This window comes from Phaseolus vulgaris, chromosome 5, assembly GCF_000499845.2.
Source record: "Phaseolus vulgaris cultivar G19833 chromosome 5, P. vulgaris v2.0, whole genome shotgun sequence".
Classification (NCBI taxonomy): domain Eukaryota; kingdom Viridiplantae; phylum Streptophyta; class Magnoliopsida; order Fabales; family Fabaceae; genus Phaseolus; species Phaseolus vulgaris.
In genome coordinates, this window is record NC_023755.2 from 8,651,611 (window position 1) to 8,705,542 (window position 53,932).

At 34.1% G+C, this 53,932-nt stretch overlaps 3 protein-coding genes across 8 annotated transcripts; 2 read left to right on the forward strand and 1 right to left on the reverse strand.

Annotated features, from left to right (window-relative positions):
- Positions 1-20,251: 20,251 nt before the first annotated feature.
- On the forward strand, positions 20,252-20,698 carry LOC137833924 (zinc finger BED domain-containing protein RICESLEEPER 3-like). The gene has a single exon (XM_068641994.1). It carries the CDS (start codon positions 20,252-20,254, stop codon positions 20,696-20,698), a length of 447 nt encoding a protein of 148 aa, XP_068498095.1.
- A 2,310-nt stretch (positions 20,699-23,008) lies between these two features.
- LOC137835083 (interactor of constitutive active ROPs 4-like) lies at positions 23,009-28,637 on the forward strand. Of its 6 annotated transcripts, none has more exons than XM_068643424.1 (5): positions 23,009-23,248; positions 23,421-23,489; positions 25,473-25,553; positions 26,576-26,655; positions 27,265-28,637. In XM_068643424.1, exons 4-5 carry the CDS (start codon positions 26,642-26,644, stop codon positions 28,391-28,393), a joined length of 1,143 nt encoding a protein of 380 aa, XP_068499525.1. In that variant the 5' UTR covers positions 23,009-23,248; positions 23,421-23,489; positions 25,473-25,553; positions 26,576-26,641; the 3' UTR covers positions 28,394-28,637. The 6 variants fall into 6 exon arrangements, with proteins under 6 accessions (XP_068499525.1, XP_068499524.1, XP_068499526.1 ...); XM_068643423.1 differs by having other exon boundaries at positions 23,032-23,248; positions 26,579-26,655; XM_068643425.1 differs by lacking the exon at positions 23,421-23,489 and having other exon boundaries at positions 23,085-23,248; positions 26,579-26,655.
- A 13,870-nt stretch (positions 28,638-42,507) lies between these two features.
- Positions 42,508-46,976, reverse strand: LOC137835084 (uncharacterized). The gene is made up of 7 exons (XM_068643429.1): positions 46,350-46,976; positions 45,849-46,133; positions 45,679-45,744; positions 44,846-44,899; positions 44,635-44,739; positions 43,558-43,639; positions 42,508-42,942 (listed from the first exon to the last, which is right to left on the reverse strand). Exons 1-7 carry the CDS (start codon positions 46,545-46,547, stop codon positions 42,761-42,763), a joined length of 972 nt encoding a protein of 323 aa, XP_068499530.1. The 5' UTR covers positions 46,548-46,976; the 3' UTR covers positions 42,508-42,760.
- Between the last annotated feature and the right edge of the window lie 6,956 nt (positions 46,977-53,932).

The window sequence follows — 53,932 nt, forward strand, 5'->3', positions numbered from 1 at the left end:
TGAAAACGTACCTTTCTCTGGCTTGAGCACAGTATTTATAGGATTGCCTAATGGGCTTTCTATCCCTTGGGCTCAGGGTGGTTATGGATATGTTTTGTCAGTCGTGCTTCGGAATACCCGGGGAACATATCTTCTCTAAACGCATATTCCTTATTCTTCGAAGGTGTATCTTAACCACCTTAGCTTGTCACATAAATGCCCTTACATTTATTGTGTATAAGGCCGGTCGGCCACGTGCGTTCGTTTCCATTTAGTGTATAAGGCCGGTCGGCCACGTGCGTTCGTTTCCATTTAGTGTATAAGGCCGGTCGGCCACGTGCGTTCGTCCGGTGCATACCAGTACACTTGCCCCCCAGGCTCGAGGTGAATAAAAGCCGAAGAGTCGTAATAATTGTTGTGCCTTTCGAGTTGTCAGACATTAAATTTAACGGAATGACGGGACGTTCGCATTAGCGAAGAATATTTTCGGTTAGGCATCGGACAAGCGGCCTGCCTGCATGGAGCACCCCTGGAGGGCGACCAGTACGACAGAAAAAATAATAGTTGATGGAAAGCTGGTGCCGATCAACCCCGATGATAATTTAAATGAGGAGGCCGAGGGGGAGACCCCTGGCCCACAGCCTGACGCCTCTTTTGAAGAGTTAATGAACAATGTGGCATAGAAAATTGCTGGACCCGACATGTGGGCAATGCACACTTGCGTAAATAATTCTGATTACATTAAAGTAATAAGATAATTCTAATGCCGGACGAGGCATAAATAATTCTGATTACATTAGTAATAAGATAATTCTGATGCCGAACGAGGCATAAATAATTCTGATTACATTAGTAATAAGGTAATTCTGATGCCGAACGAGGCATAAATAAGTGAATAATTCTGATGCCGAACGAGGCATAAATAAGTGAATAATTCTGATGCCGAACGTGGCATAAAAAAGTCTGATTACGTTAAGGTAATAATTCAGATGCCGAACGAGGCATAAGATTGAGTAAATAATTCGGATGTCGAACGTGGCATAATAATTATGATTACGTTGAGGTAATAATATAATTCTGATGCCGAACGAGGCATAAATAAGTGAATAATTCTGATGCCGAACGAGGCATAAATAAGTGAATAATTCTGATGCCGAACGTGGCATAAAAAAGTCTGATTACGTTAAGGTAATAATTCAGATGCCGAACGAGGCATAAGATTGAGTAAATAATTCGGATGCCGAACGTGGCATAATAATTATGATTACGTTGAGGTAATAATATAATTCTGATGCCGAACGAGGCATAAATAAGTGAATAATTCTGATGCCGAACGAGGCATAAATAAGTGAATAATTCTGATGCCGAACGTGGCATAAAAAAGTCTGATTTCGTTAAGGTAATAATTCAGATGCCGAACGAGGCATAAGATTGAGTAAATAATTCGGATGCCGAACGTGGCATAATAATTATGATTACGTTGAGGTAATAATATAATTCTGATGCCGAACGAGGCATAAATAAGTGAATAATTCTGATGCCGAACGAGGCATAAATAAGTGAATAATTCTGATGCCGAACGTGGCATAAAAAAGTCTGATTACGTTAAGGTAATAATTCAGATGCCGAACGAGGCATAAGATTGAGTAAATAATTCGGATGCCGAACGTGGCATAATAATTATGATTACGTTGAGGTAATAATATAATTCTGATGCCGAACGAGGCATAAATAAGTGAATAATTCTGATGCCGAACGAGGCATAAATAAGTGAATAATTCTGATGCCGAACGTGGCATAAAAAAGTCTGATTACGTTAAGGTAATAATTCAGATGCCGAACGAGGCATAAGATTGAGTAAATAATTCGGATGCCGAACGTGGCATAATAATTCTGATTACGTTAAGGTAATAATTCAGATGTCGAACGAGGCATAAGATTGAGTAAATAATTCTGATGCCGAACGTGGCATAAATAATTCTGATTACGTTGAGGTAATAATTCAGATGCCGAACGAGGCATCAGATTGAGTAAATAATTCTGATGCCGAACGTGACAGAAATAATTCTGATTACGTTGTAATAATTCAGATGCCGAACGAGGCATATATAAATCCGATAAATTCTGATGCCGAACGAGGCATAAATAATTATTATTACGTTAAAGTAATAATTCTGATGCCGAATGAGGCATATAAAATTCTGACTACGTAAAAAGTAATAATTCTGATGCCGAACGAGGCATATATAAATCCGATAAATTCTGATTTCGTTAAATACCTATGAAACCGAACGAGATATGAATTGAGTAAAGGACTAGGAGATTTGGATTTTAATTTAGTGCCTCGTTAAAACCTTCCCGGTCGTAAACCCTCCTTAGGGAAAAACCGACTGAGCGAGGAAAGAGTTCAACTGTAATAAAATTTGAGATGTGTGGCATTCCACGTTCTCGGTATTTCCTTCCCAGATAAATATTCTAAATAATAGGCTCCACCGGCTGCCGTATCAGCTATGCGGAAAGGTCCTTCCCAATTGTTGGAGAACTTGCCTCCTTCCTTCCGTGCGCTGCTTCGCATTCGCCATACTAAGTCGCCTTTGTGGAACAATCTTGGTTTAACTTTGGAGTTGTATCGTCTGGCCGCCCGAATTTTGCATGCTTCTTCTCTAATTCTACACTTGTCCCGGAGTTCGTTGATGAGATCGAGACCGACCGAGAGGCTTTCCTTGTTTAGATCAAGATCAAGGGTTTGCCGGCGGAGAGAGGGTTCGCCAATCTCGACGGGGATCATAGCTTCGGTGCCATACGTTAGGCTGTACGGCGTTTCTTGTGTAGTCGTCTGAGGAGTACAGCGATATGCCCATAATACTTCTAAGAGTTCTTCAGTCCAGTTGCCCTTTGCTGGGCCGAGACGTTTCTTCAGTTCATTCAAAATAACTTTGTTTCCAGCTTCTGCCTGTCCGTTTGTTTGCGGATGTTCGACTGAACTAGCGATGTGTTTGATGTGGAGCTTCTCGTAAAATTCTGCTAACGTTCGGTCGGTGAATTGCCGACCGTTATCGGTGATGATGATTTGTGGAAGCCCGAAGCGGCAAACGATATTTTTCCATACGAAATTTTGAACATTGCGGGCGGTGATTGCAGTCAGGGGCTCGGCTTCGATCCACTTGGTGAAGTAATCAATGCCGACTAGTAAGAATTTACACTGGCCTTTACCGGGGGCGAAAGGACCAATGATGTCCATACCCCATTGGACGAACGGCCAAGGTGATAACATAAAATGGAGTTCCTCAGGCTTTTGATGGGACAAAGTGCCAAACTCTTGGCATTTAAGACATTTTTGTACGAAATTGGTGCAGTCACCCTGGACGGTCGGCCAGTAGTATCCAGCCCGGAATACTTTGGCAGCCATTGTCCGTGCGCCGGAGTGAGTTCCGCAAATTCCTTCGTGCAACTCTTGGATGACATAGGAAGCTTGGTCTGGTGTCAAACATTTAAGGAGTGGTTGGGTATAACCTCGGCGATAAAGGTCGTCGCCGATTAAGACAAAACGGGCGGCCTGCAGCTTCATGGTTTTTTCGCCGAGAGGACTACATGTGCCGTCGAGTAAATATTGCTTGATTGGGGTAATCCAAGTAGATTCCGTGTCGGTCGTCAGGCATTCCTGTAGGTCGATGCTTGGGCGTGCAAGCGTAACATGGATGACCGACCGATGCATTCCTTTACACTTCGTGGTTGCTAACCGGGACAAGGCATCCGCGCGGGTATTGTGATCGCGTCGAACGTGCTGCATAGAAATTTCAGAAAAGGTGCTCATCGACTGTTTGACTAAGTGATAGTATCGCTGTAAAAAGCTTTCTCGGACTTCATATTCGTCGTTAAGCTGACCGATGACAAGCCGGGAATCACTTTTGCAAATTAACTTAGTGATTTCTAATTCTTGAGCGAGACGTAGACCGGCTAATATGGCTTCATATTCGGCCTGATTGTTTGAAGCTTTGAAGTCGAATTTGAGGGCTTGCTCGATGACAATCTCGCCGGGGCCTTCCAAAACAACTCCAGCGCCGCACGACCTCTCGTTCGAGGAGCCATCAACATATAAGATCCATGATGAATGTTCGGTCTCGGCTGAAGAAGTAGTGAGTTCAGCTGCGAAGTCGGCGAGAGCTTGCGACTTGATCGCTCCGCGTGGTTGGTACTGAATATGGAATTCGGATAGTTCGATCGTCCAACCGATCATTCGTCCGGCTAAATCTGGTTTAGTGAGGATCTTTACAATAGGGTAATTTGTCCGAACAATAATCCGATGATTCTGAAAATACATACGCATTCGTCGGGCGGTAATGATGAGGGCCATGGCTACCTTTTCGATCGTCTGGTATCGGATTTCGGCGCCATGAAGGGCGCGGCTGACGAAGTAAACCGGCCGTTCTTCAAAATTAATTTCTTGCACTAAGACTGAGCTGACGGCTTCGTGTGAAACGGCGAGGTAGACTATGATGGGTTCTCGTGCGTCCGGTTTCTGGATGACCGGCGGGGTTGATAAAAAAGTTTTCAAATCGAGGAAAATTTCCTCACATTCGGTCGACCACTCGAAGCGGAATGCTTTTTTCAGTAGTCGGACGATTGGCCTCGTTCGTTCGGCGAGTTTAGGAACAAATCTGGATAGTGCGGTGAGTCGGCCGATAAGTCTCTGAATTTCCTGAATGGAGTTGGGACTTCGCATTTCGGAGATAGCTTTGCACTTCTCGGGGTTAGCTTCTATGCCTCTATGAGTTAGCATAAAACCTAAGAACTTCCCCCCTTCGACGCCGAACGCACACTTGTCCGGATTGAGTCGCATCTGGTGTTGGCGGAGGGCCTGAAAAACTTCTTTTAGGTCGGCAATATGTTGTTTGCATGAGTCGGACTTGACGACGATGTCATCGACATAGAATTCAACATTCCTACCAATCATGTCGTGGAATACGTGGTCCATTAGTCTTTGATAAGTGGCTCCGGCATTTTTGAGTCCGAAGGGCATTACTTCATAGTAGAAATTGCCGGAATCAGTCATGAAGGCCGTCTTCTTCCGGTCGGCCGGGTGCATTTGGATTTGATTATAGCCAGAGTAGGCATCAAGGAAGCTGAGGATGTGATGCCCGGCTGCACCGTCGACGAGACGATCAATGGTAGGCAGAGGATACGAGTCTTTTGGGCAAGCTTTATTGAGGTCTGTGTAGTCAACACACATACGCCATTTTCCGTTCGCTTTCTTCACCATAACCACGTTGGCTAGCCATGTGGTGTAATGGGCCTGCCGAATGAATCCAGCCTGTAACAATTTGTCGGCTTCCTCACGTGCGGCTTGACGTCGTTCCTCGCCTATATGTCTTTTCTTTTGAGCTATTGGTTTAGCTTCTCTATACAGTGATAATCGGTGAGTGATAACCTGTGGGTCTACGCCAGGCATATCAGCGGCCGTCCAGGCGAAAAGATCGGAATTTTTAACAAGTGTCGTCCCGATGGCCATTCGGTCGTCCGGTTTCAGCGAAGTACCGATGTGCGTAGTGTGGCGATCATCGCGAAGCGGGAATGGATGCAAGTCTTCTCCTGCTTCCATACGGGGATCGTCCATGCGAGGGTCGAGGTCAACAAGGGCTATCATTTGACGACGGGACATGTGTCGTCCGGAACACCGTGTGGGGGAACGTCCTCGTTTTTGCGGGACTCGGTCGTCCGTATTGGTTGTATAGAGTCGTCGAGTTGGCTCACTTTTCAAACTTGCTACATAGCATTCCCTAGCGGTTTTTTGATCGACATGGATGGTTGCAATGTCGTTGTTAGCCGAGGGGAATTTCATGGCTAAGTGTGGAGTGGACACAATGGCTTTTAATCTGTTAATGGACGGACGACCGAGCAGGATGTTGTAGGAAGTTTGTGCGTTAACCAGGAGGTATCGTACGTTTATTGTTTTATGGAGGCCGTCTTCCTCACCAAAGGTTGTGTACAAGTCTATGTACCCCTTAGTATCGACCCGTTCACCTGAGAACCCTACAATTTGTTCGTTATAGGGCTGAATATGTGCTTCTGGGATGCGCATTTTCTTGAAAATGTCCCAATACAATATATCGACCGAGATACCCTGATCTACCAAAGTCTTGGCAATTGCGAACTTGTCAATTTCTACAGTGATGACCATGGGGTCGTCCTGGGCTGGATCTATGGCTGTAAAGTCTTCGTCAGTGAAAGTAATCGGAGGTATATGTGGACGCCTCCTCGTGGTAGCATGAGCGGACTGGATGTCACGAAGATGTTTCTTTCGGGCGGAATTTGAGCACCCGCCACCGGCAAATCCTCCAGCTATATAATTTGTTTCGTGGTTCGGTTCGCCCAAGTTAACGGGTCCAGCAATCATGTTGATGACTTCGCGGACTCGTTGGCGAGGTCGGGCGTTTCGGTCGGGACTTGTGCTACGGGGGCGTGTACGCCGAACGGGGCTTTCGCTGCGTTTTCGCGAAGTCTGGCTACGGTCAGTGTGGCGTTTGTAATCGTTACGGTACGACCGGTCGACACCACGGGAAGGACGGTCAGTATTCCGTGGTGGGGATCTTGAACTCCTTGTCCTCTTGACGAACTGCCGTAAATGGCCAGCTTGGATGAGTTCTTCAATTTTATCCTTCAAAGCTTGACATCCTTCGGTCGTGTGACCGAAATTCTGATGGTATTGACAACGCTTAGCAGTATCTGCATTCGGTGGTGTTTGATACTGCTTCAATGTCGGGATTAGGTCCGTTTGTAGTGCTTCATCTAGGGCTTGTCCCCTCGGCACAGTTAAAGGGGTGTAACTGTTAAACCTGGGGATTCGGCCTCCCCTATTCCGGTCGGACCTCAGAGTGGTTCGGACGGTTCGTTCGGTTTCGACTTCTCTTTCTTTACTTTGGGTTTGGTCTTTAAGGGCTCCGAATCCGACAGCTTTGAACCGTTGATGGTAATCAATGTGTTCTTCGATTTGCATGAATTTGGTTGCTCGAGTTCGAAGGTCCTCCATGTCTTGAGGTGGTTTCTTGATGAGACTTTCAGTGAAACGGCTCGGTCGGATGGCCGAGACCAAATGGTGCAATGCAACCTCTTGTTTGAGCCCTCGGATGTTCATGCATGCTTTGTTGAACCTATCTAGAAAGGTTCTAAGAGATTCACCTTTTTCTTGTTGTACCGCTAGGAGAGACATGGAGGACATGTGATGCGGTCGGCTAGTGGCATATTGAGTGGAGAATTTTGCGGCTAGGGTGTCAAAATCGTTAATGGAGTTTGGAGGCAGCTCTGTGAACCAGGTAAGAGGTTCTCCCTGGAGCGACGTGGGAAATACTTTACACCACACATTGTTATCTGTGGTATACAAAGTCATTTGCGTCTTGTAGACATTTAAGTGTTCGTCCGGGTCGGTCGAGCCGTCATAGAGTTTAATGACGAGGCCTCTCCATTTGTCAGGAAGTGGAGTGGTGATAATTTCGTCTGTAAAAGGATGACCCCTTTTCCTTGACTTTCTTTCGACTGTTTCAGCTCTGGAAGCAGGATTGGTATTGGCAGGTGTAGGTATGCGAGAGGCGGTTCGGTCGGCCATATGGGATTGGCCTTCTCGTTCGGGATTATCGACCTGTTGTTGGAGTCGTGCATTCTGCTCTCTTAATAAGGCGATTTCTTCTTCTTGGCGGCGTCTATCTTCTTCTTGGAGGCGTCTATCTTCTTCATGTTGACGATGGTCTTCCATCCCCTTTTGTCGCAGTTCCTCCATCTGAGCTTGGAGGATTTGAATCATAGTCATCTGTTCTGCCATAGCGTCGTTGTTGTTTCTTGTCGCAACCATTATAGCTTCAAAAATTGAAGATTTGCCTCGGCCCCACGGTGGGCGCCAATTGTACCTGAGTGGAGAGATGGGGCCCAGGCACGGTCGGTTGACGTGGTGTAATTGCTGACGTGTTGATCTTCTTCTCCTCTGGTCGATTGTCCTTTCTTGCTGTCTCCTTTGGTCGGTCGTCCCTTCGTGCTATCAACTTCGGTCGGGCGGGGGAGGGTACCTGCGAAGGCACTCCGACGCTCAAGTAAGTATGAGATTCTAAGCGCAGTTTCGTAAGTGAATGAAAACGTACCTTTCTCTGGCTTGAGCACAGTATTTATAGGATTGCCTAATGGGCTTTCTATCCCTTGGGCTCAGGGTGGTTATGGATATGTTTTGTCAGTCGTGCTTCGGAATACCCGGGGAACATATCTTCTCTAAACGCATATTCCTTATTCTTCGGAGGTGTATCTTAACCACCTTAGCTTGTCACATAAATGCCCTTACATTTATTGTGTATAAGGCCGGTCGGCCACGTGCGTTCGTTTCCATTTAGTGTATAAGGCCGGTCGGCCACGTGCGTTCGTCCGGTGCGTACCAGTACACCTAGAAAAATATAAATTGATTGAGATAACATTGAGATAAGAAATGGTAGATTAAGTGATGAATGTAGTATTGAGTGAGGTTATGGTGAGTGAGTCAACTAATAATGAGGTTGGGTCAATGAAGTAGTTGATGAGATATCATAAGCATTTAAGCTTCACATGCATTGTCACAAGTTCTTTAAACATAACAAATCTCATCCACCTCCTTCCACACTCACATGCATCATCTTTAATATCTTCCATGCAAACACATTAAATTTTTTGAATGAAACTATTCCAATACCTATTCCTCACTTTTTTTTTTCTTTTGGAGAAAAAAAACTAAAAAAAAAGTCCAATGACAATAACATGTCACAAACCACACTCTTGAGCTAGAGATTATTGGAGTAGTATGAAATGTGGCCCTCATCATGGGTCCTGTACCTTGCATATTAAGAGCAGTGTTTTAATGAACAGTGTAGGGTTCTGCCCTAGGAAACATACATGGCTATGCTGGTACATCCCATGTTGAGATTGTCATCATAAACTTCTGGTACACTGCCATACCATTAATTCTACCATTGCATCAGATCCATTCAACTATAATCCATCCATGATTAATAACCAACTCATCACTTAGTGTGTGTTTAACTACTAAAGTACAACATTAATGTCATAGTAGATTTTTTTTTAAAATGTTACTTTTAATAATTAAATACAGTGTGATTTGACTAATATAATTTTAAAATTATTTTATTTCAATAAAATATTTTGATGTAAGATTGTCAATATATTATATATTTTTTTTTTCAATTTGAAAAGAAAAAGTTTGGCTTAATGGTTTTTCTTATCTCTATATATATATGATGGTTTTGTAATTTTATTATATTATTTTAAATATTATCAATTTGATACAATTTAAAAAAGGTAAATTAATGTAATATTTTCTTGTTGAATTTATTGTGACAATATTATTATATTTGTTTACTTGTGTTACTTGATTTTGTAAAAAAAAAAAATTAACTTATAAGGTGTGATTTCTTGTTTTTGTCACCTATAATTGTTGTATAATGGTGTTACCATCAATTTAACTAAAGGGACTATAAGAACTTGGTTATAAAGAAAATAAAATAGATCAGTGGAACAAAATTAAAAAAAAAAGTAAAGTAAAAGTAAAAAAAAAAGTATAGTATTAAACCGATGAGATTTCGAGAAAAAAAAAAATCGGATCACATGGTGTAACCAATATTTGAGGTTCTGTTGTTTTTATTTTATTAATCGTAATCAATCGTAGATGCATAAAATTAGAATAATACTTACAAACTCAGTAAAATAGGGAAACATTTAGTAAAAGAAAAGTATTCAGTTTTTTTTTTTTAGAATTTGAAATTAAAAAAGTATATTTTTCGTGTTTAATTTAGTTTTTTAAAAATATTTTGAAAAATGATTTTTAACAATATTCCTACTAAATCATTCTCAGGGTGATGGACAAATGAATTAAAATAAAAAAAATCTAGATAAAAAATATCATATATTTTTTTTATTCCTTTAGCCATTTGACATGAAGTTTTATCATAATGTGCATAAAGAACACATAAAAGGATATATTAAGTTCTCTAAACATGTTGATCAGGATTCAACTTTTATTATGTATTTATATAAAAAATATGTGGTTGAACTAAAACAAAACTCATTTGATAAATTTTACGCTTTTTGAAATTATTAATTTCTAAATTTCCAATTAATATATATATATATATATATATATATATACATACATACATATATATATATATATATATATATATATCGTTAGTATAAAAAAATATAGCTAGAGACAAAATAAGTAAGTTGATGATGATTACTCTAATAAAAATAAGTTAGAATATAATAGTATAATTTCAGTCTTTAAACTTTAATGGAAAGTTCGTGAATAACCTACGACCATGAGGAAGTCCTATGTATAATTATGGATAAGTACTAGGAGTCAACCAATGTCTGAATGACAGCTTTTTTACGTTTATTTTTGTTATATAAATGTCCAAAGGATTTCTGTAAATGTAATAAAATAAAAGTAATTTAGAGAAAAATTAATTTTATTCTTTTTGCATGTTTGAATTGAAAAAAAAGAAGAGAGTATTATACTATTACGTAAAAAGTTTATAGTAGGTTTTGGGTCCATTTGAAATTCTTATTTACAAAAGTTACTTAAAATTATGTTATATCATAACTACGTGCTAAATATTTTGGAGAAGTTCTGAAAATAATTGATAAAATATGTTTATAAACTGTTTTTAACTTATTTTAATAAACCCTTTTGGATAAAATATTTCTTATTTCTTGTATCTCTCATAATTTTTACTTTTATTTATCCTTTTAAAGATAGAAAATGAAAGGTGATGGTTGTTAGTATAAGGAGGAAATAAGAACATATTATAGTTTAGGTGAGTAGTGGTTGCAAATAAGTCAAAGTTGTGTCCCAAAACTAGATATGTAGTAAGTAGTGTAGAGAGTGAAAACAAATTATTGAAAGAAGCAAGACAAGAAAACAAATGATGGGAGGTGAGGGCCTCACAAAGTGGTGCTACCATGGATCCAATTATGAAGACCATCAATGTACCATGGAAAAAGACATCTCCAACATCATGTTTTAATTTGGTAAGGCAAGTGGAAAGGAATTTGGTTCCCCATTTTTTCTTAAACTTTCAATGCTTGCTTCTCTTCTAATACTACTTCACATATTTATATTTTAGATCATATACAAAAGGTTAAGTGAAAGGCTATATAGTAAGAAAATGTTTTATTTTCATTCTTTGTATTTAAAAATAACTAGTTTTGGATCTTTTGTACAATACTCTTTTTAATTTCTTTTAATCCCTATAAGTTTGGATGATAGGGCTTAAAGTGGAGAGACACATTGATGACTTTTAATTATAAAGATCAAAAAGTAAAATCTATACAAGTATAGGGACTAAATTAGCAATTAAATATAAATTAAATATAAATTAAATAATTATACAATCTTGTGTTGGTAAAGTTTGATAGAATGAATATTTACTTTCTTGCATGTGAAACACCATAGGTCTTGTTTAGAGTTATGGAAGATCTCAAATAAATAAAGTGATGTTATTTTAAAGTTAAAAGTATTTGTACTTTTAAAGCAAAAAAATAAATAATATATATATATATATATATATATATTGAAAATCTTATATTCGCCTATTAATATAACAAAATTAACCATATAAGAAAGTAAATTTTTATGTCATAAGTTAATTTATAGAGTTAACTTAGATATAAACTTCAAATGGTATGACAATTATTGTGGCTCCATTAATTTGGGAATTTTGCGATTTCATTTTGATTTGAATATCTTTTATTTTAATTAAAATTACTTATGATTTTTTCCTGAATTAGTTTTATATTTAATTTTTTAAAATAACATTTTTGCAGTTGATCTATCCGTTTCAATTTTCTATTTTAATTGTGTTGCACGTCTCATGTTAATTAGTAATATAATCAAATTAAAATATATAAAAGAGAGAAAATTCTAATCTTATAAACAAATTCTATAAAGTTGAGGTAAATATAAAATTTAAATTGTATGATGAGATTACAGTTTTTCTTTTTTTTCTTAAGAAATTTAATTAACATGGTTGTTTGAATCCAATTCTTTGTTTTGTAATATCCCATTTCAATATTTTTTAATATTCTATTCTCTCTTTGCATGTATTTTTTTTTATCTAAGTTTTCATTTCTCTTTTCTGTCTCCATTTTTTTAAATCTCACTTCTTTCTAAATTTGATTCTACCTTCTAGTAGTTGGAGAATTAAGGTTCATTTTCACTTTATTAAGATAGAGTTATATTTATTTTCACTTTATCATATCTTAATAAGAGGAAGTGTTTGATTGTTTAGAATTTTTTTTTTCTTTATATTAGGTTTGTCATTATTCAGTCTTGGCTAACCCTTGAGAATTCTTTATGTTTGAAACTACTATTGAAACATTGGAAGACCCAGATAGTCTGATGAAACACTAGACAGTCTGATGACCATGTTGAATCCTTGGATGGTTTGTTGAGGCACTGGACGATTTTTAAACCATTAGACGGTTTGATGAGTAAGATATCATATGTTGTGTTTATGTTTTGATGATAACAAAATCTGACTGTATACTTGTATATCGAAAGATATGAGCAATGTTTCTACAACTACAGTTTTCATTAGACAATCTGATAGATGTTATGAACGTCTATAACATATATTCACAAGACGAGTTGATAAGCTTTGTTGAGTGCATAACAAAATTTAGATTGAATGTGTTATTTGGTTCTAACAATGATTTGTACAATTGTAGTATAGAGTAGATCCTTTGAGCTTCTATAGTTTTGTTCACGATAAATGGTCTGATTAACATGTTGAACGAATAATAGGTTTTGGTTATAATTGTTACATGAAATCTTCTAAATTCATATATCCACTGAAAATTGTGTTCAATTAAAGAGATTTTATGTCCAAAACCAAAAAGATTTGAATCTACGCATTAACTCTGCTAGTCTCTATTTTTTTGTGTATCTTTAAAATATATATTTTCCTAAATAGTTTTATTCAGATAAATCTTGTGAATATCTTTCGTAATGAATTGTGAATATCTCCCAATCTTCTTTAATAAAAAATAATTTGAAAATTGAAAATCTAAAGTTTATGTGAGTTAATTTTAGATTGCACATTTTAAAGGTTTCGCTTTTGTTTAGATTTTGGATTTTATCAATTTAAAGGTGAGAACCTTATGAAGATCCCCACTGAACACGAACTTAACTAAGTGGTTAAGTAAGTGTGAAAGGTTCACTTCACAAAGGCAAAGAGAAAAAAACACAATAATATGGTGATAATGATGCAAAGGTGCATAATTGAAGAGAACATAAAAGAGGAAACGAAACAAGACTAAAATGATAAAGAATGACCGAATGGAAGGAACATTAAAGAACATGAAATGGAAATGGATAATGGCGCAAATAAAGAAGGAAAAAGATGAAGGGATGAAAAGAACTTATGGATTAGAAAGGGAATTCACGCCACTTGGAGCAGAGGGACTCTAAGATAAGTGATGCAAGAGCCGCCACTTGAGATGTCACTCACTCAAGATAAGGCCCAAGTTGCCACTTCGGATACTACCCACCCAAGATAAGACCCAGATAAAAAGGATTACTCAGACTCTCAATTAGAGTTTCTTTACTTAAAATTTCAATGTGTAAAATACATGGAGGAAGACACCCTTTACATAGGAAGGAGTGATTTTGAGGGCAAGATGAGTGAGGGGTAGAAAAGGAAGGGGAGAGGGGTTGCCTAGGGTGTTGACCATGGTCAAAACCATTCCTTAGGCATATCTTCTAGAAGCTAGGGCTACATTCTAACCCTAATGGACTAGACACAAGCTAAAATGATAAATACACCCCCTATTATGTTAAATGAACCTACTCTAGCCTATTCTACTATTTAGACCCTCAAAGTGAGACCAAAATATTTACATGTTTTTATTTTTAATAAGACTAGAAGAAAGAACAATTGATGTTCTGGTGTATGCCTCGTTCTTCTTTTGGTAAGGTTTGTCGGATCTTTCGTGGGGCCTTGACTTGATTAATGAGATAACTGCTCACCGTGTGAATTGTATCTTGAGTCCTTGGTCATCTGTTTGTCTTCTTGGATTATATCACAAGTACCCTATTTTCGTATCACATGTTTTTTGGAATGAATTTTTTTGTTATGTTTTGATTTGTTTTACTAATTCATATTCAAAATACTTTGAAATTACTTTCTTAAGTAGTTTCGAAGAAAAAACAAATTGGAAGATTGTAAATCCAAGCTTTCTGTTTTGAGCGTTTAGCACGAAAAAAGATGAAGATATAAAGATACTATAATATCCAAACTTAATCATTTAAGTTGACCAAGTGCAAATATAAGGAGATTGAAGGTGGAGAACAAAAGTAAGGAAAGCCAAGAAAAAAAGAGAGATATTGTGATCTTGCTGAAAATATTGGGTACTGCAATGAGCGTATACTCTAGTCCTTAGAGCATTAAGTTGTGTGGGTTATGTGTGAAACCATTGTAATTCTTCACTTTTTTGAAGCTATACTTGCGTAAGTATTTTTGTGTGCTCTCCTTGAGAGTGTTCTTTGTTTCTTCTGAGAGTTCTTAATCTCAGAAGAAGGTTAAGAAGGTGTAACCTAAAGAGGTGTGAATATCGTTGTAACTTAAAGAGGTGAGAATAGTCATTGTAACCTAGAGATGTGAGAATACTTATGTAACGATTTGGTTAATGGAAGTTCTTAAGCATTTGCTTAAGGGGACTGGATGCATCCTAGATTTAGGTGAACCAAAATAAATTCTTGTGTGATTACACTTGCTATTACTCATGTTTTGTTATTTATTCTATTCTTCTAGCTAGACGACCAGTTAGACAATATGCCTAGATGATTATTCTAGACAATCTTATATGTTATGATTAGAAAGTCTATTAGACAATATATCTTTATCCACAACGAAGATTTTAAGACTCCACTCAACCCCTCTTCTAGAGCCAACTACACCAACATACTAAGCCCTTAAACGATCTGATGACCAAGCCCCTAAATAGTCTGATAACCAAGCCCCTAGGCGATCTGATGACCAAGCCCCTAGACGGTCATCAATCATATGTAAAGCTTATATGTTTTGATGATAATGAAAATCAACTATAATTGTTTACTTTTATGAACTAATAGTGTTTTGTATAATTGTAGTATGTAATGCTAGACGATCTGATAGATTGTTTATGACAAACAGTTTGATAAGACTTTTTAATTGCATAATAAAATTCAGATTGAATGTCTTATTTGTGATCTAAATGATATGTTTTCTCTATGATTTAAATGATCTAACAATGGTTAGTTGAAGTTGCAGTATACAATAGGCTCTTTAAGCGTCTACAACTTTGTTTAGGCCAGAGAATCTGATGAACGTGTTGAATAAGTATCAGGTTTTGATATAACAATTAAATGAAATCTTCTGAATACATATATCTAGTAAAAATTTGTTCAATCAAAGAGATATTATATCCAAAATTGAAAAGATTTCAATTTGTGGAAGGAATCTGTTTGACCCTATTTTATTATATCTTTAAAATCTGTCTTTTCCTAAATAGATTTATTCAAAATTAAATCTAGAAAATATCATTTTAACATATTGTGAATATATCTCAATCTTCTTTTGTATCACACGTTATCTAGAATGAAATGATTTTTCTATTATGTTTTGATTTTGTTTTTACTAACCCATATTGCAAATACTTTTGAATTTGTTTCTTAAACAAATTCGAAGGAAAAATAAATTGAAAGATTGAAATCCGAACTTTCTATTTTTAGCATTTAACACCAAATAGATGAAGATATGAAAATATTGAAATATTCAAACTTAACCAATTAATGTATCAAAAGGCAAATTCAAATATCTATATGAAAGGATTTGGGTGCATAACGAAGCAAGACAAGCCAAGAAATTCAAGATATTCAAGTGATCTTGCTAAAAATACAAAAGTTGCAGTAAACATCTAATCAATCAATTAAAGCATATAGTCTATTGGGTTGAATGCTTAACCCTTGTAATTCTTCACATTGTGAAGTTATACCCTTGTGAACTTTGTTTGTGATCTCTTCGAGAGTGTTCTTTGTTTTCTTGAGAGTTCTCAATCTTAGGAGGAAGTTATGAAGGTGTAACCTGGAGAGGTGTAAATACTCGTTGTAACTTGGAGTGATGAGAATACTCATTGTAACCTAGAGATGTGAGAATACTTATTGTAACCTAGGGAGGTGAGAATACTTGTTATAACCAAGTCTATTGGTTAGTGGAAGCTCTAAAGTAGTTGCTTAAGGGGTCTGGATGTAGCCCGAATTTGGGTGAACCATGATAAATTCTTATGCGTTGATCTCTCGTTACTCTAGTTTTAAAAGTAAAGTATATTGATTGATTACATTTTATGAGAAATTATGTCGTGTGTTGGACTAAGAATGTTGTTTTGAGTTAAAAGTGTGGAATGAGGAGTTTTAAGTTATATATTGTTCATTTATTTTAATTTGAACTTATTATTATTGTTGGGAGGTTGATATAATGGAAAACCTTGAATGCAGTTTCAAATACTCTCCAAGTTAATATAAAATGTAATCACATTTAACCTAAATATTATTCTATTGAATATATTTTGTAAAACTCTTTTATATAGAAAACATTCATGCTCTATTTTTTGAAGGCATTACATTATAAGAACTATTCATATAAAATCTTTCTAATACAGTCTCAAAATTAAATCTAATTGGACAAATATATTTGAAACATTTAAAATGTTTTTCTTTCACAAAATCATTTAAGCACAATGTATTTGAGATTTTCAAATTTCTTTGTGTTACGTTCTCAAATACGAAACTTTCCAAAATTATTCAATCATTAATCTTATTTGAAAATAATGTTTTCTATATTTTAGAGATATCAAATAAGGTTTAAAAACATAAGAGCAGTGTCATAAAACCTTCTAAGAATGTAAATGTTTAATATGGACACTTCCCTCACATAGTGGTTTGTCTGATGAGTAGAAGATACTTGTATTGTCTGATATGTGCAATCTTCAGTGTTCGTCTGATGGCTTGTGAGAAAGTGCTTTGATATCGTTTGTCTTGTGACATCATCGACTAAGAGACAAAAAACACGTAAGTATAAAGCTCCTGCACATGATGCTTCAATTCCTCCTACTGCGCCAACAGGGATTGAAGACGTTCTGGATTATTCATGGTATTTCAGTTTGAAACACCAGATGGTATTATACGAGAAGGGATTTCACGACAGACTAGTGTTATCACCCAAAGCGATGCATTTTAATTTTTTTCCATGGATTACAACCAATCCTTTGTATGAAACTTCCATATTATGAGGACCTCATTAGAGTTTTTTACACAAATTTGAAGCTCACACCAAATGGTGACCTTTGTATTGAGATTAACTCACAAAAGATTGTAATAAGAGAAATAGATTGGATAAAAAATTTGAAGCTCACACCAAATGGTGACCTTTGTATTGAGATTAACTCACAAAAGATTGTAATAAGAGAAATGGATTGGATGAACGTGTAAAATTTAAAGTATGCTGGTATTTTGTTAACCTCTGGCACCATCCCTGAGGAGCTAAATTATGATCGTCAAGTGGCACTGTCAACCATGATTCGTGAAGAGGTACACGATGAAAATGTAAGAAATGTAGGTAGTTTAGTTATGAATGACAAACTATTTCATTACACATGGGTGCACATGTTGTGTCATCGGGGAAAAAATTGCTCTCTACTATTGCATGAAGATATTTCATGTAATGGTGCATCAAAAATAATATATTGATTAACTGACCCCAATGCAACACATGATGAAATGTCGAGACAACAATATGCATCTTCTGTATGTCATTTGAATAACACGGATCATGCAGGTATATGACTTGGATTTATCAAATGATTCATCAATCATGCGAGGATGAAATCATCATTACGGGAAGAAAACTATGAGAAAGTTGAATATTTTCCAGGTAAATGGCGTCTGGAAACTTGGTAGGCCTGACGAGCAAAACAAAGAAGATGACGAAGACCTGCCATTACCAAAAGAAAATGTTCAAGGCAGTCAACCTCAACACTCAATCCCCCATAATGCATAAACGTTAACCCAAATTGGGGGCGGGATTCAAAACATCCAGAAAACATGACAAGCATGATGTACATTTTGATGAAGCCTTGAGAGATAGAGAACCCACTAAGCTAGCCCAACCTTCCAGAAGGATGAATATAAGCATGACACAAGACACAAGGCTTGGTTAAGATCACTCCATATCCAGTGCCTCAAAGCCTATCATTCCTCAGAGGACCACCTGGAGCAGAGTCCACATGATGGGAGCTGAGATCCAACTAATCTCTTTATTTTTAATTTCAGTAGATTAAGGTGTATATAACATAATATGGGGTGTACTTAGCATAAATTGGGCTCACTTTGGGAGTTCCAAATAGAAGAATAAACTACAGAAGGGTGTACTTTGTAATTTGGGCTTGTGTCAAGCACACCTTTCATGACGTGCACCTAGGTTTAGAGTTTCTTTTACCTGCTTTCTAGAAGGTTTCTCACAAATGACACCCCTACCCCTCTCACTTTTGCTCCCCAAGTCATCCTCTCCTATATAAAGGGTGACTTGCCTCATGTATTTTTGACATTGAATTTTAAAATAGAAAAGAAACTTTGCAAGAGTGTTTAGTGAGACTTGAGTGCTCTCCTTTGTGGGTCTTATTTTGAGTGTTTGTGCACTTCAAGTGGTGGCTCTTCACCACTCATCTTGGAGTAATCCATCCTCCAAGTGGCATGATTGCTTGCCCCTTCTCCATGAGTTTTCTTCATCCCTTCATCTTTTCTCTTTTGTTTTCTTCTTATTGCGCCACCTTTCATTCCTCTTTATATTCTTATGCTATTCGTTTAATTTCGGTGTTCATCTTGTTATCTTTTTCTTGTGTTCATTTATTTCTGCAAACTATCATCACCATCTTCACCATAGTAGTGTTTTTATCTTTGCCATCTAAAAGTGAACCTTCACACTTACTTAACCACTTGGTTAATTTCGTGTCCAGTGGTAATCTTCTTTAGCTTTCTCACCATTGATGTTAATATAAAAAAGCTTAAACAAAAGTGAAACCTCTAAAATGTTCCAATCTAAATTATAAATTAGATTATAGATTATTTTTAGAATATAGATTATTTTTAGAATATAGATTATTTTTAGATTATAGAATTATTTTTAGATTATATGTTTATTCTATATTTTCCAACAGGATCTCAATTTGCAAATTGGATTGTAATGGATGAGGAACGTAACATGCCTTTTTGTGAGTTTGAATTGGAGGAAGATGATAATACTGAGAAACAATCTGAAACTATTAAACCTGGAAAAAAAGAAAAGGGATAAGACTAGCACATCTGATTGTTGGAGGTATTTTACTCATATTGGGGAGGGAAAGGATGGAAAAGAAAGGCAAAGTGCAATAGTTGCAACAAAATATATGTAACTGGTGGAAGAAAATATGAGACTTCTTATTTAAATCATCATGTTATGAAATGTGTTAAAAGAAAAACTGAAGATGTGGGTCAAATGATTTTGGATATGCAGGGAAAATTGAAGGCAAAAAAAAAAAAGATCATGTTGTATATCGGGAATTGTTGTCTAGTCTAATTATTAGTCACAATTTGCCTTACAAATTTGTTGAGTATCCCGAACTTAGGACTTGGATAAACTACTTGTGTCCTTATGTAATTATGATTCTAGAAACACTGTTAAGGCTGATATTGGGAGAATGTATATGAAAGAAAAAATAATGCTTAAGAAATTGCTTGTTTCCATTCCTAGTAGAATATGCTTAACTTCTGATTTATGGACATTTATTAATACTTAGGGTTTCATATAATTGACTACACATTTTGTTAACCTGAATTGGAAGTTAGATAACAAGCTACTGAACTTTTGTCATATGCCCCACCCTCACACAGGTTTTGAGTTGTCTAAGAAAATTAATGAATTTTTACAAGATTGAGGACTAGAGAAAAAGGTGTTTTCTATGACTTTGGATAATGCTTCTACTAATGATGTTCTCCAAAATACTTTAAAAAGACAACTTCTTTTACAAAATGGTTTGATATATGGTGGTGAATTCTTTCATGTTCGTTGTTGTGCACACATATTAAATTTAATTGTTCAAGAAGGATTAAAGGTGTGGTGATGCTTTGGACCAAATTAGAAATATCATAAAATATGTGAGGGGTTCGGAAAGTAGAATGGTGAAATTTAAACAATGCCTTGAAAAGTTTAGTGATATTGATGCATCATCTAGGTTGTGTCTTGATGTCCCTACAAGATGGAACTCTACTTATTTGATGATTAAAAGTGCTCTTAAATATCAACGTGTTTTTGGAAACTTGCATTTGGTTGATGAATCTTATAAATATTTCCATACGGAGGAAGAGTGGGAGAGAGCTGGAAAAAATTGCAAGTTCTTGTTACCCTTTTATGATATCACTAACTTGATTTTTGTTACAAGTTATCCTACTTCCAACTTGTATTTTTTACAAGTTTGGAAAATTCAGTGTTTGTTGATGGAAAATGTGAAGGATGAAGATGTACTAATTAAGAACATGGGTAAATTGATGATAGTAAAGTTTGAGAAATATTGGGATGAATATAACGTTGTACTTGCATTTGGTGCTATTTTAGACCAAGGATGAAGTTAGAAACATTGAGATTTTGCTTTAAAAAAATTGATTCACTTACTTGGGAACTAAAATTGGAAAAGATCAAGGAAAAATTATACAAACTTTTTGCTGAATATTCTACCAAAAGTTTGACAACATCATCGAGTGTTCAAAAGCATAAGGAATGACAATCTTCATTCTCATCATCTATGTCTAAACCAAGTCTTTTTTATGTAAGTTACTTACTTTAATAGTACTTATTAATGCACTTTAATTCATTTTTAATTTTTTTTACAGCAGTCCATTATTATACTAACTTATTACATCATAATAGGAATTAAAAATGCACAAGCTTCAAGTAGCTAATAAAGCTGGAAGGTCACAACTTGACACTTATTTGGATGAATCAACTTTGGATTTTGACTATTTAAAGCAGATGGATATGTTAGATTGGTGGAAAAATAATAGTCAACGTTTTTCTGATCTTGCTTTAATGGTTAGAGATTTGTTGAGCATCCCTATAACCACAATTGCATCAGAATATGCATTTAGCATTGGTTCTCGAATTCTTAACAAGTATAGGAATCGACTTTTGTCTAAAAATGTGGAAGCAATCATTTGTACTTCTAGTTGGAAGCATTGATTTTCTGAGGATAATTCAATTACTTTAATTGATCTTATTTTAATTGTATTATTTTTATGAAAAATTAATTAATTCATTGTGATTGTTTTAATGTATGCAGATGACGGGGAAAATTATAATTATGAAAAATTGGATGAAAGTTCTTCTAAGGCTACATCCAAAGTTATTGAATGGAAGAATATTAATAATGTTTATGTTTAATGTTTTTGAATTAATGTTTAATTTTTATGTTTAATTTTTTTGAATTAGGTATTTTTATTGTTTTAGAAGTGGAAGAATATTGTTTTTAGTTTTTATCTTAATTAAATTATTGATGTTTCACTATGTTTGAAATGGAAGAAAAAAAATTCATATTTAATAGTAATAAATATATAAGTTCAATTTGACAATTTTTCAAGAACAAAAAATATATTTTTTTTCTTTCAATTTCTAAAAAATTAAAATAAAATAAATGCGGCCTGACATGCAAACTGTGGACCAACCCTTATGCACGGCAGAACGGAAAATCTAGCCCGCATTCATTTTGTGGGACGAGTCAACCCAACCAACATTTTGCGAATCAAGTATAGGGTGGACCTATGCAAGACGGACCTATGCGGGGCCGGCTAGCCCGTTTTGCCATCCTTAATCCTTATAATTTTCTCTTTTTATACAATGCAACTCTTTTCATGTCCTACTTTCTTAAAATACAAGTCTAGAATTTTTGACTTTTCTTCTCGAACATGATTGATAGCCGAAGAAAAAATTTATTTATATTGAGAGAGTAAAAATTTAACGTAATATCTAGATTTTGTTCTGTTTTGGAAACTTATTGATTATTAATTTTTCACAAGCTTTACATGTAAATAGGCTATAACCACCTAAAGTTAAAATTAAAACTAGTAAGAAACTCATTATATTTTTATAAAAGTAACCCGATGGATATAATTTGATATATAATAAATTGCTTATTTGAAAATTAACATATAAGTTATACAATTAGTTTATCTCAGAACAAAAATTTATCTCAAATTTTGTAAAAAATTAAGTCCGCCAATCAAGTGGAAATTAAATTTCTCTCCTCGGTTTGGTAGTAACAATAAAACAAATGCTCTCATAATCACCATAGATTTCTATATTCAACATAATTAACTATTGTAAAATTATTAGGAGACCTCGAGAATTTAAAACTCAACACAGTTCATTAAAATTTGGTTACCAAGAAAGAGCCTAAAACATAACAATGTTATATTCGTATAATACTAATTTTAATTTGACGTGACACTAGTTTTCATACATCTTAATTTTTAATAAAGAAAAAAAAAGAGCGTTCCATTCGTGCCTAATTGTTGATTAATAATTCAATATAAACATAGTTAATTAATCACTAATTCTGAAGATAAACCCACACTGTTCTTAGATGATTCTATGTCAGGCACGTGACAATTTGGTTTAGAGATTTCGTACATTCATACACGCATTACTCAAACGGAAAGCAAAATCCATTATTTATATTCAACATTTCATTAATTAATTAATTAATTTAACCTATGGTATTAAATTAGCATTGTTATCATTATTATTTGAATTAGTGTGAGTTTTGAAATGAAGAGGGTTGAGGAGGTAGCGTTGGGAGAAAACAAGAGGAAAATGTTAAAAAAGTGGGAAAGGTTTTGAATTGTGGAGAAAGTGACAAAAAGACAAGAGCTGTTGTGTGAGTTAGATTTCCAAGAGTGCAATACTCACAACATTAAGACATTTATTATTGGAAACATTTTCCCCAAAATGACCCTTTTGTTTTGTACTCTTCCTCCTTCCCCAACCAGTTTGAAAGTTGCACACTCATAAATAAGCACCACCTAGTGTCACACTTCATAACAGCTTTAATTCAAACTTTCAAACCCCATTTTTCCTCTCTTCTTCTTCTTCTTCTGCCTTTCTACGCCTTTTCTGCTTCTGGGGTATGTCTTTTTCACTTCAATAACATCTTCTCACTCTCTTTTTTTCTATTTTGTTTCAAATATATATGCATATGCAAAGCACTTAAAAGGGTTCATCAACTTTGTGTGTGTGTTTAGTCTTTGTTGAGAGGCTTTTCTCTCTTCTCACTCTCTCATCTTGAGATGCTTTCAGATCCTTCAACAGTGTTAGCTGATTCACACAGTTGTTCTTCTCTTTAGCAAAATACTTTCATCATCAAAGGTGAGCTTTTCACTCTGCTAGAATCTACAAATAGTTAAAAAAAAAAAAAAATCTATGGTGCGATTTTTTCCATTGTCACTCTTCTCTGCCTTCAGCAAACATCAGCAATTTTCGCCTCAGCAACTGCACACGCGTGGTGTGTAATTTTTTTTTCTCTCAAAGGTTTTGACTTTCTACACTTTTCTTCAGTTTTTGAGTTTTTTCTTCCCTACCAAACACTTAAATGAGCACACATTTGGAGAATCTTCACCATGTTATCAAGATCTTATACCCTTGAATTGTTCCCCTGCAGTAAGCAGTGGTGATTGACCCTTGTCTTTTGAATGCCTTTCTTTATAGTATTAGTATTTTATTGGTCAAATCACTTCATTGGTATATCCTTTAAAGAAAACTTTTATGATGCCTAATAAATACTACTTTTAAATCTTTAGTTATTTCTGCATGATGCCTAATAAATGTTACTTTTAAATCTTTAATTATTACTATGGTTCCTATTAAACTTCAAGATCGAAACAATAATTTAATAATCATTGATACTAATTGTGGAATAAAAGTATCTTTAGTATTTTTCAGATCTTTATTTGTGTGGGGTAAAATATCTTTTCACATACCTTATTTTTCAATATTGAACAACATTATGGAAGTTTCTATTTCATTTTGCTGTATTGTGTCTGTGTATCATTTACTGTTTTTAAAGTTGGATTCATTTTTCCACCATTTTTTTCTTAAATTTTGTACATTAGCTAAATTTGGTATTTTCCTTAGTCTCACATTTCACGCGCTAGTAAGTGCGTGATTATTAAATCCGTGTGATTTGTTTTATGTTATGTTTGGTAGCATGGATTTCTTTTCCTCTGTAAACCCATCTGCCAAACATGGCGGTGGGGAATTTGTGTTGTGTTGGAGGGATTTGAGAAGAAAAGTAGAAATTGTGATTAGTATTAAGGACATTTAAGACCCTCTTGCTCTTTGGAGGAACCAAAACTTCCAAACAAATTGATTTTATCTATGTACTATTCCCTTGGATGTGTGGTTACTTTCTGTCTGAATATGTGCCATGGAGATATTATAAGTTTGTGAAAATGGCATATTCTACTATACTCATTATTCCGTCACGTATTTGTTCTTATTCAAGATTTATAAGTTTAACGTAAAGGTTACTTTATGCTGTCTTTTGTAACTTTTGTCTAAATTTGTGAAAAGCAACAACTGATAAAATTGATGCTATGGGGATTTCTTTTAAAAAACAAAACTCTTGCTTAGAAGACAAAATTTAAGTACAAATGTTTCGATGAAATATTTATGTTATTCACATGTATCATAACTTTTCACACCTTATACATCCATTGTGAAAGAATAGTTGGTCATAACAATTCACAGTCTTGAATTGCATTGGTTCCAAAAAAAGTTGTTGTTGGCACATTATATTTTATGGCTAAAGGTAAATGAACTTTAACTTGTGATATAGTATTACACTACAGGGATTTGAATTTCTCTCTTCATATGCATCTGTAACCACCATGGGGTAGTGGTGCCATTCCTTTTTATAATGTGGGGTCTTGATGGGTTCGGTTTCCTGAAAGGGAGGGACAGTTTCAGAGAGAAAGGATATTCTACCATCTGATTATCATTTTCATTTTTGTGATGTGTCACTCGAAGCAAAAATAATGAAAAAAATAAATGATAAACATAAGATATTTATCAAGTAACCGTGGGCTCCAAAATTTCTTGCTTTTTTTTTCTGGTTTGTGCTGGCCAGTCCCCACAGTTTTCAAAATGACACAAGATCTTGATACTGATTTTCCTTCAATAATTGTTTTACCTACTGCTATGTATTTGGCCCCTTCACCAACACTGTTTTCAACAAGTTACATGGACTATGTAACTTCTCAACTATTAATTTTTTTTCTTAACAAGGTTGTTTGAATTACAATTATTCATATTTGTTTTTGATGATGAACTAACCTTTAATGCTGCTATTAGGCTCTCATCATTGCTAAGCTCCTGACTCAAAAAGAGACCCATGAACAACGAACCACTTTAGACTACAACTCAGAAGCCAAGGTAAAAAGCATTGATATGACTACTATTTGAGTTGTACCTCTTTCAACTCCATTATACAACCACTTGAATGTGTGGTGGGCCTGGTGCAATAAATGGGGGAAGTGAAATAGCTACTTCTTTGCTAGGAGTATCAGGTTGCTTATATACATGGGGTCACATAAATTCTTTTTTACCTTTCTTGGGGTGGTGGTTTTGTATTTTTCTCGGAGTTTTAAACCATGGACCGTTGTCTGTATTAGGTTGCATTTACTCAGTTTGTGTAAAACATGCAACATTTACACTTGCAATATTTACAGCACTTGCTCGCTTTTAAACAAAGCAAAAAGCACTGCATAAAGTAGGCTCTGACACTGCATGCTTTCTTGCTCTTGGGGGTGGTATTTGAGGCATACTTTTTTAGCATGTCATTGTTTGAACACAGGACCAGTATGCAATGTGGGGGCTGCCTTATTCTTCTTTTTATCTCTTCATGATTTTTCCCTAAGGGTCATCTACCTTCCTAGTTTCTACTGGAAGATAAATTTTGGTATCTTGGGTTTAAATCAACTGCCTTTTAGTTTAATAGTCACGGTTGTAGTGAGTTGGCTCCTTTATGATAATGTGGGTTCAAGGCCATAAATGTGCATGGCCATTGTGAGTTTCTCTGTCTTTCTATTTCTCTTACCTAATTATGGTTTGGAGGAGGTTGAGGCTAGATGGAGGAATATAAAAGTCTTGCTGCTATTAAACTTCGAAGTGCTCCATATGCTTCAAGTCCTTTAAACTTAAGTGAAATCTTGAAGAATGTTTTCTCCTCCGCATTTCTCTGCTGTTTAACATTTTGCTAAAAAGGTTCCATGATCCTACTCCTCTAACCCTTTCTTTAATTATTCATCTTGTACTATTTATTTTATCTACATGGGCTGGTTCTTTCCATTTTTTGCAAATATAATTATGTATACTTCATGTTTGTAGTGTTTCTGGATTGATTGTAGTTCACTTGATCATACAGTTTAGTCATTTGAATTTTCATTTTTGTTTAGCAGGTGAGACTTTTTAGCAAAGAAATCCTTCAGTGTTCCATCATTTGCCATCTTCAAGCATATCAAATGCCAAGATCAAGGTGTGATAATCTTATCCAGTAGTATAATATTCCACTCCTTCCATATACTAGTTTCTCCACATCCGCATTCTCCGATGCCAATAAACTTAATTTTATGTATTCTTTCACTGTTTTTCTTGTTCATCACAAGCAATGCACGTCTCTCTTCGTGCTGCTTATATATATCTGCTGCATTATAGGAATTTGTGGTGCATTTGACAAATTCATTTTTATATGTGGTTTTTCCATGGTTCCAATGTTATTTGATCTATCAATAATACATTATAACTTTAACTCACCATCTTCTCTTAAGAATAAAATCTTTATGATTAATGGAAATATATCATATCTTAATGATGACAACTACTTCTTTCGGAGCCTTCACTTGTCAGCTCAATTTTAAGTCAAATTGGTCAGTAAAAGTTTTTGAGCCTCAGTGATTCTTGCCACACTGATATTGAGAAATTCTGCCCCTGCCATTCATGTTAGGTAAAAATATTCTTTTGTCATTTGATCATGTTACTAATGTGTCCCGTGATGAAACGGGCCAGCAAATTACATACCAATGCTCTAGTTAACTTGTAGTTTCTTTCCATATGTAGTTTTTTATTTAGTTTTGTTTCCAACCAGGGGATCTGATTTGCCTCAAAGGCAGTCTCCACGAGGTCCTCATCAACTTCGGACATCAAGTTCTGACTCTGATCCATTGCATCATCGGCCGATCGCTGACCGAAGTCCTAAGCTAGGAGACCGGCGTTCACCAAGAGGCACCCAATCTGAGGCACTAAATCAGAAGAAGCTAGGAACTCGCATTGCAGATTTGGAATCTCAGCTTGGTCAAGCACAAGAAGAGTTAAAAGTTTTGAAGGATCAGCTAGTTTCTGCTGAAGCCGCAAAGAAAGAAGCTCAAGATGAGCTAGTGAAGAAAGCTGTGCAATCAGTAGTGCCTGTGGTAGAGAAGTTCCAAGAGAAGTGCACTTCCAAGAATGATCAAGAGTCTAACAAAACTGAAACCAAATCCCAAGATGTTATTTCGTATGACAACCAACAAGAGACTGATGTGTTTGAAGTTCCAATTGAGAAGTTGGCAATTGAATTCGGCAAACCTGCAGATCAATCAGAAAAAGAAACTCTATCGTTTGAAGACTCAAATGAACCAGCAATATCAATGCCAGAAAAGCCTTCTGTGGATGAGCATGAACTGTCACTGAAGAATGATGAAATTGCTTTGTTGAAGTCCAGTTTGGAAGAGAAAGGGAAGGAGTTAGAGTCCATTACTAATGCGAAAGAGAATCTAAAGAACCAACTGGATGAAGCAGTTTCAAAAGTGTCAGCTGCTCAATCCAAGGAAGAAGGAATGACCTTGCAGTTGGACCAACTGAGAGAAGAGTTGGAAGCAAGTAAAGCCAATGCAGATAAGTTGAATGGGAAGTTAAAATCTGTGGAAGCAGAAAAGGATGGATTAGAATCAGAGATGAAGAAGCTAAGGGTGCAAACTGAGCAATGGAGAAAAGCAGCAGATGCTGCAGCTGCAGTGCTTGCTGGGGGTGTGGATATGAGCGCAAGGATTCCTGAAAGATGTGGTTCCATGGATAAGCACTTTGGTGGAACGTTTGAGACACCTGCTGGTAGGTACAATGGTTATGTGGGGTCCCCTGGTATGGCTGATGACTTGGATGAAGGTTTTGGAGGAGGAAAGAGGAAGGGTTCTGGGATTAGAATGTTTGGTGATTTATGGAAAAAGAAGAGCCAAAAGTGATTTCTGGTTTATATATTCAGTGAGTGAATTATTAGTACTTTTTAACTAAGCTCATGTTTTGAAGGTAGCAGAAACTGCAAATACAGTTGCTTACTGCTTTGCACCTTCTGCCATCTGTAGTCATTTCTGGTATTATCAAGGCCATTAATTGTGTAGTGTTACTGTTGCATGATCTGTGCAAGGTAGTAGTGATGTGAAGTTATGAACTTTTTGAAAGATGGATAATATATTTCACTTCTCCTCAGCTTTGATGAAGGCACTTTTACAATGACATGCTCCATTTCCTGTTAATATCATTTATAACATTGTTTGCAGTGAGCAAAATTATAACTCAATTTTTTGGAAGAAGCAAAGCTAGTTATGAACAGATGAAAATAATATACAGAAAGGTAAGTGCAACACTCGTGATAGGTGCAACACTCGTGGTAAGTGCAACACTGTCCACCTGATTGGAGTAAAATTCTATGAGCTTTAATTTGAAGATGAATAAATCAAAGAAATCTACAAATTTTCCAACTTTACCAACTTGTTTATGGGTTTATTGGACTTTTAAGCACTCAAGTTTTTCTCGCACACATTGTCAAAACCAAAGAAGATATCATCTCACTTGAAGAATGTTATCATTTTGAACTCATTCACTTTAACTCTAAGTAACTGACTCAGTTTCTTTAGAAGCAAGGATACTTGAACTATTGTTGCTGTTCTCCAATTAGAATTGTGATAAACTAAAGAGAAAGATAGAAAGACAAAAAAGATAACATAATATGTTGAATTTTTCAAACGGAAAAGACAAATTCTAGTAAAATTTCGTGAATTAAGTTTCTATCTTTGGCTTGCTTATAGAATTACTCTTTGAAAGATCTGTTCACTGTTTCCGTTTTATCACAGTCAATAATGACCAATTACAACCAAATTTATGTGTATTGTATATTTAATCTCAAGTCATTTGGCTTAGTTTCTATGACTTTAAAAAAAATCAAGCAATCAAAAAAGTGAACATGATCCAACAAAACAAAAATGAAGTCATCTTTCAGAACCTGCAAATGATGCAAGGCTTCTCATACAAATTTACCGTACGTTATTACTTGTCAACTGAAGCATCCTCTAAGAATGTACAAATGAATGAGCATGTGCATAAATTTCATTATAAATTGTAATCAACTAAAATGCTTATTTGCTTATAAGCAGGATACTTGAACCTGCAAAAGTCATAACAACGAAACAAACACCATGATAAATTTTCCAACTTCATCAATATATTTCTCCATCCTCTTCTTGATACTGAAAAGTTTTGCTCAAATACATTGTTAGAGCTAATGTATGTTAAACTCTAAACCCTAAACTTTACATAAAAAAAATATTAATTTTGAAGCATGCAATTTCAATTTCTATAAAAAAAAAATCTTACAACCAAATTAAAAATGGATGGATTTTGAGATGCAAGAGATGTATTTAGATCACCATATTGTCCAAATAGTGTACATAATATTATAAAATGTTATCACAAATGAAATTATTATTCAAAATGTTGCAAGTGATTTAGTAGTTTAGAATAATTGTCATAAGTACTCATCAACCTCTAATGAAATCATGTTTAGCTTTGTCATTTTTTTTCCATTTTTTCCTACTCTTTCTTTGTCCCACTCCTCTATAAGTACTCTCATGATATTTAGTAAAAATAGGAAAAACACATGAAAGGGGTTGAATTGTGTTTTAAAAATCTTTGTTGTTATTTACAAATATCATTTGATACTTCCCAATCAATGGCCACATGAACCGACATAGATTTTCACAAATTTGATTTCAAAAGCTCCACTTTCTTTAGTTAGTACAAACTAAATATCATGCAATGTAATGGGTTAAGGAAAAAAGGATTATTCATTATTTTTTATACTGGTTTGTCTGATAGCATAAACTACGTCTAGTTTTTGACCAACTAGCCAATTTCAACTAGGAAAATTGTTGTTGCGAAGTACACACAAGTATTCTTTCAATAAGCCACTCCTGACTCAACCCAAGTATTCTTTCAACAAGTCACTCTTGGCTCAATCCATGTATTCTTTCAACAAGGCACTCCTGTATCAACCCAAATATTCTTTCAACAAGCCACTCCTGGCTCAATCCATGTATTCTTTCAAGAAGCCACTCTTGGCTCAACCAAAGTATTCTTTCGACAACCCACTTTTGGCACAAGACAAATAAATTTGTCTTTGAGGTCAATAGATCATAAGGTTTTGTTGAATTAGTAGACGAAACAATACTCATTAGATGACTTTATGTTTGAGCGTCTATATGTTTTGATGATAACAAACACTATAAGGTGTATTCTTATATGACAAAACTAATTCATGTGCAGCATAACAATACAAAAAAAGAGAGCAAAGTGAGCGAAACTCACTAGACGATACGACATGAGAATAACACTTAAAACGAAATAGAAGTAAACACTTATTAGACAATCCAATCTTAATGTTCACTCGTGAAATGAATAATATAGTGAAAGTGAACATAAAAAGGAGATATATCAGTGCACAAAAGAAAATTAGATGAAAGGAGATATCTCAGTGCACATAGAAGGGTTGGTCTATGAACCTAGGTATTATCATACTAGACTATCCAAGTGTTAGAATCTCACATAAGACAGAAACCCCTTGAGCAACACATAACATATGCATACGCTCAAAGAAGCGAACGCACGCTGGAAACTGTTCATCTAAGACGATACAAGCATCATCCAGGCATCAAATGAAATGCGATAAACAAGGAAGTTTCCATGCTTAATTTTTTACATTCTTAGAGTATCTTATGACAATGCGTTTAAGCTTTCCAAATCTTATTTTCCATTTTTGAATTATAGAAAACTTTATTTTTTAATAAGATCAATGGATTAAATGACAAATTTGATTAAACAATATAACATTTTTAGAGTTTTCGAAAAACTAAGTTTAAATTATTTCTATATGAAAGGTATTTTGGAATATCATTAATGCAATAATACCCAGGTTAAATGAATTGTGCTTTAACAGTTTAAATCAATATTAGCTTGGAAAGATTTTGAATACATAATTAACTGTGAAATATTAAAAACCATAAAAATTTAAATAATTCACAAATATTTGAAGATATTGCTTTAGTGATATCCATGATTTAAATTGTTAATTATTTTGTTTGTTGATACTTGTATTGTTCCCAAAAATTGTTGAAGGGACTTAAAGACGTGCATAAAGCTAGAAGCAAAAATTTCATTTCTCAGCATCTGATAGGAAAGCGATGAAGCTGACACATGAGAATCACACAAATGAATATCAAAGGCATATCAAGAATATATTAGTAAGGATATTCAGAGAGAAAATTCATCAGAAGAACAATCACATGGCAAAGCACATTTAAAGTTGATAGAACATTTCATATTGAGTGTCTACCATGAAAATGAATATGATCAAGTGCATAATGGAAAAATCCAAGTCCAGAGTTAGTCAAAGACTCAAAGTGAAGAGTTCACTCAAATGAAGAAAGTATTTGAAGGACAAATACAAAACAAAGATGCAAAGATTATAGAGAAACAAAACAATCATTTCTTTATTAAGCGTTTATCTTGTTAAAGACAGTGAACAGAACACAGAAGAGAATATCCAAAGGTCGAATTGATTTAGCCTCAACATTCACATCTGTACAAGTAAAGAAACATTTTGAAATGCTTAAAGAGAATTGAAAAACGTAGATAACACTAGAACAAAAGTTTCCATATCAAGCATCTTGCGCATTGAAGAAAGGAATATTAACATGGCAAACTGAGAAAATACTGAAGTAATGAAGATTCAAATGCCAACGTTCATATTTGAAGAAGATAAAGAAGTTTTCAAAGAGCCTTAAAGGCAATGAACACTCAAAGCATAAGTTTCTATATCAAGCGTCTAACAACTAGATTAATTATTGAAGAAACCCTAAAGTTACAACGTTCATATTTCAAGTCTATATAAAGACAATAAGGGTAAATAACACAACAAGGAAATAAATATGCAATCATATGAAATACTCAAGTATAAAGAAAAGCTTATGTAGTTGTGTCTTAGAATTTGAGAGCAACCTGTGAGATTGGGTCTTTAGTGAAACCATTGTAAATTCTTCACTATTGTGAAATATGTAGGTAAAATTGGCTCTTGAAGGGAGGGGGTTGAATGGAGCCTGGACTCAATTTGTTTTTATCATTTCAAGATAAAACACAAATTATAAAAGATGAGGGATAGAGAAAAGTATGCATATAAATGTATACTAGTTCACCCCAAACACTAGGGCTACTTCCAGTCCCCTTAAGCTCCCCGTTTAAGAACCTTAAGTATTCTCCACCTCTCTAGAATGGGGGTTGAATGGAGCCTGAAATCAATTTTCCTTTTATCATCTCAAGATAAATCACATATTATAAAATATGAGGGATATAGAAAAGTATGCACATAAATGTATACCGGTTCACCCCAAACACTAGGGCTACGTCCAGTCCCCTTAAGCTCCCTGCTTAAGAACCTTAAGTATTCTCCACCTTTCTAGAAGGGGGTTGAATGTATCCTGAACTTGATTCACTTTTTGTCATCTCAAGATAAAACACAGATTATTAAAGATGAGGGATAAAGAAAAGTATGCACATAAATGTATACTGGTTCACCCCAAAGGATGGAAGAAGGCCAAGCTCAGACCCAAGTTCAGGCCCAACTACTAGGTCCATGACAAGGAAGATACAAGAAGACTGAGACTCTGCTACTAATGTTAGAGAAACATTCCTATACATTTTCAAAAATGCCATAAACCTAGTGTATAGTAGAATTTATTTTCTTGTCAAAAGTAGAATATGAATTTTACTTTTAATTTTTCTTAATTGTAATTAAGGTTGAATTAGGAACCTAAAAACCAACCTAGGTTAAATTAGAGTTTCTAGAAGACTCCTAAATTAACCTAGGCCAACTCTAACCTAAAAGGAGTCACATGAAGCACACATTGATCATGCTTGCCTTGTGACTCCAAAATAGGCTCCAATATTCAAACCCATTGCATTTGAATTTCCCATCAATTTCTTTGTACAATGGTCGGACCTCTAAGCTATGTAAAGAGGTGCTTGGCTTGTGAATTTTCAAGATTAATGAATGAGTAATATGCTGCCAAGATCTCATGCTTTCTCACTCTCTTGTCTTGCCTCTCTAGGATAGACACTTTAATCTTCTTCTTCACCTTTTCCAAGTGATATGGACCAACCAATCACTCTCCCTACCTATCATGCACCTTCAAGGAAACCATAGCTCCATTGGAGCCCTCCTTGTCCATTCCAACCATTAGCTTTTGCCAACCACATCTCAATTCTCCAAGGAACCAATTCGAAAATGGAGCCAACACCATCACCAAACACTAGGGCTATGTCTAGTCCCTTTAAGCTCCCTGCTTAAGAACCTTAAGTATTCTCCACCTTTCCAGGTAACAAGTATTCTCCACCAGACAAAGTATTAAACACCTCTCCAACAGTCTTAATCTACCCCTAAGACCAAGATCTCTCAACAAGTGAGAAAGACACTCTCTCTCGAGAAAACAATGAAATCTCACAGGGTTATATTCACATAGTGAAGGATTTATAATAAGAATCACTCCCCAAACTATGAATGCTTTCAAAAAGACTATACACACAATATCAATAAACGCTTAATCGTTTGTAGTAATTTTGTATGCTTTTTACTTTTATGTATATCTTCTTCATCTTAAAGGGCTTTATGTACTCTTCATATTGTGATCGTTGGAGTTTTAATTCTTCTCTTATTCACATAGATGTTAGACGTTGGATATGGAAATCTTTGCTCTTGATTGATTCTTCTGCATCTTGGACTTCAATTGTATTTGAATTGTTTCTTCTTTTAGTCCCAATGTGAAAATTGATTCATTAATATTGTAATCTTTGGGCATTTTTTGTACACTGCTCATCATCTTTTGCACGTCAAACGCTGAATATGACAACTTTTTCTTTGATTATATTCTCTGCATCTTTGAGCATATGAACCAAGTTGAATTTTTTCCTTTATAATATCTTATGTGAACGTTAACCCTTTAATGCATGTGACTGATTCTTCAATCATATCTCTGTCACAGTTGCTTCAATGTAATTACTTTGGATGTTGAATATGTAAATAATCTCTTTGTCATTAACTATGAGTCTCTATCATTTGTAATTTTCTTCAATTTTGTTCTCCGCTTGAGCTTTGTTACATTTTACACTGATTATGGAAAGTTTGGCTTGCGTCTTGGATGCTCTTTCTCACTTGAATTATTCTTAAATGTATTTCTCTAAAATTCTCTTTTTGCAGCAACTTTGGTTCTCTTCAATGACTTCCCATTATTTTTCGAAATCTTTAAATGAATAGGACACGTGTGTGCTCTGTTTTTCGAAATCCTTTTCAAATATAAATTTGAATATCGAATTGAGCACAACTATATTTGTACAAAATATGTTTCATTAAGTATTTAACACATAAATTTGCTCACTGTGTTTCGGAGAATGTTTTCAATATTTGGACAATTTAGTCACATGATATATTCGTTGAGGTTTATTTGAAAATATTTTAAATCTTAATTAGAACACTATATTTTAATGCAAAGATGATTTTTGTAATTTACCTTAATCAAAATGAGTCCAAAAAACATTTGATAAACATTTAAACAAATATAAAGTAAAAGGATTAAGTTTGGAAACTTCTGTGACACTTATTCGTTGATGACTACTTTATGGCAAATGCACCGTATTGTTAGAGGTAATAATTTACCCCTAAAGATAGATATCGAACTCACGAGGAACAGTTAAATAATCAAGTAAAAGATTCACTAAATAAAAAACAGAATAATAAAGTTTATTGGGAGTTTGTTATGATTACAAGAATTAAAAAGAAAACAATTTAAAGAGTTTGCTGGTTCAATTGAGAAAATTTGGGATTGGGGTTCATCCTTCTTACTCTTTTGTATTTGATTAGCATGATAATATTATATCCTTTGATTGATGTTGATGCCCATATAAAAGTCATTTATATCGATTCCATGCATACAAATTATTAAGGATGTCTCCTAAATATCGATTTCTCGCATATTTATAAAAAAAATTTATCATTACGATTAGACGTTGATAGCAATTAACATTTCAAATTTATTCATCACATTCAAATATATTAAACATTATCATTTGGGTCAGAAACTTATTTCTAGTCAAATCTAAGGATCTAGATCATAGAAACAAGCATTACAAATAAAATGACAATATCAATCATGAATCAAGAACAAAATATTATATATATATATATATCACTTCAATACATAAGAGTTTGAACATATTACTCTCAATCCCAAAGGGCAGAATTAGCACTCAAGCTAGGAGAGCAAGAAAATAAGGTCCAGGATGCTTCTCATTGATGGTTGCCTCCTATAGGGTTCCTAACACCTTTTATTTTCCCAACTGATTTTCAATCCACTCAATGATGTCTAGGATTATGTCTCACACCTCATATTTAACCTAGTTGGGTTTGGTATAAGTGACTTCTCGCTAGGGTGATAATGGACTCGCCTAGGCGAGTTGCATGAAAACAAGTCCAAAGTCACTAGAGTGATCTCGCCTGGGCGAGATTTTGCTCGCTTGGGTGAGATCATCTGAGAAATTTTGGCTTGGGCGAGTTTAGGCCAGCTTGGGTGAGTGCTGATGCGTTCCAACTTTCCCTTTTTAGTTTTGTCTATTCTCTTTTTGCCCTTTCATCTCCATTCTTCCATGGAATCCTGAAATTAACACAAATTTGGAAATAAATCGTTCTAATTCAAATTATAAACATAAAATATGTAAAAATGTTTAAATTCATAAATTAGGGGTTATCTTATGGTTATTTTATCAATTAAATCCATAATCGTCTATATTTTAATATGAGATATTACTGAAATTTGGCACTTATCATTCGTTCAACGCATGATCATCGTCTGGTTTGTGTAACACTCATGCTTTATATGAACTTCTCAGGGTATCATCCAACATGTCCAACAATATAGTCTGACGCATTTAGCTTTGAGCACTTATGCGTTAGCCTTCGTCTAATACTAGAGTATGATGTTTGGTCCATTGAGTTCTCTTGTAGACATTGTCTACCAACTTGATAAGCCCTTTGTTGTAGCTCATGTATGATAAGACCATCTTCTGATGCTCCAGTGATTATTTTATGCGTGTCTGATGCATCCTTAGATTTTCTCTTTGGAGTTCACATTATCTTTCTTTTTTTAGATTGTGTTTGCTATGTAAGTCTTTATATAAATGTAAGTTTCTTTGTATTTTTTGCAATGCGTGTCTCGTGTATCATTTGATATATTGTTTCTATTTGTGTTGTACAGGAGTGAGTTTGGTTGTAATAATCTTATAGTGTTTTGTTATCATATGAAAATTTAATGTTTTGTTATCATATGAAAATTTAAATTTTCAGTTTTACAATCTCTTTTTATGATGACACAAATTAGCAAAAGTATATAGTTGTTTAAAGATAAAATTCAATAACATTTATTAACAAATAGGGAAAAACAAAACTTCAAGTAAACGTCTCACACTCTCTCTTATTCTCACAAAAACGTTTTATTCTTATTTTTTTTACAGTAGAAAAAAATGATGAAAACATCACTTTTGTGGTGAATTTTGTGGCTGAGAGGGTTGAGTCTGATCAGAGAACCAACTGCCACTCAGGGCCAGATTTATTTCTTGAGTGAAATTGAGGGCTTGGTAAGCTATTTTATGTGACCAAGATGCCTCCAATTGTTGTACAAGAAGAAGATCATCCTCTATGTTTATTCTTAAATTTTCTTCTATCCTACCAATGCCCATGTTCATGTGGCGATGCTCAAAGAGAAAAGATCTCGTGATCATCTCTAGGGTGTATCGTAGCAGTCACTTTTCCTCGTGATCTAGTTCAGATTTTCTTACGTCTAGGGATTTTCTAGAGTTTCCTTGAAGGCTACCAATCTCTCCCTTTTTTTTTGAGAAAGTTAGTGTTTGTTTCACTGGCTTCTTCTTCCTTGCATGAGAAAAGAGGGTGATCTTCCGAGTTTGCTCTAGAAGGTTTTGAAGATACAGGATTGCTGAGTAGGCCCCATCAGGTTGACTCATATTGAATTTCAAAAGGATTTCCTTAAATTTCTAGGGCTCTCTCGAGTTGGGTGTTATGAGTTTAGGGTTGTTTGCTTTTTATATAGGCTTTGGAAGATCCTAAAGTTTCAAATATAATCTATTATGGGAAATGAAATATTTGAAAACATATTTCTAGAATCTTTGATTTTCAAGAAACAATAGATATTCTCCCAAGAAAATTTTCAATTTTGAGAATTACATCTAATTCCCTCGCGTGATTTATGGGTACAACAAGAAAGATTATCTGTGATATATATGAAATGGCTTAATCAAAAAGATTTAATGTCACAGATAAGCACAAGTATACACATAAATTTCAGGGATTAATTTTAAAAAAAAAATCCAACAACTAAAAAACTATTTTTAGTTTTGTTGAGGTTGGGGCTGGTTTTCAGTTTATCCATAATTTTATCGAAGGCTGATTGGATTTAGGATGATGGAGAAGTTGTGGTTCTTGCAAGCAAATCTTCTTGTTTATCGTCTAACTCCTTCAGACGTTGTGACATCTCAGCCGATACTGTCGTAATGGATTCATTTATCATCCTTTGTATTCTTGTCGTCCACTTAGGGTCATATTTAGACTCTTGTTCACTAGAAGGATTTTCTGAAAGTTCCAAGAGGCCAATGGCTCCTCATGATTGTTGTCTTCCTCATCTGTCTTCACTTCTTGAATATCCTTTTCAAGAGTAGCTTTAGCTTCTTCAAATGAGGTTTTAAACAAATTGAAGTGCCCAGATAGTCCTTGAGGAAGATACCAGACCTTTTGCCAAAACTCAAATCCAGGTTCTTGAAGGAAGAACGTTGTTAGATCGTCTGATGAGTAGGTTTGACAGGGTTTCACGAAGGATACTTGAGGAACAACATAATCAACAGACGGATCTACTTTATCAGTTTCTCCAGATAAGGAGGCTTATAAGGAATGTTTGGCCAGGTTTTCCTGCCATATATTGGTAGCCTCATCCTCACTTAGCAGCCTTGTAAACCCTTTTCTTTTGTTGTACACATCGCTCCAATCCATGGATCCAGGTTTTGAAACTTCCTTAGGCTTTGTTGGAGCAGAAGGGACAACCTTTTTAAGCTTGCGAAAGTTTAATCCTGGAAGAAGTAGACAGATGATGTCGGCCTTTATTTTTGAAAACTTCCTGCTTAGTTACCTTTATGGATGGAGGAACATGAAAAATGTGGCACTTCATAAAGGTTTTTGGCATAACTCTGGATACAACTTCGGCCTTTATAGGTCCTAGAAGAACTTTATCTTTTCCAATTTCAAAGGTTTTGATAGACTGTTCCATTGGCCATAACTTTATACTTTTATCTGGTAGCTCTCGTTTGATTGTTCTAGAGGTTGTTGGATGTGGTTTGAATGTTGTAGGCAGCTCAACTACGTGGTAGGATGTATTGGCCTTTTCCATTTTGGATAGTCTCTTTGGACAATTGAGCCTATAGATCATTTTTGGTACGTATGGGATGAACCTTGTGGTTCTGTGGGCCAATCTGCACATGTTGCCAATTGATTGAAGGTGGGATAATGAGTGGCTGGTCTAAAGGTTCTTCAGGTTTATAGTATTTGTTTTGTTTTACAGATAGAAGAGGCCATGAAAAAGGTGGAGATATGGTGTAGATGTGTTTTTGAGACTTTGATATCACTATGGATTTGGTTTTAGAAAACAAAATTTTTTGAGACAATGGATATAGCTTAATTGATCTCTGAAGAGATGCACATATCAGTAATCTCTCATATTAGTGCTAGAGCAAAGCCTCTAGTTTTTCCCAGTTTGATATTTGAATTATGCAAAGAATATGGAGTAAGATTAACAGGTTATCCAGTGAACATTCTCAAACCTTCCATCAACAAAGCCTACATCTTGACTCATTGCACCAATCCAATTCATAATCAGGTTCCATGGATGAGGGAAGCTACTCCAACAAAAGAGGAATATGCAGCTGAGCAGACCATACATGAAGCCCCTTAACCTCAGTCAAGGATGGAAGAAACTTTAGAGCACATTCAATGGCAACTAACATCTAACCATAGTGCATATACTATTTTGTTTAACATTTTTTCTCTATTTTCTCAGTATCAGCAGTTGCACCAACCAACTACACATTTTCCTATACTAACAGAAAATGAATTCAAAAGGATGGTAGCTTGGCCTGGAGACTGAACCAAAGTTGTTGCAACATCAGTTGTCAATGGAGCATAAATAAATTATGAAAATCAACTAGAAAATGTTGTTCCAATTGTAATTGCTACTAAAGAACAGTTTATACCCTCTGCACAACTTCAAGAAGCTAGAAATCCAGAACAACTATCCTTTGTCGAGCAACCAGAAGAAGCTGAATCTTCTGCCACAAATAGTGAAGAGTTTATAAATAGCATTCTTGAATCACTTATAAATAGCATTTCATGAATTTTGAAAAATATGTTCCAGAAATTTTTTCCATAAAAGATAATTTGAAAGTCATTCAAGAAAAAGGGTAAAATAATCTTTTTTGAAAATTGATGGGTGCAGGAAGAAACACCGAAGGATGAAGTAATTATAAGAAAGCTTTTAAAATTATGGATACCCCTAATACATCGAAACTCATTGCCCATGGATAAAGAAAAACAGTTTCAACATCAAAAACAACAAAAATGAGAGCAAACATATAAATGAAATCCAACCAAAGATATAAACCATCATGTACTCATCAAAATACATAAAAAAAAAATATTTTCACATAGTAACAAAAATCCCCTTCATTTAAGAAAAATATGACTACTCTTCCTGAAAATAAAGTTCCAAGTAGTGATGAAAGCTAAACCCATATCCTCAATCTTTATAGCTCTAGTATGAAAACCTTTATGCTAGAGATTTTGTCCTTTAAATAGTATATTTATGTGTACCTTTAGGTCACCAATCTTGTTTTAAGGAAATCAATTTTTCCATTTTTGCCTAACTTTAATAGCATAAATACATTCGTGTGTTTTCTTTTAGGTGAAAAAGGAACTAGTTTCCGTGTAAGAAGGATGACAATGATTCAACTAATGAGACAAAAAAATCTTGTTTGGACAAAACTATCATTTTTTATGACTAAAGGAAAATAATGAGAGCCTCTCAAGAAAAAGTGATATTCAAATACATGTAGTACCATTTAGTCTTTAAAAATAACATTCATACCTTTTTGGTGATGAAAATATCCCAGAAAACACATTTGATGGATTTTGAAGATAACTTGTCTAGACCTAGGAACACATCATGGATATAATATACACAACAAAAGGCATGAGGAAAGATTTGAAATAAAGGTTCATTTAGAAACAAGATAATGTAGGAAGTGTGATTTTCAAGAGAAGAGGACATTCTATTTATGAGGAAGCAATTAGTAAGAATAATAGCACCCAATGATGAACTAGTACATTAACACCAAACAATAAGGTAAGTATATTTTTTCTTTTTTTCTAATATATCTTTTTATTATAGTATATGAGGATAAATAGACTCGTGTAAAATGTAACTTACCACTCAATTTTGATAACTTGGATACATTGATTTTTTATTTTTTTTTAAGGAAAGATACAAAGATAGATTTAACAAACAATTTAGATTGATTTATCACTAAAGCAAAGTACATCGACAATGTTCATCAATAAATATAACAAAATATAAGAACTCAAAAGATGTGATTCAACTTGGGCCATAAATGACAGAAGAAATTGTGGGAAAAACAGTTGCATGAAGTTATTTTTTGAAAAAAAAATCTAGCATGTTTCCCTAGTTGACATTACTCGCATTCTAAGAGTTGAAGTTTGCTAAGTTTAGAGCCATTTTCTTAAATTTTAAAAAGTGTGCAAAAGTTTAGGACATAGAAGATCTGGTACCAAAATAATACACTCCTCTATATTCATGTCCTTTGCCAACAAGTTCTCTCATACTACTCTCATGTATGAAAAAAAATTGATCTCAAAGATCACAGAACAATTCAATGGCTTGTTTAATTGGTTAAAAGAAATTAGGTTAAAAAGAAAAGTAGGGAAGAGGAGAACAAAGTTAAGGTTCAAAGAGGAAAAGAGGAGGAATTGACCAACTCACTAGAAAGCAACTTTGGACCCATTAATTAAAGTAATAAAATAAGGAACTTTAGAAGAAATGGAAGAAAAAGAAGGAAGTATCATAAAAAATATTTATCATAAGCAATTAATCAAGTATCCAAGATAATATAGTCCTCTATATTCATGTCCTTTGCCAACAAGTTATCTTGTACCACTCTCATGTATAAAAATAAATTGATCTCAAAGATCGTTGAACATAAAAAATCATAAAGAAGTTGAATATCACTTGCAGAGTACTCTTAATCGTTCCAATGTGATATTTTTGTTTAATAAATGCCAACATATGGACAAAATCATAAAAAAGTTGAATATCACTTGCACAGTACTTTTAATCTTTCGAAAAAAAAAAGTTACAAATTTTAAATGTTCTAAAAGTTCCGAATATATTAGATTTCATATCACAAGTTGAAAATTGATCTGTATCCATTATTAAACTTTTCTAACCATCTTCACTTTCAATATCTTCACGAATTCTTCTGATTGTAAAAGCTTCTGTCAAGAAATCAAGCTCAACAAAAAGTATACCAAGATAAAGAACTTGTCAGTAAACTTTTCTAAAAGATGGCAACGAATGGCAAAATTCTTACCGTACGGTCACAAACAAGCAAGAAAAACACGCTCCGATACCAACTTGTGAGTGAATGTTTAAGAGATTAATTCATATCTCATCTTTTTCATGTATTTATACACAAGAGTCAGTGCATCAAAGATACAAAGAGAATATATGAAAAGATTAAACCAAGATGACATAAGAATATCAAAAAAACAACATTTTAGCTTTCGAAAGAAAGACAGAAAGTAGGTTAACCTATTCTAACTATATTTAAGACGGAATTATGCAGAACAGGATTTGCGGAGGAATCAGATAGTAGCACATTAACAAAGCTATGTTGTACACACAAATAAAATAAACCACGGTCTAACTTACGATCTTTTCCTCCATATCCTCTTAAACATGAGAAGCATTTCTGCAAATTTCTAGAGGAGCTTGAAAACTGGGTATTTCTACTCCAGTCATAATATTGTATGTATAAGAGCAACTTACAATCAGAATCCTATGAGAGCAACTGTTCAGCAAATAGTCATTCAATATTTATGACAACTAATCTTCGTCACTTTCATAGTTTTGACACAAAAATTGTAGTCCACTAGCACTATTTGTTCTATTATCTTCCTCTTTCTTTTGTTCTGGTTCTGTGGGACTTTTAACGTCAGATATAGCTGGTTTCTTAATGACAGAAATCCTCACTAAAGGATTAAGCTTTCCACCATTGCGTTTGTTTTCTGCAAATAACAAACATGGTTAACTATCTGGGTTGCATTCCCATGTTGATAGTATTACTAAACATCTCTTCTAAGAAAAATATCAAACAATAAATAAATCAAACTATAGCCAACTAAACATGAATAAAAATGAAACGATGCAGGTGTGAATAGTGCGTATCTTCCCCCTACCCATTTTCTGCAAAATCATACTAGTGTTACGAACATGGCTCCATAAATATTAGACAAACAGATTGGAATTGTGCAGAGCTCAAGGTTTTCCTTCTGATAGGAAGGAGGGAGTGCTTGTATAACATCAATGTAATGTCAAAAGCAGATGACGGGTAAAGTGGATTGGGTTCTTTCACTGATACTACTAAATGTCAAACAGATGATGGGTAATAATGTGGATTGGGTTATTTGACTGATACTACCAAGTGAAAGAGAAATAACAAATATAACAGGTAAAACCAGATCAATTGATCCTTCAAATTGATCTGCATTCATGTCAATCCTCTTTAAATAGAAATGACTTCACTGAGCGATAACATTTCTTAAAATTCAGTGTATATAATGCATTGGTGAAGTTCGATGTATCTATCTAGTTGATAAACACATTAAAAGATGTTCACATACCTTGTTTGCCAGAATCATCTAAACTAGCTTTTGTCAGAGAGTCAGTTGGTTTGCTTGGATGATCTTCAGAAATCTTTTGCTTCTGCACACAGATACAACACAAACACAAGCTCAAACAGTAGTTTTTATACAAGATTTTGATGCCTTGAATGAATGAAAAATCACATACCTAAATTTTTAAATACAGAAAAACTTCAACTATATATTTGTAAAAACATTTGATGATCTTCACAGGTATAATATATTTCTTCCATATTTCAAGTCTAAAAAGTCCACACTCATAAGAAAATAGAAATAGAAAACTTCCTTCGATTTTTTTTTTCCAAGCAATAATTTATTTTAAAAGAGACAAATAGTAAATGGTAAATAAAGATCAAGAAACATGCAACAAAGCATGTCAATATCTATCTCTCTATAAACCTAAGAAACCCCCATAACCTTAAGAAAAAAAGACCAACAGCAGAACACCACAAAGAAACTATAAATATGTACTTACAAATTCTAGACTATCATATTTTGTTTTTATCCACATAGAAACAAGGGAGTGTTTCACAGGTATTTTAACTGCAACTTCATTTTTTGACTGCTTCAAAAAAACCAGAGATATATGTATTCAAGCAGCCATTATGATCCTGTAGACACTACTGCACTTTTTGTTTCTTTCCTTATTAATAAAGCTTCTTTTTTCCAACAATATTTACCATCCTCCAAGTCAATTATGCCCCTGATAATAAAATCAAAAAGCTTTACAGAAGCTAAAAGAAATTTTCATTTGACCCTGCCTGCCATACAAAAATTGTGAATGAATAGTGAAATCAAATTCAGGGCCAGTTGGTTTAGAGAAAGAGAACTGAGAAATGACTCAGGACAGTGGTTACTAAAAATGCGGGATATCTTAGTTCAAGAGCAATATGAAGTCGAAGGTTAGGTCTTGAATTTCATTAGTTAAGACTACAGAGTGTACTGAAAATGATCATAAGTGAGTAACTGTGTAATGATTATGATAATTTATTAGGCCAACAAGACGATAAAGAAAAATATATTACTGCACAGACACACGTACACTTCACATCATACCTTAGGATTATAACTTGATTCACCATGTCCATTTGAAAGCTGATCTAATTCCTCCTCACTTTCAATATCTTCATCAGGAATTCTTCTGACGAAACCTTCTGAATTCTGTTAAATGTAGTATAAAGCAAAAAAAACATATAGATTAAAAAACAGATGATGATTAACAATAAAAGTAACTAGAGGGATGAGAACTAGAACTGCAGGATATTACATGGAAAACAACTGATTTTATCAGTGCTTCATCTTCTTCTTCCAGCCTCTTCTCCTGAAATCATTATAAATTAACTTGAATTATTGAGGAAGATGATAATTAAAGAATGCTTCAAAATAACACTTGAACAAATAATATCGATAGAAAACCAATGTATATTCTTGCACTGTCGTGTTTCCTATTGATGTAAATATATGGGATACAGAAAGAGGCAAGACACTTGCCTAAAACCCGAACCTAAAGTTGGGTGGTAAGCACAAAGGAAATATTAATAAAATAAGATTACATTTCAACACTCCCCTCAAGCTGGAGTATATAGATCATATGCACCAAGCTTGGAACATATAAACTGAATCCTAGGTCCTCTTAAAAATTTAGATAGAATGTATGCAAGTTGTCCATTATCTAAATTTTACATTTGTTATTATTAACAAGAGAAAATAATAAGATACTAAAATATTGAGTATTTCAATTGAGGGAAATGTAGAAACATACAGTAACAGTTATTATTTCTTATAATCAAGGATATTTATGACTGTCTTAATGACTATGCATTTCAATGACCATAACTGACAAATAAAAAAAAATGAACTACGCAGAGAACTACTGGAGAGAGTGATCATTTTATAACCAGTTCATTGTCTCTGGGCCTAAATTTTCAACCTTGATTTTATCAACGAACGGCTACCAATAAATTACATTTCAGACCGAGCTTAAGTTTTTAAAATTGTATATATTTGTGAACAATAATAATTAACCCTTATTTCAAAAACAGGAAATTTCTTGTACAAACTACAGAGCAAATAACTATATGACAAGTAGTTTTCTCTTACCTTATCAGCTGCTGTCCGCTGCAGAGCCTCCAGCATTTCATCAACAGAAACAGTTGCATGTCTAGACTGGAAAACGAGAGAGTCATGTTAGCAATTACTTACCACAGACAGACCCTTACATCCACGCACAAATGTAATTATTAATTAAAACAAATGGAGAGTGTGATTACCTTCATTGACTTCATCTCATCCAATGCAGCTAGGATGTCCATCTCCCTTTTAGAATCCAGGGTTCTATTCTCCAATGATTTCATAGCATCTCCCATCTCTTCAGCATCCCTCTTCTGCTTCACTTTATCAGCTTCTTCATCTTCTGCACGCCAAGGTTCAAAATTTCTGGTTGCACCGGATTCAACAATGTAATCTGAATTCTGTGGATCAGTCTTCATGGTAATTTCAGCTGAGCATCTGGTGCATTTAAAGTAGAACCTGAATATTGGAATTCCCAGATACGTCTACACAAAAATTCAATTTCAAAGTCATCATTGAAATCAAATTTCACATGAAGCAAGAATAACCTCTAAATCCTACAAATAAGTTAAACAGCAACACACAAACCCACAAACAATCATAAAATTGAAGGAACCCAATACAAAATCCAAAAGGATAACACGAACAAGTACTATAGATTGAAAAGTTGATACTGAACTTGTATTTAAAATAATAAAAACCTCGCCAATAACATCTTCCTTCCTGGAATTGAACTTGGTGCCCTTGTAGATGTAATTGCCGCAAGTATTACATCGGATGCTCATGGGAAGCATCATGCGAACCTTGATCTGCTGGTTCTTAGGCCTTCTTGCTCTGGGAAGCTTGGAGGGATCAAAATCCGGCGGGTAATACTTGTTCAAAACCTTCCTCTCTCCCATCTTTCTTCTTCAAAATAACCACCAAAAAAACCCTAAAAAACAATCCAGCGACAAACTCCCCCAAAGAAAGCAGCACAGAAGCGCCCAAAAATCACAAACGCAGGGGAAGTAACACCAAAATTGATCAGAACGACACCAATGAAAGAGAGGAAGACCCAGCTAAAAACGAAGAACGTGAACTGCAAAAGAAAACCTAGCGCAGGAAGGACGAAAATCACTACTGCAGCAGAGTTTAGTAAATTTAAATTGTAATATAACAATTGTAATGTTACAATAACAGTTAATTTAGTAAATTTAAAATAGTTATTATTTACATAAATAGATAATATGTAAATATATAAATAATTATTTATTTAACTTTTTAGTTAAAAAAAATAGGGTTACTTCTTTTATATATATTGGCGGAAACACAAACGCAGGTGTGTATATGTATATTTGCAATTTTTTTTCTTCTACTTAATTAAAATTGAAAAAAAAAATAACATATTAAAAAAAATATAAATTGATTAATTATTCTAATTTTTTTTCTCTGGTTTGAGTTTCTCTTCTTTTTCAAACATTTTCTCTTCTTTCATTGGTAGTTTTGAGATTGGAGAGTGAGATGATGTTCACGTTAGGTTAGGATTTACTTGATTGTAAATACAAAATATGATGGTTTTACCAAAAAAATAGAATTGCTCGAAATGGAGTGGAAAAAGTGATTGAAAATTAAGGTTATTTTATTTGATATGTGAACTTTGGTAGGGGGAAGTGAATGAGAGTGAGGGTTTGTTCTCTTTTTTATTTTTATTGATGTTTAAAATAAAGAATTAAGGGAAAAGTGAAATCATATCCTAATTGGATCATATTCATTAATTAGATTATTATGATAAAATTAAAAAATGATAGTGTCTATGTTTCCATTAATATTATATAAACTAGCAGAACACACCGGGGTGGATGTGTCTGTGTATTCGCATTTTCCTCTTTTACTCAACTTTCACGATGATAAAAATTTAACATACAAAAATAATTTTAGATGATTCGAAATTGAAAAGCAAAAAATAACATGTAAAAGAAAAATTATGAATTGATTAATCAACCTCTTTTTTCTTCTTCTCTGATTTGAGTCTCTCTTCTTTTTCAAGTTTTTTTCTTTTTTCATTGGTAATTTTGGGATCGGAGGGTGTGATGATGTTCACGTTAAGGTTAAGATTGACTTGATGGTATATACAAAAGAATAATGACTTTACCAAAGAATAGAGTTGCTTGAAATGGAGTAGAGAAAGTGATTGAAAATTGATGTTATTTTATTTGATATGTGAGATTTGGTGTGAGAACGGAATCAGAGTGAGAGTATGTTCTCTCTTTCTTTCTCTTGTTGTCTTAAAATAAAGAATTAAGAAAAGTGTGGGAAGTTAATTTACACATAAAACTGTCAATTAATATTAATTTAAAAATTAAAAAAATAATTTTATTTTTTAAGTAATTCATATTAAATAACAAAATACTTCAATGTACTAATAAAATAAAATATATTAAATAAGGGTATAATAAAAAAATTATATGCACCAAAAACTAATTATAAAAAAAAATTCTTTATATATATATAAATAGAATTTAAAGTTTATTGTGAGTTGTTCTCAAAGTTATATTATAATTTATCGTTATAAAATTTGATTTTTGGGTTGTATAAATTTTTCAATTTTTATGTTTCGTTATTGGTAATGGTTATCAAGTATTTATATATTTGATATATAATTTGCATATTCAGGAGTAAGTTAATAGAAATAAAAAATGTTATTTAAATCAATTTGAAAACTAAATACAATGTAAAAATTAACTAAATATAATAAATAACTAAGCATTTGTAACAATATTTTAAATAATAATTATTTTAAATATTAAAAATGAAAGTTCTACAACCCAAAAATCAAACTTTATAGTCATAAAATATTATATAACTTTGAGAACAACTCACAATAAACTTTATATTCCACTTACACATCTCAAAAATATAATATTAATAAAAATATATACACTTTGTCATTTTTTAATTTTATCATAATGATCTACTTAATGGATACGATCAAATTAAAATGTCAATGTTTCATTAATAAAGAAAAGTATATTTTACTTTTATATTTTTTCACCATTAAACAGTGAACTTATTATACAGTAAAACAATCACTTATTTAACTTTTAATATTAAATATAACTATACATAAATAATAATAAAAAAATATATAGATAATCGACGTGTTTATGCTAGTTTACATTATATTTTTGTTAATATTTTTTAAAAATTGAATGTTTCAAAATAAAAGTCAAAATTATTTAAATATTTTTTTTAATGTTAGAGATTTTTTAAGGAAAGAAAGTAGTTTATAAATTTTTTTTAAAAAAAACTAAAAATAAATAAGTGATCTTCTTCAATCTGAAATTGTAGTTTATGATTATAATATAATATAACAATAATTAATTATTAAAGATAAAACAAATTAATGACATACGTAAATTTATTTTTAAATACATTGAATATGCAAAAAAAAATGTTATGATTGATAGATGCAACATTGATGAAAGTAGAAAAAAATTAGAATAAAAACGTTTTATTTTATTTTATTTAATACTTGATTTGGATGTTCGTATCTTATAATAGAGATAATTGTTCTTTTATAATAAATAATGATAAATTATTTCATATATTTATAAGTGGTCAATCATAAAAGTTCCATAGTTTAAATATTTTTATGTGTGGTTATTGGTAGTGGTTATCCCGTATTTATATATTTGATATATTATAATCTTTTAATTTAAACTCTTGTATATGAAATTGATACTTTATTTATAATATTATCTATACCTCGTACAAAGTATAATTATAATTGTTTTATAATATGTAATGTAAAGATTAACTAAATGTAACAATAACATTATAATGTTACGCAATCTCACATATAAATATATTATTTTGTATCACTACATGTTTGGATAAGAGAATAAAAAATAATAATTATAATTAATTTACTATAAAAGAAGACATAAATCCTCAATTTTATCTCTAATGTTAGAATTATTTTTTATTGTGTATTTCCATTTTTTATTTTGACATACCCATTGATTGGCCTACCTGATAAATTTAGACTAAGTAATACTTTTTAAAGACTTTGTATTTAAACATAATATTAATTTGAACCAAATTAGCTGTAGAATTAAAATGCGGGATAAAAATAATTTTAAAATTTTAAGGAATTAATTAATTTGAAATAGCATTGGATTGATGTTTGTGCTATTAATGTGAAACAACATTGTCTTCTCTATCAAATGTCAGAGGCACATTTAAAACAATAATTAAAATGGAAAACAGTGGCGAACACCGTCGTTTACAGGTTCTGTAGTGGTCGAAACTGGGAACCAAAGTAATACATTAAATTTCAGCGGGAAAGTGTGAAGAAGATGATTGGGTTTATACGTAGTGGAAAGAGATTATCACATTCGTGGTAAGTAAGAAGGGATAAAAAAACTGCTCTTTAAATCAATACGGGAATTGTTACAATAGTAGTAAGTAAGTAAATAGGAATAGTAATGCTACTTAAATCAAATTAAAAAATGTGTACACCACATTTGTTATTATCAAATCGTTTAAAACAAAATTCTCCATATATATATATATATGGGATGGGAACGTGGGACGGGTTTAATTCAACTCGCCGATTCGCTTAAGCTTGTTTCACATAACTCGCAATCCGTACAAATCAATCGGGTTGGAGGGTTGACCTGCTAATCCATACAAAAAAAAACAAAGTTGTGAATTTATGTCAAGCACCTAAGCATTCAAAATATAGAAAGAGAAACAAGTCAATAATATTTTTTCAAATGGAATTGAACTAGTAGAACCATCATTTTTTTTTCTCTTTATTGTGGGAGTATGATCCTATTTTATTTTGCACATTTATTTTGTATGATGACTATATTGGTTGAACCATTAATTTTAATTAATTTACATGAACACCTGAATGTTAAGATTATTTGTTAAGATTATTTGTTAAGATTTATAACCGTTAGATTTTTATTCAGTCAAACAATAATACTTATAACCGTTAGATTTTTATTCAGTCAAACAATAATACCTATTGTTATGGGATTTATTCTGTTTTAGAATCTGTTAGTAGTGGGCAGTTTTATTACTGTTAGTTATGGGTAGTTTGATCTTTGCTTATTATGTAAAGGCTATATAATAGCCATCGTTTATTCAATAAAGTACAGAGCACTTTTCTCTCCGTATATCTACTCTTTCTCTACCTTTTTAACATCTGGTATCAGAGCTCCATCACGGGGCCTGATAAAAAAAAATATAGAAGCAGCAATCTTCAACAAGGGAAAATCATCAAAGATGTCAGAGAGTTCATTTGTGCAATCAGCAGTTCCGAAATTTGATGGACACTATGATCATTGGGCGATGCTCATGGAAAATTTTATGCGCTCTAAAGAGTACTGGGGCGTGATTGAAAATGGGGTTCTTGCACCAGCAGAAGGTGTTAGTCTCACAGATGCCCAGAGAAAACACAATGACGATCAGAAGTTGAAAGATTTGAAAGCAAAAAACTATCTATTTCAAGCATTAGATCGTTCTATCTTGGAGACGATCATTAATAAGGATACAACAAAGGACATATGGGATTCTTTGAAGCAGAAATATCAAGGTTCATCCCGGGTTAAGCGTGCACACTTACAAGCTCTTCGAAAAGAGTTTGAAATTCTTCACATGAAGGAAGACGAATCTGTGAACGAGTATTTCGCTCGGACCCTTACCATAGCCAATAAAATGAAAGTAAATGGTGAGAATAAGGGAGACGTTGCTGTAGTTGAAAAGATTTTAAGATCCTTAACTCCCAAATTTAATTATGTTGTGTGTTCCATTGAGGAGTCTAAGAATACTGACACCTTGACCATTGATGAGTTGCAAAGCAGCCTGCTCGTGCATGAACAACGCATGAGTTCTCATGTAGAGGAAGAACACTCTTTGAAAATTACGTACGCAACACAATCTGGAGGAAGGGGTCGAGGTCGTGGCAGAGGAAGAGGACGAGGACGAGGTAGACAAAGCTTCGACAAGGCCATAGTAGAGTGTTATCATTGTCACAAGCTAGGCCATTTTCAATGGGAATGTCCAAGCAAGGAGGAGGCCAACTATGCAGAAACTGAAGAAGCAATGTTACTTATGGCTTACACGGATATGAATAAAGTCCATACAGCAGATGTGTGGTTTCTTGACTCGGGGTGCAGCAATCATATGTGTGGAAAGAAGGAATACTTCTCAGATTTGGATGAAAGTTTTAGAGAATCAGTGAAGCTTGGTAACAACTCAAGCATGGTGGTATCAGGTAAGGGTAATATACGGATGCAAGTAAATGGAATCACACAGATAATTACAGGGGTATTCTATGTTCTAGAACTGAAGAACAATTTATTGAGTATTGGGCAACTACAAGAAAAAGGGCTTACGATTCTGTTTCAAAACGGAAAGTGTAAGGTGTTTCACCGTGAGAGAGGTTTAATCATGGAGACCAAGATGACTTCAAATCGAATGTTCATACTACATGCTATATCACAACCTATAGCATCTACTTGTTTCAATACAATTACAGAAGATATGGGGCAACTTTGGCATTGTAGATATGGCCACTTGAGCTTTAAGGGCTTGAAGACTCTACAACAAAAGAAGATGGTGAATGGATTGCCACAACTTAAGTCTCCCGTAAGACTTTGTAAAGATTGCTTGGTGGGTAAGCAACAACGACACTCGTTTCCAAGGAAGAGCACCTGGCGAGCTTCACAAGTTCTCCAACTGGTGCATGCTGACATTTGTGGACCAATCACACCCATTTCTAACAGCAAGAAACGGTATTTGATTACTTTCACTGATGATTTTAGTAGAAAAACATGGGTTTATTTTTAAATAGAGAAATCAAAAGCCTTTGCTGTTTTTAAAAATTTTAAGACTCATGTTCAGAAGGAAACAAATTCATTTATTAAAGCCTTACGTACTGATCGAGGAGGAGAATTTACATCACAAGAATTCACTAATTTTTGTGAAGTAAATGGTATTCGCAGACAATTGACAGCCGCATACACGCCACAACAGAATGGAGTTGCAAAACGAAAAAATAGAACTATTATGAATATGGTTCGTAGTATGATTTCTGCAAAAAAATTTCCCAAGAGCTTTTGGCCTGAAGCAGTCAACTGGACCGTGCATGTATTGAATCGCAGCCCAACATTGCCTGTAAAAAATAAAACCCCGGAAGAAGCTTGGAGTGGAGTCAAGCCTTCAGTCGAACATTTTAAAGTTTTTGGTTGTATTGCTCATGTTCATGTGCATGACAGTAATAGAACCAAGTTGGATGATAAGAGCTTAAACTGTGTTTTATTGGGAGTCAGTGAAGAATCAAAGGCTTATTGACTTTATGATCCCACTTCTCAAAGGATCATAATAAGTCGGGATGTTGTATTCGAAGAAGACATGAATTGGGATTGGGATAAGATATATGAAGGATCCATTATGTGCGAATTGCAATGGGGTGATCACGAGGAGGATACAGTTGCGTTTGATGAAAATGAAGAGGGGAGTGAATCTGATGAATCTGATCTCAACGCTGATATAGAAGGGGAGAATCTTTCCTCTGATTCTTTGGCTGACATGAGCTCTCCTAGCTCAACTGAAGGAAGGAAAAGGAGGCCACCTATCTGGATGAGAGACTATACAACAGGGGAAGGTATTTCTGAAGATGATAATGAAGCTCACTTAACCATACATGCAGGTACTGATCCTATTCACTTTGAAGATGCCTTGAAAAGTGAGAAATGGAGGCATGCCATGGATCTGGAAATGGAAGCAATAAACAAAAATGGCACATGGGAATTGATGGAGTTACCCAAGGGAGGAAAAAAGATTGGCGTAAAATGGATCTATAAGACAAAATTCAATGAAAAAGGAGATGTCGACAAATACAAGGCTAGGCTTGTAGCAAAGGGGTATACTCAACAACATGGGGTAGACTATACTGAAGTATTTGCACCTGTGACACGTATGGAGACAATTCGTTTGGTAGTAGCACTTGCAGCTCAAAGAGGATGGTCCATCCACCAACTAGACGTAAAATCTGTGTTTTTACATGGAAAGTTAAATGAAGAGGTCTTTGTGGAGCAACCCTGCGGTTATGTGCAAAAGGGACAAGAACATAAGGTGTACAAATTAAAAAAGGCACTCTACGGACTTAAGCAAGCCCCACACGCTTGGTATAGCCGTATAGAAGCCTATTTCATGAAGGAAGGTTTTGAGAAATGTGACTATGAGCATACTTTGTTCATCAATACAAGAAAAGAAGGCAAAGTGTTAATTG

Excerpts from the sequence above, each read along its gene's own strand:
- LOC137833924 (XM_068641994.1), top strand. The coding sequence starts at position 20,252 with ATGGTGAAATTTAAACAATGCCTTGAAAAGTTTAGTGATATTGATGCA.
- LOC137835084 (XM_068643429.1), bottom strand. The coding sequence starts at position 46,547 with ATGGGAGAGAGGAAGGTTTTGAACAAGTATTACCCGCCGGATTTTGAT. Across the intron at positions 46,134-46,349 it reads AGGAAGATGTTATTGGCGAG|ACGTATCTGGGAATTCCAAT; the intron begins GTTTTTATTATT and ends ATTTTTGTGTAG. Across the intron at positions 42,943-43,557 it reads AGATGATTCTGGCAAACAAG|AAAACAAACGCAATGGTGGA; the intron begins GTATGTGAACAT and ends TGTTATTTGCAG.